Source organism: Aptenodytes patagonicus, chromosome 5 (genome assembly GCF_965638725.1).
Source record: "Aptenodytes patagonicus chromosome 5, bAptPat1.pri.cur, whole genome shotgun sequence".
In the NCBI taxonomy this organism is placed as follows: Eukaryota; Metazoa; Chordata; class Aves; order Sphenisciformes; family Spheniscidae; genus Aptenodytes; species Aptenodytes patagonicus.
Window position 1 is genome coordinate 27,409,277 of NC_134953.1, and position 63,612 is coordinate 27,472,888.

Sequence of the window (63,612 nt, forward strand, 5' to 3'; positions counted from 1 at the left end):
GTGAAAATCCCATTATAAAGGATCTGGAGAGTTTTAGCATGATGAAGTATCGAAATATTTTATTTAAACTTGACAGGTCTGGTGAAGTTTGCAGACAAATGAATCATAAAGTGAGATGAAAACTGACATAAGTGAACTGCGTATTTGTTGAATTAGGGAAAATATCCCCTTACTCCATAGAGGAAGATAAACAGTTTTGCTTTGCCTCCAACCTACTGTCAGCACTTTCGTAATTTAGGAAACCAACTGGAAGCTGGATGGGCAGGATCCAGTGGTAGGGACGTCAGGAGTGGGATGCTTCTTTGTGCCAGCCCAAGCGTGCAGCACAAAGAGTACTTCCTCTAGGATGTAGATACAGAAATTAACAATACAGAAGCAAAAGTTCAGCTGTAATTTTAACAGAAAGAAGTACTTTCATTATCACTCAGCACTGTCAGAATTGAAGATTTGGCTTAGAGTGAAATTTGTTTTGTTGTTTTATAGGGGAAAAAGAAGAAATAGTTACATATTTTGAAATAAAGGTTTCTTACTGTCACAATTTACATCCCATTAAGAATGCCAGTCATCAGGTATATTATTGTAAATATGGCTTCAGAGAACTGGCTTCAAACTGAATATATTCCTTCCTTCCTGATCTCACGGGAGTACTACTTTGGAGAGGAGAAACAACAGAAAACTGAAATCATCCCCAGTATTTGCAGTACAGGAATATATCAACTCCTTTATGGCAGAGTTTCAAGGCAACAATCTGAAAGTATTTTGCAAGAAAGAGATAGAAGTACATTTTCATGAGTAACAAAATCCCACTTAATGCCATAGGTTTTAAATTCCCCAGCCACATTCCACTCTGGAAAAACCTGACTTCTTAAATTACCTTATGCAGTGTTGCTGTCAAAGGTTACTTCTGCATAAGTTTGTCTTAGAAAAGCAGTTGTCAGATGCTTCCAAATATTACTTGTGTGAAAAAATCACTAAATGTTTGTGCATTCCTGTATAAATTGCCCTGTAAATCTAAGTTCCCACATGCATTTCTTATAGCTCTGCTCTATGACCCTACAATGAGTGAAGTTAAAAAAAAAAAAAAAATTCTCAAGTAGTTTATCTTTTCTGAACTTTTTCAACACTGATTGGGTCATGTCAGGCAAGCTTAATGAGGCATGGAAGAACACTGTATCCTGGTGGAATTCCTAGATTTCAGAGATTTCTTAGTCCTGCATTTCATCATAATTCCCACTTGAACAGAGATCATACTTCTGAGGTATGAGATGTCTTTAACTGATAGAACTCCTAAAAAGAATTTCATGCCAACCCCTGAAGGCCTGGGGTTTTTTTTGTTTGTGTGGTTTGGGGTTTTTGGTTTTTTTTTTTAATCTGCCTTTGTTTTTCTTCTGTGCTGAAGAGAGAAAAGTCAGAAATGGAAAGGTAAATAAAATCAAGTATGGGAACATTGCCACAGTATGGAGGGCCTTAAAGTCAATTTATCACATGGCTGAAGCCAGTCAAACTGTCTCTTGCATATATGAGAATGATCTAAAACAACAGCTATTATTATTTCTCTGACATCCACTGCATGTTGGGAGAATAATTTTGCGTTTTAAAGAATCTTCTTTAAAGAAGAGGATGTGAACATTTTAGAAAATCACCAATAAAGCAAAGACACAACTTTCCTACTTTCACTGAAGAGGAAAAATATATGAATACTGCTGATGCCACAGAATATAAACCAACATACACAGCTCAACAGGACTGTGAAGGTATACATTTTAGTCATAGCTGGTGAGGCAGGGGTCTGATCTCTACTACAATGTCAGTATTTTTTTTAAATGGACTCTTCAGAGGATGATTTTCATATATATGAATACATGGTATATGTCTATTAATAGATATGATATTTCAGCCAAATCATTTCCTACCCTGCAGACATTTATAAGAACAGGACACTTTATATGTCAAATGTGATGGGTCTTGTGAGGATTTTTACCTCTACATTACCTTTATCAGTGATCATAAAACTTGCTTTTTCAGAAGTATTTCAAAGTCAGATCAAATAATTACTGTACTTATGGGAAACATTTACATAAGCTCTTTAGAATCTGAAATCTGAACAGTAACACACCACCACAGAAAAAGTACTAAGAATCACTTGATTTCTTTCAGTAACTTAATGCCACATGAGAAAGCAGTTTGAAGTGTGAAAAACAGCCACTGCAGGAGTCTGCCTTATTGAAGAAAAAGCCCTTGTGACCTGCCTTCACTCCACTGACCACATATTTCTCCCTTTCCCATGGTTCCCAGACTCTAATCTAAACTAATTGCTATTGAATTCCACTTCTTTCCACTTCTCACACGTGTGATGTTTCTGCAGAGCTGCCTTCTACCTGCTCCGGCCAGTCTGCCCCGCAGACAGACATGTTCCCCTCTGATGAGGTGGAGGCCATCCAAACCGCACAGCTTCCCATAGCCACGCTTCTGTGCTGTTCACCATCCCGGTTTGCTTTCAGAGCCTTTGCCAGAGTCTTCTTTCATCCTTTAAGCAAACCTCAAAGGACATTTGTTATTCCTTCCTCCAGGATGCACCAGTGTCCTTCCCCTGCATGCCCAAGAGCCACAACCTGTGAAGTAGCCTGTAAAGCATCATCAGCGAACCAACTTCAGAAGCTGATTTTTTAAACATGTTTATTCAATATTTGGATTCCAGCAGCTGTGTAGAATTACTGTCTCTCTGACTGTCACAAATCTGGATATTTTGTTCTGCTACCAATATACAGATTGCATAGTTTACAATTTTGTTCCACCAGACTGCTGCATGACTTTCTGATTCTTACAGACTGGTTCCTAGGTGATCGTTCTTTGCTTTATTTAAACTGGAAAAGTAAAAAATCCCACATCAAGTTGACCGGGAACTCTGGTGCACTTACACCTTCTGTTCCAAAAACTGCATCTTTTCTTCCTGTCTGTGATCAATTTATAATTACTCCAGAGGAAAAAGAAAACATGGCACAGCTAGAGAGAACTCACAGGTCATCTCTGTGCCGAGTAAGAAGGAAAGCAAGCTTTGTGCATCATATTTCCAGAATTTTCCTGGAACTTCTATTTTTTGCTTCTGTTTACCTGCAAGGCTTTGGTCCTCCACCTAATATATATCAGTATATCAAAGAGATCAGAGCATTTTCTAGGATGCTTTTTGAAAAAGAGCAGTAAGGTTCACCAAAGAACCCCAATCCCATAGCAAAACATCGTGTAACACTCTTAAAAGTTATTTTATTAGAAAAAAATGAGCAATTACAGAACTGCTACTGAGATTGAATATGTAATGCCTTATCAGAAACTACTGCCTAAAGCTGCTGATACCTCTCAGAGGAACTGGTGGGAATACATCCATAACCTGTAATAGCAGTGGTCATTCATAGTATCAACTGATAGCTGAGTAACTGCCATGTTACTCATGAGGACTGGAGGCCCATCAAATGTGGTGAACAAAATCTTACTTTAAATAATGTCACTGTCTGCTTGTTAATACTGTTTGTGTTTAAACAGGGACTTTATCTTTCACAGGCCATCTTTAGCCTGTTATTTCTTTATATTGTATTTTCTTACCAAGCTTTAAGCATCCTTAGTTTACCTTGAGCTTATAAGAGGATCAGAGGCTCAAAGCTCCACAGTATCGCTTAGTCATAAACCAGTCCAGACCACAGAATTCACATTCTATTTTGCCGAGGAGAGACACTGGTGAAGGAATCATCATGGTCCAAGTGGCTGATATGCTAGGCTGTTTGTTTCCTTGCCACATGCACATTGCACTGCCACATATTGAATTATACACAGTTATTTTGCACCATATTGAGAGGTTCCATGGATGTTCCATGGATGTTTCCACTGACTATTATCCATTGCTGCTGTTTCACGTGGGCACCAGTGACACAGCCAGGAGCAGTCTGAGGACTCTCAAGAAGGACTACAGAGCCCTGGGAGCAGCGGTAAGGCACTCAGAGGCGCAGGCAGTTTTTTCATCAATCCTGCCCATCAAAGGGAAGGGGTTTGAAAGGGCCAGTTAAATCTGGCGAATCAACAAACGGTTACGGGACTGGTGCCACAGCCAGGGGTTCGGCTACTTAGACCATGGGACTTGCTTTGAGAAACCTGGTCTACTGGGGGCTGATGGGGTCCATCCGTCAGAGGAGGGGAAGAGCATCTTTGGTCATAGGCTTGCCAAGCTGGTGAAGAGGGCTTTAAACTAGAGATGCCGGGGGAGGGGAACCTCAATCCATTCCACTCCTACCAGTTTGATGCCAGGGCCAGCAATAGATGCCCAGAGCCTGGAGAAGGAACACAGGTCAGCAGGAGAGCGCCTGAAGAGCAGCACAAAGGAACTCCAGCCAGTGAGACAGCTTCATCGGGGGCCCAACTTAAATGCCTCTATGCAAACACACGTAGCATGGGGAATAAACAGGAAGAGTTAGAGACGTGCGCACGCCTGCAGGGCTACTATCTCATTGGCATCACGGAGACGTGGTGGGATGGCTCCTATGATTGGAGTGTTGGGATGGAGGGATACAGGCTCTTTAGGAAGGAGAGGCAGGGGAGACGAGGAGGGGGTGTCACCCTCTATGTCAATGACCAGCTGAGTGCATGGAGCTCTGCCTGGGGATGGATGAGGAGCCAACCGAGAGCTTATGGGTCAGAATTAAAGGGAAGGCAGGAACAGGTGACATTATGGCGGGGGTCTGCTACAGGCCACCCGACCAGGAAGACCGAGCAGATGAGGCCCTCTATAGACAGATAGGAGCAGCCTCATGCTCACAAGCCCTGGTCCTCATGGGGGACTTCAACCACCCCGACATCTGTTGGAGGGACAACACGGCAGAGCATAAGCAATCCAGGAGGTTCCTGGAATGCATTGATGATAACTTCCTTCTCCAAGTGGTAGAGAAGCCAACGAGAACAGGTGCTATGCTGGACCTTGTTCTCACCAACAAGGAGGGGCTGGTGGGGAATGTGAAGCTCAAGGGCAGCCTGGGCTGCAGTGACCACGAAATGGTGGAGTTCAAGATCCTTAGGGCACCGAGGAGGGTGCACAGCAAGCTCGCTACCCTGGACTTCAGGAGAGCAGACTTTGGCCTCTTCAGGGATCTGCTTGGTAGAGTGCCATGGGATAAAGCCCTGGAGGGAAGAGGGGCCCAAGAAAGCTGGGTAATATTCAATGATCACCTCCTCCAAGCTTGGGAGTGATGCATCCTAACAAAGAGGAACTCAGGCAAAAATGCCAGGAGGCCTGCATGGATGAACAAGGAGCTCCTGGACAAACTCCAACACAAAAAGGAAGCCTACAGAGGGTGGAAGCAAGGACAGGTAGCCTGGGAGGAATACAGAGAAATTGTCCGAGCAGCCAGGGATCAGATTAGGAAAGCTAAAGCCCTGATAGAATTAAATCTGGCCAGGGACGTCAAGGGCCATGAGAAAAGATTCTATAGGTATGTCGGGGATAAAAGGAAGACTAGGGAAAATGTGGGCCCTCTCTGGAACGAAACAGGAGACCTGGTTACCCAGGATACGGAAAAGGTGGAGGTATTCAATGACTTTTTTGCCTCGGTCTTCACCGGCAAGTGCTCGAGCCTCACCGCACAAGCCACAGAAAGCAAAGGTGGGGACTGGGAGAATGAAGAGCCTCCCACTGTGGGAGAAGATCAGGTTCGAGACCATCTAAGGCACCTGAAGGGGCACAAGTCCATCAGACCCGATGAGATCCATCCGCGGGTCCTGAAGGAACTGGCAGATGAAGTTGCTAAGCCACTATCCATCGTATTTGAGAAGTCGTGGCAGTCCGGTGAAGTTCCCACTGACTGGAAAAGGGGAAACAGAACCCCCATTTTTAAAAAGGGGAAAAAAGAAGACCTGGGGAACTACAGGCCAGTCAGCCTCACCTCTGTGCCTGGGAAGATCATGGAACAGATCCTCCTGGAAGCTATGCTAAGGCACATGGAGGACAGGGAGGTGATTCGAGACAGCCAGCATGGCTTCACCAAGGGCAAGTCCTGCCTGACCAACCTAGTGGCCTTCTATCATGGAGTGACTACATCAGTGGACATGGGAAGGGCTACAGATGTCGTCTATCTGGACCTCTGTAAGGCCTTTGACACGGTCCCCCACAACATCCTTCTCTCTAAACTGGAGAGGTATGGATTTGATGGGTGGACTGTCTGGTGGGTGAGGAATTGGTTAGATGGTCACATCCAGAGGGTAGTGGTCAACAGCTCAATGTCCAGATGGAGACTGGTGACGAGTGGCGTCCCGCAGGGGTCCGTATTGAGACTGGTACTGTTTAATATCTTCATCAATGACATAGACAGTGGGATCAAGTGCACCCTCAGCAAGTCTGCAGATGACACCAAGCTGAATGGTGCGGTCGACACGCCAGAGGGACTGGATGCCATCCAGAGGGACCTGGACAAGCTTGAGAAGTGGGCCTGTGTGAATCTCATGAGGTTTAACAAGGCCAAGTGCAAGATCCTGCACCTGGGTTGGGGCAACCTCCGGTATCAGGACTTCGTCCCATGGCACTCTACCAAGTGCTGGGGGATGAAGGGATTGAGAGCAGCCCTGCCGAGAAGGACTTGGGGGTACTGGTGGATGAAAAGCTGGACATGAGCCAGCAATGTGCGCTCGCAGCCCAGAAGGCCAATCATATCCTGGGCTGCATCCAAAGAAGCGTGGCCAGCAGGTCGAGGGAGGTGATTCTGCCCCTCTACTCTGCTCTGGTGAGACCCCACCTGGAGTACGGCATCCAGCTCTGAGGCCCTCAGCATAAGAAAGACACGGACCTGTTGGAGGGTCCTTCCAGAAAAGGGCCACGAAAATGATCAGGGGGATGGAACACCTCTCCTCTGAAGAAAGGCTGAGAGAGTTGGGGTTGCTCAGCCTAGAGAAGCGAAGGCTTTGGGTAGACCTTATTGCAGCCTATCAGCACTTCAAGGGGGCTTATAAAAAAGATGGTGGCAAACTTTTTAGCAGGGCCTGTTGCGACAGGACAAGGGGGAACGGCTTTAAACTAAAGGGGGGCAGATATAGACTATATATAAGGAAGAAATGTTTTACGCTGAGGGTGGTGAAACACTGGCACAGGTTGCCCAGAGAGGTGGTGGATGCCCCATCCCTGGAAACCTTCAAGGTCAGGTTGGACGGGGCTCTGAGCAACCTGGTCTAGATGAAGATGTCCCTGCCCACGGCAGGGGGGTTGGACGAGATGACCTTTAGAGGTCCCTTCCAACCCAAACTATTCTATGATTCTGTGATTCTATGTCTTCCATCTAAACCCTTGAAGCAGGGCCACACTTTGACATCAACTGCCAAACTTCACTGGACATTGGAATCAGACAAGTCCTAATATATATTTTTCCGAAGAATGTGAATGAATGAAATGAAACCATTTAATGAAAATGTTATACATTATGAAATTACTGATGGTTTATGGTCTCATAAGAATCATTTGTGGGCTGTATCCAACCTAAATATTGGTGTGTAGGATATATTTATTACATGCAGCAATTAATAACATTTTACTGGATATACATGGTTGCCATGGTTTCTGGACATTTGAATTTCTGAATTTAGTTTAAAAAACCACACACAACCCAAAACATTAATAACATGGATTAAAACTTTTTCCACCCATTTAGTATGCAATATACATGAGGACACTTTTATTTCTCAATATACACTTGATCAAATTCAATAAATTACTACATTCACATTTTCATTAGCTGTAGTCATGGAGTTGCAGATGGCTCTTAAAATCAGTCTTTACTTCATTTTCCATTACTTTTTCATGACGCATGTCTTCTTAGAGATTTCTTCTTCCTTAAATTATTCCTGCAGTAATTATTATATAAAAGAGAAACCTAAAACAGGGAGACTGTGCACATATCTCTACCTTGGTCCCATTTTTTCTAGTTCAAACTCACAGAAAACTTATTTAGAATCATGAGAAGAAAGCTATGTAAAACCATAGTTCTCATTATTTATTTAATCTGAAGTTTTTTGACTTATTGTTTTTTATGATCACCTACAACCTCATTCTCCATATGTACTTTGTGAGGACAATTGGAGCTCAAGCTGTCCAGCATGAAGTCTCTCCTACCGAGTATCATATCTTGGACATTTTCTAGTCCCAGAGGTTTCAGTGGGTTTAATAGAATTACTGACTATGCAGTTAAACAGCTTAAAGTTTGATATTTATTGTTTGTATGGCAATCAAAAGTGTATCATTGTATTTACAGATGAATGAGAAGACTAAGTGCCCTGACGTATTTTGCATTCTTGCTTAGCAATGATTTAAGTGAAAAATAAGATATAAAAACGTGCATACTGTTAACCACTTCAAAGACACAGTTAGCATCTCAGTTTTAGTTCACATCCATTTGCTGTGCATCAGCCTCTGTGTTGGTGAGTAGCTACGGATGGACCCCAGGACTCACATGTAGTTCATCCAGCGCACAGCTTTTCTTCCCCTCTGACATCTCACAACATTCCTATTCTTTTCAGCTCTTCCAATGATTCTTATCATCGTTGACAAATCTCTTCTGCATCTCCTCTCTATTCTTCTGACAAATCGTCAGTAGGTATTCGTCTGGCTGATGCACCCTGATTTTCACCCTCTATCTGACCCTTAAAACTACTCTTAGATTCTTAATTCTTCAACCTATCGTTTGCTGACACAGCCCTCACTTCCTCCTTTTTTCCCCTTCTTCTGGTATCTTTGTCTTTATCTTCACCTACCTTGAAGTATCTATCTTTTAAGCATTTCACTTATCTCTTGGTTTTCTGATGTCCAAAAAATGGATGGAAAGTTGTCAAGAAGAGCCTCTGTCTCTGTTGTGCTAAGAAAGTTCCAAGGCACCCTTCTCACAAAACCCCGATCCAACAAACCACCAAAGCCCTCTGAAAACATGAGTAGCAGCAGGATGTCCAAGGACACAGAGAAAAAACCCAGAATTAGCAAAAAATAACTAAAATTAATGAGGTTAGTGGCTGCTCAGGCTCCTGCAAAATTGATCTCTGGAGGTGTAGATCATGTTGTCCTCAAAAGGTAGCAAAGAAAAAGGAACAAAAATTCCTCTACTTCTCAAAAAAATTGATTTTTCAGCTTGTAAGGGTAAAAAGAGACATTTTGGGAGAAGGAGGTTTTGAGAAATAAGTTCCAATATTAAAGTGACGCGAAAATGGTATTGAGCAATGTACTATGTTTCACGAGCAGATTCTTTAGAAGAGAGTTGGAAAAGACATCAGCTGCAGGTTGTTTCTTCAGTTCCCACTTGCACAAACTCAACTGTGATTAAAAAGGAAAAAAAAAAAAAAGGAACAGCACTTATTGCATCTTCTGTGACAAAATGACACTGGGGCAATGCAAAACCAGGTGTCTGGCATTGCGATCTTGCCAACTTTGGCCATCTAGTGGCATCTTTTTCACTACGAAAAATAACAAATAAACAATAAGCATGTCTATTTTGAAGAGAAACAAACCCCCAAACAGTGCTTGTATGTCAAGTAACGCACCTGGAGCTACGTGATTCTGGCCATCTTACTAATGCAGCGGCACAGAAAAAAGCTCTGGATGTTTCAAAGCTCTGCAGCCTGGTGTGCTCCAGCGCAAATGCACAGCGCTCTTGCACACGGATGTGTCAGCCTGGGTGGTTTTGCCAAGCACGAGTGACAGCTTGGGGGCAGGTTGGAGGATGGGTTGCATGAGGTAGGGCTTGGTGCCTTACGGTGCAAGGTAAGTGCTTTATGCTGGTACTGAGGGATGGAGCAGCAACACAGTGGTTACCGCAAGAGGGCTGTCACTGCTGCATTTTGCCATTTAAGAAGTAACTTTGGAGCAGAAATGACAATGCTGAAAGAAATTAGCTGGATCTAGTAGCGGGTCCTGCAGCATCCATGGACCCGGATACCTGACAGGGTGCCCTTTGCGTGCTGAGGTGACTTCAGGTGCCCCAGTCGCAGACTGTCAAGAAGCACGAGTTTCCCTGGAGCTGTTCAGCCAAGACAGACGGGCCTCTGGCATCCCACGGCGTGTTTTCCGTCCAGGCTCCGTGATTTAAAGCCAGCGAGGCAGGACCCGTGTCCCCAGTCCCGGGTGGCTGTTCTGGAGTTGCCTGGAGGCACCACGGGCCGGGCAGGAAACCAGACACCCCGGGCCTGTGCCTGAGATGGCGGGAGGCGGGCAGCCGCCGCGCTGAAGGGCCCGGGCCGGCGCAGCGCGGCCGCCGCGGCCCTGCGCAGGCCCTCCGAGAGCTGGCGGGCGCGGCCGGCCCCGGAACTGCCGTTCCCGAGCCGCGGGGCCCCGGCGGACCCTGGCGGCACGGACCGGCGGCACTGCCGAGGCGGCGCTTTCTGGGCGGTGGCGGCGCTGCTGGGCAGGGCCGCGGCGTGCTCGGCCACCGGCTGCCCCGGCTCGGGTCGCCCCGCCGGGCCCGGCGCTCCTCGGCCTCGCCATGCAGCGCTTCACGGTGAACATCAAGCTGCCGGCGCGGACCCTGACGGGCGCCCTCAGCGCGCCGAACAGGGGGGCGGCGGACTGGTGAGGGGCCGGGCCGCGGGAGAGCTGGGGCGGTCTGTCGGGCTCGGGGAGGGGAGAGGGGCGGCTGGGGTGCCCCGGGCCTCTCCCCGCGGCGTCCCCCGGGCCGCCCCGTGGCTTCTTCGCCTCTCCTCAGCCGCGGGTCGAGCTTCGCGGCTCGGTGCCTGGCTAAGGCGGCGGGCGTGCGCCCCGCTGCCTGCCCCGGGTCTGCGTCCTCCCGCTCTCACCGAGCCGGGGGGGCCCGCGCTTTTAGCCGGGACGTTCATACAGTCACACGTCCAGGTGCCGAGGCTCAGCCAGCGCCGGCAGCTGCCGGGCGTGCGGTACAGCGGTGGTAGCGATCCCTCTGGAGAGCTGGCTGTGCCCTTCTGCGAGGGAATCGTTACCAGCCGTCTTGGTCAAGGTGCTCACCGCAAATACTCGGGTCCTTTTTTGTTACTGGAAACGGGCGTGCTGTGCCGTTGTGTCCAAGGCAAGCCTCCTTCTGCGAGGCACTGTGGAAGCTGCTGACATCCCCGTCCTCTCCCCTTTCCTCGCTGGAGAGGCTGGCAGAGCTCAGGCAGGGAGCCCCGTGGAGTTGCTGCCGTCCAGCTCTCAATACGAACAAAGCCATGGTCATAGAAGAGCATGGGCCAGTCCCTTCTGGCAATGACATTTGCTTCTCTGGGCAGAGGTCTTGTTGGTGCAACAAACTGTAGAGATCAGAGCAGCTTCTTCTGGTTTCTATTTTATTTTTTGAGAGTTGATGTACAAAGCCAGTACATATATTGGTTTTTGTACTCATTTTTCTGAGCAGTGGCTTCACTCAGCTGTGCTGAAAAGCATTAACCTAATACTGCTGAGTCTTAGGGAGAGAAAATAAAATGAAGTACCTGAACCAAGTAATTTTTGAAAACTGTGGCCTTTATGTTTGTCAGCTTGTAAAGCAGTGAACATTGAAGTTCTCTGAAGTTCTTAGTTTGAAACTTCGTTTTTCTCCTTTGACTGTTCCCACTTGCTTGGTGTTCACCGTAGCTTTATAATTGTCATCCGTGGCCGCATTAACCTCTCCTGAAGTCGGACAGGCCTCAGCAGATTTTCACTATTACTGTAATCATTGTTCACATGCTCCTTTTTTGTCTCAAAAAAAAAGATGCAATTAATTATATAATTGCAAATATATTGCTTACCTGTGTGCTTATATATAAAATTAGGGAATGCTTTTCATGAATTCCTATGTGATGTCTTAAATTTACAGAAGAGGGACACAGAGGTGCTTTGCGGTGGCTTAGATTTCCATCAGCAAATGGTTCAGCAGACAATGCAGCAATGGCATTTCATAATGCTTTTGAGTTTTATGTTATTAAATAATTTTTACTGTTTGATGTTTGTGTTTAGTAGCATGCATTCAACTTACAAAAAAAAAAACCTCATTCTTGATGTGAAGTGCTTTTTGTTCTTTTTTGCTTGCTTGATGATGATATATGCTTTTCTAGGGGCTGGCAAGGTTTGATTGCATATGGATGTCATTCTCTTGTGCTGATAGTTGATGCCAATACTGCTCAGACTTTACAGGTTTTGGAAAGACACAAAGCTAGTGTTGTCAAGGTGAGACGTACATGTTTTAAGGTATATTACTTGATTCTGGCATATATATTATCTTTCTAAATCACTGTAAATACTTGACAATATATTGCACTTGATTTTCCCATAAAATCTGTTGTAAAATACCCCTCTTTTACATGATCTCTTTTATAGGTAAATCAAACCATACATGCTGAAATTTGAGCTGAGGTTGATGGTATACCTTTATAGAAGGTATAGGATATATAGAAGGTATAGAATATATAGAAACAGTTGGTAGTGTTATAGAACACAGAAATGTTTCTAAGACAGCTCTTAACATAACAGAATTTCAAATGAATATTACAAAATATCAAATGAATCTCCTTGTTGATGCCCTTGCTGATCTTTCCTGTTGTGGGGGTAACCAGTGCACCATTTGACCAGTTACTTCTGGTCTAACAGTTTTTACTTCTGTTCTTACCTATAGAAAATGAACAATAGCAGACAAAACCGAACATTATTTTAGCAATAAAAATGGATAAAATTTAAGCATAAGTGTAGGGTACCTGTACTTTCCTTTGAAGGTCCTTGACTTGAAATTGCAGAGAGTTTGGCTTTGGGTCAAGTGTGGAACAGGATGTATTTCTTTGATGCATCATTTCTTTGACTGTGGAGAATGACAGATTGAGTCAGGGTTTAGGAGAATGTTTGGCTGGCAGATATAATGGTTGATAGTCCTTAGCTCAAAGGCTATATTAGAAGGCAGTCAGTAATTTATGAAGAAAAACAGATTTTTAGATAGGGGGATTTTGGTGTTTTTTGTAGTAAAAGAAAAAGTTTGAATGTGCCTTCTGGAAATTACACGCTATTTTTTCCCATGTGTATTTTTCTTTAAATAGACGATCTTCATATAGATACACTAATATCAGATATGGCCACTCTGGTATTTTAAAATTAAACACAATTATTTTGTCTTTGGGTTTGATAATTTACTGACTTCTGTTCTGAAGTTCTGTTCTGTTCATGTTCTGATGATGTCTTTCAAGCTTCAATTTTTTAGTGAGTGGTTTTGAAACTTCAGTATATTCAGTAGCTACACAGGTGGTGGTGTTTATGTATCTTTATATAGGATAATGTATTTCTGTGTTACAGAGTCCAATTAAGTGTGCTTTTTTTAATAATAATAAATAAACTGTTCAAATCCTGGGTGAAAATATTGGGTAGGGCAAAACTGATACAGATCCATACAAGATCTTGGCCAAGAGCCATACAGGTAATGACATTGTAGCTTTTAAAAATGGTTATAAAGTTTAGGAATTAGTTTTGCTTGATTAGAGAGAATTTTGAAACTGCCTGGAAAAAAGGAAGGTAGAAGGGTGAGTTTTCAAAATAGATACTTTACATTGTTTTTTGAGACTTGTGTGCTGTGACATGTTTAAAAATAATGCTAAAATGTCAGAAAGGACTGAAATCTGATTTCTTCCAGCATGTTTATATACTTGCCCAAATCTTTCAGTGAATTTTGAGGATTCTCAGAGTTGCCCAAACATTGCTGTCAACTTAGAGCTTGTGCCGCTGTTATGAACAGTCTCTTTGGTGACAAATGTGAGGCAACTTATCTGACTCAGTAAGGAGAGGTTATTTCTCAGTTATCTCAGAGCAAAGGTGTGTACACGACAGCAACCACAGAGTAAGCAGCACTCTGTGAATTAATACTGTTGCTTGCCTTTTGGCAACTTGGTTGGGTAAGCATACCCTTAGCCTCAGTTGTCTTCAGGCTGCCCTTTAAAGTGAACAAATCAATTCCAATGTCTATAATTGTGTAAAAAAAAAAAAAAAAAAAAAAAAAAAAAAATAGAAAATGTAAGTGGTACGGAGGTGGCAGCTATAATGATGACTCTGCTTTAAATTTCCACTTAGCTTAGATAATAACTTGTAGCAAAATTAGTTTTTGATCCATGTAATGATAGCATTTTAATGTGTTTCAGTTACATTCACTAGCATTAAGAAGTAACCTTATTTCACTAGGAAGCCAAATGCTGAAGTCCAAATAGTTTTTATATAATTTATAAGATAATTTTTTAAAACCACTGTCTGGTGCTTTATTAATAGAAATAGACTGTAAGAAAATGACTAATTTATGAGGAGGAAGAATGAAGAGAAATTCTGTTCTGCTTTAAGAAGTAGACATTATATGAGAAATTATGAGGCCATGATCATTGCAGATACCTTTACGTGCATTTGTAAGAAATTTTGTTCAATTCCTAACTGACTTCTTTTTTTGTTTGTAAATGCTGAGAGTGTAAATAAGCTGGCGGGGATCTGTAAGAAGTCTGCTGTGTATATCTGACTTAAACTCTTTGTAGTAGAGGTTCACACCAGCAAACTCAGTCTACAGGGGATCTTCTCCCCCAAACCCCACGCTTCAGATTTGAAAAATTTCAAAATACACCACTATCTGCAATAAAAAAAACAAAGAGAAAAGCGATTGTTTCATAATCCTTCCGCAGTCTGTTTAACTATTTTTCTTTAAATACTTCCTGGCCTTTGGCTGTCATAACTATGTCTGGAACAGGTAATGGTTTCAGTGGAAATGGATCTATGTTAGTTGTCCGTATGTCCATATGGTGTTTGTGGGATACTGATAACTTTGTACGGAGTGGATTATGTCTGATTTTTTTTTTTGTACCTTTACAAAGAGTACTTGAAAGAGTACTTTTACAAAAGAAAATGTAATTACAGCAACAATTTTTCTCATTGAAGATTGAAATATCATTTGTGTCTGTTCTGATATGTTAATAAACAGTGATAGTAAGGTTCTTCAAATCAAGTGGGATAGACTGTGAAAATTAAAAAAAACTTCATCTCTGGTTCTTGCTTCTGACCAATCCTGCTGTATTTTGAAGTCAGGGTAGAGAGGCAGTGACCAGTATAGTAAGAAAATAATTTATTTTAGCAGAGGGATCAGCTCATGTGTGGGGACTTTGTTGGAGCAGTGTGACTACAATGAGAAAAGAGGGCTTACGGTGTTAGAGAGCTGCATGAACTCTGGTTGAGGCTGATTGTGTTAAAGGTCTCCTTTTTGTTGTTCATAACTTGGTGACAGCTCCTCCCTTAGGAAATGATGTTTTCCAGACTTGGAATTTGCTTCAAAGTAGCATATATTTAACTGAGGAAGAAATAGCTTTGCAAGTTTCTAGAATTACTTTTTTCAATAGCTACATACTTACGTGCAGGTATCCTCATGGGTAGGTTTTTTTTGAACAGCAGGAATCAGGAATTGCAAAACTGGAATTTGTAGGTAGAGGAGACTCTCCTAAGAATTCTTTGTTATTCTGGTAGAAACACACTTTGGGTTTATAGCTAGAGCTCTCTGAAGATTGCTTGCTGTGCACGTGTAATGTTTGTTTAATTTGTTCAGCTAGGCTTTTGAGGTACATCCTGGTCACACCTCTGAGAGGGGTAGCACAAAGGTGGCTACAGTGTTCTGAATGCCATTATAAATCTAATTCATGTTGCAAAGTTAGTGGTGTCTAATGATAATTCTGTTTTTTCTAATGTCATGCTTTCAGTATCTGCAAAAAGTGTTCTGTTTGGCCTCACCCTTTCTCTGTCAGGTACTGTGACAGCACACAGCTAGCTAGCTATGGCGACATTTTTGTAGTAGGTAAACTCCCATTACCTTAGCGTTAAGATTTCTTTATTCTGTTAGTGTCTTCAGTCTCTCTTAGGGGCAGAAGTTTGCCTTTAAAGATAGCAAAACAAGTCCATATTGAGTAGGTAAGGAAGAAGTCAGTGTTATCTCCTTACAATCTCGGGAGACTTGTAGGCAGAATGTTTCAAATTTCAAGACACATATTTTTCGTAAGTATCGCCAACTTGCAAGCCCATGCAGCTTGAAATCCCAAACCAGAAAGTGGTATGTGGAAATCAGTGGTGGCAAGATGCTGAAAAGGACCAAAAATATAGCAAATGTCAGCAATGACCTGACATGAGACAACATACAGATGAAAGACTAACCTACCTTCCTCTCCAATATCATAATATATTTGACAGATTAGGAAAATGGCATGTTTTAGGATGTGTGTAAAAGTTGGATGGTAAATTTTCAACTTTCATGTGTTTGGAAGTCAGTGGCTATAGGTTTGTAGATGCCCACAGAACCTTAAACATTGCCATTTAGTTTCTTCTAAATATTTGAGTAAACTTTTTATATACATAGCATATATTTATGGATTTGTTGTAGTTACCTTCAGGAACAAGAATTAGTGATTTATGTAATTTAAAAATACCAACCATGCAGTCATGCAGCACAGTTGCAACATACCTTAAATTTGCACAACTGATGGTAGCTTAAAGGTATGCTTACACAGATGCTATTAACATTAACTGTTACTATGCTTTTTTGTTGAGTTGTTTATTATTTGTTTATCCATATGAAGTATGGTGTCTTTGTTATATATGTTTGCCTCCTTTGACCAATTTTCATCTATATCTTCAGGTTAAGTGGGCTAAAGAAAATTACCATCACAATATTGGCTCTCCATATTCTTTACGTTTAGCTTCTGCTGATGTTACTGGAAAAATAATTGTATGGGATGTGGCAACAGGAACAGCTCGTTGTGAAATACAAGAACATGCAAAACCAATTCAAGGTAATGATAGTGCATGATGTTTGTATGGAAGTTATTTTATGGAGCATTGTGTACAAATCCATCACCTAGGTTTTGCAAACTATGCTCAGTTCTGCCATTGAATTTTACTGTTGGCATTACTAGCCTTCTCTGTGTTTGTCTACTCATTTTCTGTGTAAACGTAAGACTTACTGTCTCCGAGAGGGATGCTGTGAGATTTAATTCATTGTGGTAATTTTTTCCAGGATCTTCTGAAAAAAGTTACAGTCTATTTTTATTAATGTTATCGATTGAAAAAATAATATTTACAGTGTCAAGTACATCTTCCTGCTTTTGAATTGGAGATGTAGTGCAGTTTGCATTGCACCTGAATGTTAATGTCATCTATAGTGGTTAGTACTTTAACAGTATTACATTGCTGTAAGTTAAGAGTTTTGATTGTGCACATATACTTTGGCAATTATTTAGATAGTTCATTATATAGCTACTTCTGATCAAACATACTAGCATGATAACATACATTTGCAATGTAACTAGAGAGAGAAGGGTTTTTTTGAGCATCTAAGCAGTTGTCTGATTCATAGGAACAGGGAGGCTTTTCTATGCATATATAGCAATATTAAGATGTGAAAAGTGAAATGGAGAAGGGACAAGATATTGTGTAAATTTTAGCATTGAAGACAGTTGTGAATAAAGTAGGTTTTACATATGGTTGGAGTTAGCAGTAGGATGTCTTGAAACTGAGTGTGCCACACTTGAATTAGGTTTCAAGTGTAATTAAGTGGACATAAATGGTAAGGATTAACACAAACAGTCGAGAGAGAGCAAATTTTGAAATGGTATAAATAACTGGTTTTGGCTTTCATTTAGGAAGACAGTTTAAAGTGGTATTTGCTGCTTTTTATTCTGTTCTGTGGGTGGTAGCCCAGTGCAGCTGGGAAGGTCTGAAAAATACCCGATAAACTCTACCTGAACAGTTCTGTGCAGCTGGATGTTTGAAGACTCTTTATCCCATTACCAGAAAAAAATCATGATCTCATTCAGGGATTTCACAAGTCTCTGCGGGGAAGTAAAAAACAAAAGCAAGAACCAACCAACCAACCAAAATCCCACAAAAAAACCCAAACAAACAAACAAAAAGCCTGGAGAAAGGAGCTATGTATTTATGATGTTGTAAGGTATAGAAGATTTATGTTTGCTTGTGCTAGAGGCAGAAATGTTTAGAAGCCTGGCATAGAGATCAGTACTATCTTAATTGGTCTGATGAAGGATAGAGAACAGAAAATGTAGCCACTGGCCAGATACAACACAATTAAGAGAATATATTGGAAAGGAATAATTAAGTGTCTTTTTCCTTGCTTCTTTTTGTGCTCATTTATTAGTAAGGTATCATCCATCAAATGCTCCCTTTCATTAGTTAGCATCTTGTACTTCATCAATGAAAAAGTTAAGGTAGTGGTTAGAACTCAGAAAAGGGAATCAAAAGATCTAGACTTCATTCCTTGTTGCATCACACACACTCAATATAATTTTTACTATTGCTTTAATTGGTGCAGTTTGTAGTTGATAGTAGTACTTTCCTACTATTGTAAAACTTGTGTTTTTTTGTTCTAATTACTTGTGGTAGGCACCTTTCTGTCTGTTGGAACCACTCCTAACAGAACTGACCAGGAGCTGGCTGGAGCACTGGAATCTGGTTAGCTTTGTGGCTGCGTTACTGTGGCTGGTCTGCTTCCAGTGCCTGAGCTGATGCTGTGAGTGGACTGCTTCCAGCATCGGACTGGGTCTTTCAGAATTAGCTGGGAGGGATAACTCTGCAAGTACAGCAGCATCTACATGCTCTGCTGCATGTTCTGGATTTCTGTTTATTGCTACTGTTGTCCTCACTGGCAATATGTCTACAAATTATTTCTGAAGTAAAGTTTAGAACATGGGTTTTTTTCCCCCACACGAGAAACTACCATAATGAGTTTCTAAGAATAATTTATAGTTTATTTGGACTATTTTAAAAACTTGTGATGAGGCTTGTGTTATACCTGGTTTTTATTTTGAATTCTATTATATGAAAGCCCACTTATGAAATTAGGTTGGTTGGTTTTTGTTATTATTACGTTTTTGTAAATCCTGTGAAAGTAGATACAATATTGTAAGTCTGTAAGTGGACATTGAAAATTTATTCTATTGACTGCAATTAATTTTATTAGTTTTATTTCTTTTTGTGTGTGTGTGTTATAAACTGTGTTTTATTTACTCCTGACACCGATTCACTGCATGTTTGGCAGAGTTTTGACTATGCCATTTGAAGATTTCTCCAGGTTTTCAGACCCAATGAAGGCTTTCCAATCTGCTGGCTAAGAAAAAAAAGTTAATAAGCAACAGAATTAAAATTCTGTTCCATCCTTAGTCCCTGATTTGATTCAGCAATAACCTCTAACAAAAGCAGGTTCTTTTCCTTTCCATCTGTTTCTGAGGCCTCTGGCTGTTTTTTACAAGCCTGTAGAAAATGGTGCAAATACAGAGATTGAGCAGCAGGGTGATCTGCTGGTTCTCTGTGTGTTATCTGCAAGAGCTTTCTAGGATAACAGCTGGAGCCTCACTGTTTCAATGAGGAGAAAAGTGGTGCTTCAGTATAAGGCACTCTTCTTTATTTGATCCAAACTCTGCGTTCACCTGGGAAGGAGTTAACCATTTGTTAACTTACAGTGTAACTGATTAGGACACGCAGAGCTGCATATTTTTTTTCTCTGAAACCCAGTGAGAAGCACTTATCAACTCTGAAAAAGCTGAATTGATAAAACAGAAGAATGGCTGAGGAAGGAGGTTTTTTTGACATCTTAATATATATATATATATATATATGCTGTAGAGAAGCTGTGACTTGGTGAGGTTATGCAGTGAGTGGTAGGAGCTGGACTGGGGGGACTTCATCCATTGCCTGCCTGACCCATTCTGTTGTCTAAAACACTGCCCCATGGAGCATGCAGGTAATTCTAATACAGCTCCTTTCTAGTAACTGAGGTCAGTCTCTGTTCTTATTGACAGAAAACATAGTCTTTTGTGTCCATTTATCTTGAATGTTTAAATGATGCCCAGCTGTGATGATTGGCAGCCATACCTCTTCAGATTGACCTTAGCATTTAAGTACTGTACTTGTATTCTTGATTGTGTGTTACAGGCAGTTTCATTTTACTCTTAAACTTAAGACTCTCTGTAAAATGCATTTGAAGTGGAGAAGACAGTTGTTTCCAGGTCCAGTACTGATATCATCTCAAATATTAATTTGGGATGGTGTATGGTTCATGGTGTCATCCCAGATATCAATTGGGATGTTGTATGGTTCTATTCATTTTGACTCTGCAGTAGTTCTGTACAGTACCGTATGTTGTTTCAGGTAGGAATTCACTGGATGAAAAGATCTGACTTCTTCAGATCGGATGTGGGTTGTGTGTATGTGTGTGGACATGTGTAACCCAGTGTATTGCTGCTTGTTAAAAACATAAATTCAGGCCGTAAAAGGAACTTATTTTTTTAGAATTGTGAAATAGAAACATCTTGTTACTAACAAGTCACTACTATTCATTTCTTCAAAGACAAGGTATGACAGGAGAAAAATAGTTTTAAAATAGAACAAACTTCTTTTGAAAATTAATTTCACTGTTTGTTGTTCCTTCTTTCTTTTGACAGACATGCAGTGGTTGTGGAATCAAGATGCTTCTAGAGATTTACTGCTTGCTGTTCATCCACCTAACTATATTGTACTGTGGAATGCAGACACAGGCACCAAACTTTGGAAGAAAAGTTATGCTGAAAATATTCTGTCTTTTTCATTTGACCCCTTCGATCCATCACACTTAGCTTGTAAGTTTGCATGTATAAAACAGTGTGATGTGAATATGAGTGACCAGGAAAAATGTTAAACTAAAATGTTAATATTGAGATTGAAGTAATGGATTGGAGAGAATAATGTCAGTAATGCTAAGAAAAAGTCTCAAAACAAAGACGGGAGTCTTTGGTCAATGTGGAATCTTCTAAAACAAGATGCCATTGTGTGAGGGAAAAGGGGAAAAGTAGGCGTGAGTAGAGAAGTTAGAGATCTGAAAATAAATGTTTGAGACTTTATAAAGAAGGTGGAAAGCATGTAGATAGGGAGCTAGAGGAAGCCAAGTATAGAGAGCCCTGTTAAACTGACATAAAAAGCTATAAAAGGATGGATGCTGAGGGAGAATCCAGTGAGATGAGTAGACCAAGAATAAATGGTATTTTCAACAGAAAGGATTTTTTTTTAAAGGAATAGAGTGTGAGCATCAGTTTCAGAAGCAATTCAAATGTCAAGGGGGAAGTAATGCAGATTTATTGACATTTTAGCAGAAAGAAACTAAGAGAAATAAGAGTCACCATTTTATTCTTTAATTTAGCTTCATCACTCCTGATCTATGATGAGACAGTGCAGTTTCCAGGCTTTGTGGTGGGTTTTGGGTTGGTTTTTTTTTTAATCTGCCATACCATTCAACCTAAAAAAATAACTTTTTTTTTGTATAAACATGTAGTAAAATCTTAGCTACATCTTTACAGCTTAGCTGAATCTTTATGCTGCAACATAAATAATGTGAGTTAATGATTCTTTGAGCCATGCTCTGCATGAGAACAAAAAATTGTGATATAGCCAATGTGGGCAACCCTGCCTTCTATTTGCGTTGTGAAGCTTAAAGAAAAATAGTTGTTGGGAGAGAATAACTGTACTGAAGAAACAAGAGGTTTCTGCCAGTAATCCCCACACTGTTTTTTTTAGTACAGACTTAATTTTGAAAAACTGAGTTTTGTGGATATAGTTAATTGTAATGGACCATCTGCAGCTCTGTCAGTAGAAGGTGCCTGTTGTCTAGAATTATGAGTTTTCTACCTAATACAGTGTTATTAAAGTTATTAACATTTCTCCCCACCAAAATTTCATTAAAATGGAACACCACAATCAAATTGCAGATTGTATTTTGCTATAATAAAAATTGTTTTTCTTGGTACAGTGCTCACCAGTGAAGGAATAGTGTTCATCTCCGACTTCTCTCCTTCCAAAGCTCCTGCCAGCTCAGGGAAAAAAGTTTACATCTCTAGTCCTCATTCCAGTCCTTCTCATAAGCTGGCTGCTGCTATGGGGGCCAAAAAGGCCCTTGATAAAGTAAAAATCTTAATCAGTAACGAAAAACCAAGGTAGGTTGCAAATATTTCTTCTCAGATAATGTTTTGTATACCTGTATATTTTATAGGTATAATTAGATTAAAGTCCATAAGATAATTAGTTTTAAAAAAGAAAATTCATTGGGGTAGGCAGATGGTTGGATGTCCTATATGAGGACATTATGTAAGGGTATAACACTGACAGTCATTCATCCAGTTCTCTTCATAAAAACAGCCATATCATCCCAGTATGTTTTACATAAGTTAATGACATAATGTTCTCCCTTTGCTAACAGATTTTCATGCAGGTGTAAATTCAGAAAAATCTTTCTTAGGGGGAAAAAAAAAAGATGAAAATGGGCTAACGTAATTCATTTCAATTGTGGAATGAGAAGGGATATAGTAAGAGAATAAAAATTCTGTAAGTACTGATACCTGAGAAGAGCTGTCATTCTGGTGTTGTACATGATACTGCAGTAGAAGGCATTTTTTAGGTTAATAGTGTATAAATAAAATTAGAATTTATACATTTGTCTATTTTCTGACCTTTTAAAACTAAAGCTGTTGCATTTTTAGAATTTTTTTTTTTTTTTTTAGAAATTCTCTAAGCCACTTTCTTTTGTGTGGTGTAATTCTTTTTTTCCTTTTGTACTTTCTATTTGTGTAATAAAAGTATTTCTTGAGTGTCTAGCGAATTTGAGAACAAACTAATCGGACTGTATTGTCAGGTAGCAGTTGACACCAAAATTTAGTGCAGATACAAAATTTATACTCTGTTTTAATAAGGTGTTTAAATTGCAAACTGGGGAGAAGACTTGATGATACTTCCTCTGGTAATCATGTAAGAAATTTTGATTTTTTTTTTTTTTTTTTTTTTTTTTTTGGTATGAAGTTAAAGGGCATGATCTTGTCATTTTGTGTTCCAAAATGCCTAATTTGTGCTGCATCGGACAGAATGCCTGATTTGCAAAGACTGAGACAGTACATACGCTGCTGCAGCCTTATGTATGCTCTATAATAACAGCAAATCAGCAAAGATACCATTTTTCTGCATTCTCCTGATTGCATTTTATGTTGTGTATGAATATTGCTAAGGGTATGTGTTGTGGTTTAACCCAGCAGGCAGCTAAACACCATACAGCTGTTCGCTCACTCCTCTCCCCACCCCCAGCAGGATCGGGGAGAGAGTCGGGAAGAACAAAAGTAAAATTTGTGGGTTGAGAGAAAGACAGTTTAATAGGACAGGAAAGGAAGGGAAAATAATAATAATGATAAAAGAATATACAACGTAAGTGATGCACAACGCAATTGCTCACCACCCGCTGACCGATGCCCAGCCAGTTCCTGAGCAGTGGTCATCAGCCCCCCGCCAACTCCCCCCAGTTTATGTACTGAGCATGACATTGTATGGTATGGAATATCCCTTTGGCCAGTTTGGGTCAGCTGTCCTGGCTGTGCCCCCTCCCAGCTTCTCGCTGGCAGGGCATGGGAAGCTGAAAAAGTCCTTGACCAGTGTAAGTGCTACTTAGCAACAACTAAAACATCAGTGTGTTATCAGCGTTGTTCTCATCCTAAATCCAAAACACAGCACTGTACCAGCTACTAGGAAGAAAATTAACTCTATCCCAGCTGAAACCAGGACAGTGTGATAGTCTTCTCTTTTCTCCCTCCTTTTCCATCCAGAACACCCGAAAATGCTAGAATGGGAAAAGAGGAAGAAAAAAATTGTAGCAGCAATGGTTTGTCTGGTTTTATATTAGTTTAGGGAAACGTTGAGGAAAGAGGAGCAGGAGATTGTCAGGAAAAGTGGTTGCAGAGAAAAGGTGAATAATACTCCTGAAGCAAGGAATGAGATGCAAGAACAGTGTAAGGGGATTTAGTGTGTGGTAGAATGAGGAGAAACAAAACCCTTCAAAGGGATGATACATTAAATCAGTTAAGCAACCTTCAAACCTGAGCACAGTATGAGGATGATTTTCTTCGATGTGACTTAAATACAGGTCATTGGATTACATGTACCTAATGAACCTCTTTACCTTCCGGCCTATCTCCTGTTAACAATCAATGAGATGACGAATGTTCCTGCTCTTTGCTACTTTCTCTGAGTTTGAAGACTAGTATTCTAGATAAGCTAGTTCTGTTCATTTCAAAATAAAGTAATATGCATAATCATATAAAAATTGAAGTAAGCAGTATGTTTAAGAGTAATTTCCCATGAATACCAGTAAATGTCATGGCAGCTAGCACTGTTCATAATTGAATTGCTTTGTATTTGAGATGTGCAAGAATTACCCTTGTTCCATTTGAATTACATGTTATTTTAAAAATTACTCTATAATCTTATTTAGACAGAAGTCAACAGAGTGTGTGTCTTTTGAAGGTCAGTGATGCTTTGCACTGCTGTACCAAGTAAATCAAAATCTACAGTTCCCTAGTGATCAAAATAGGAATACTTGAAAAAAAGCAGCTGCAAGAAAATTTATATTGTTAATTTTATTTTGAACTTGAAGTATTTGTTGATACTGAACTCAATTAAAGTTTATGTCTGATGTTTTACAGTGCTGAATCTGTAACACTCAACGACTGTCTTCAGTTGTCATATTTGCCTTCCAAAAGAAATTACATGCTGTTATTGTATCCCAGAGAAATTTTAATTCTTGACTTGGAAGTGAATCAGACAGTGGGTGTGATTGCAATTGAAAGAACAGGTGTGCCTTTCCTACAGGTAATGAAAACTTGATTGGTTTCTATCATTGTAACAGTTTATTAAGGTCATATGTAAGTTCATGACTCAGCGATAGCTGTGTTTTGATTAATTCTGGAGGATAAAAGAAGTTAGCTCACCACAGGGAAAAATGTCCTCTGAACCAAGTATTGTTTAATTTTCTGAAGTCTGCAGCAAACCCACTTCGCTTTGTGGTGATAGAAAAGTTACCAGTGTGGAAACAGTGCTGTGGAAAAAGGACATTTCATTCTCTGGCAGATAAGCTGTTTATAGAGAAATTACTACTAGTTCTGTGAGCATCTGCCTTTTCTTAATTAGACAGCTAAGTCGAGTCCGAGGTCTTATTGAAGCATCTTTTTTCTCCTGAAATCATGAAATCTGATACCAAAAAAGAAAGTGTTGGGTTTTTTTAAAGCGATAGCTAAAAAGAATATATACGAGTACGTCAATGTTTTTTTAAAAAAAAAAACAAACAAACCCTAAACTGTCAACCAATTCAAACAAAAACATTCAATGAATTTCTCAAATTAATTGACTTCCTTAGTCACAAGTACTGTAGCTAAAGAAATTCACTGAAGTGTTGCATTATTGGTAATATTTTTAGTGACTTGCTTATACATCAGAAATTGTATGTTCATTTGCAAGTGTACTTTGCAAAGGATAAAATTTTGATAACCCAATATAACATGGTGTCTCTTTACCTAGGTAATTCCTTGTTTTCAACGTGATGGGTTATTTTGCCTGCATGAAAATGGTTGTATAACTTTAAGAGTTCGCAGATCTAACTGCAGTATAACTGGAACTCCAAATGAAGAGCCAGGTAAGTTTTGTGTCAAATACGTCCAGAAATGAACTTTGAGGCATTTTAACTAATACTTTAACACCAATATTAACCATCATGCCTCATACAGGATGGTGAATTACAGCACTTCTAGTGGGTTTTTTTTATCTTATACATTAAATTTAAATTAAAATTTATGCTGCATTCTCCCCAAATTGTTTTTGACTTCCTGATATTTAGTGCAAAATAAGACACTAATATCCTGAAAATCCCTTTATCACTAAATAATACTTTAATTATGAAGTGGCTTAACAGTCACATATACAAGAAAGTTTTAGATAAAAGATGATTAGTTTGTTCTTTTTATCTTTAAGAAAAAACATTTTTCAGACAAACACAAGGTTTTGGAAGTCATTTGGTCAATTGGAAGAATTGATTTTAGAACTAAGACATGGGCTTAAATTTACATTAAAATCTAAATCATTAAACCTTTGTCTCTTTTATGAAACGTTACTAAGAATGGCTTTTTAAATATAATGGAGGAGACTGGAAAAAAAGAACGGAAAACATAGTTCTGTAAATGTAAATAAGTGATTTTTTTTTTTTCCCCCCGTTAGATTTTTGTTTATTTGTTTTGGTTTGGGCAGTTTGGTAATTTCTAGTGAGCTACAACATTACTTGCTTCCAGGTTTACCAATAAACCAAATGAGTTTTGGATTGTGGAGAGCAGATGCACTTTCCCCCCAGATATGCAACGGTAATTTTTTAGATTTTGCAAGATTCAAGTAGAGTAAGATATCTTAAAGACAAAGTTACATTTTGGAGAACTTTTCAGAGCTGTATTGTATACAGCAAGATCAATGGTATATAGTTTTTGATTATTTTTCCTAATTGTTGCACAGGAAGCATGTGGATTTCAACCAAAGAGCTCAGTCATTCTGCAAATTTACCTCTATTGATTGATTACATCATATGTTTTCCATTCTAATTGTTTGTCCTCTGTGGGACATTGATGTTACAGATCCAGACCCAGTTCAGGAGCTGATTTATGATTTAAGAAGTCAGTGTGATGCAATCAGAGTTACAAAAACAGTTCGACCCTTCAGTATGGTGTGTTGCCCAGTGAATGAGAATTCTGCAGCTCTCATAGTCAGTGATGGCAGGGTAATGATCTGGGAATTAAAATCCAGTATTTCTGGCAGAAATATGCGTAACAGGTAATGGGATTTATTTTTCTTGTCAAAGCTTCCATCTGTTACATTTATAAGTGGCATGTAGTATTTAATTATATTCTAAAAGCAACAGTGATGTCCTTGTGTGTATGGTAGTGTGACGTGCTATACATGTGTATGAATGAAAGGAAGAGGAACAAAATATATCATCCACATAGATTAGTTCCCCTACTTTGGGGAAGTGAAGGAACTGTATTTACTCTTCTTTCTTTGAAAAATAGTTCCATACTAAGTGGTTGGAATAAAGAAACAAAAGATAGGAATGAATATTCACATTATTTTGGGGGAACATTTTCTTCTCATTTGGCTTTCTGCAGACTATATAATTTTCTTCAGGAATGAATCCCTCACTTTAATCACATGAAAGGACTGCAAAATGATTCTGGAAAGGACTACATTTTTAGTAGGGGAAAGGTTTTCTGTTAGAATTGTGTGAATTTGACACAGAGCAATATAAGGCTGCACAGCAGGTGGCTGGAATACGACAGTATAAACAATATTTTTATATCAAAGCCTTTAGAGTTTTAGATTTTGAGCAGTCTCTAAAAATACTATATGAAGTAGTACAGTTCTTTAAACATTCAGTGTATTAAGGTAATTCTGCTGCAATAAACCTTTAAAGTACTATTGAATAAAATAAATAACGTACTGCCATGAGACAAATACAGAATTCTTAGTATACTGTTAAATGTCAGAAGTACCAGATTTTCAACATAGATCCTTTTGTTGCTCATCTGTGATTTAATGTTTTTATTCTTGGTGTTCTCAAAAACAGTTAGATGGATTCTTTGTGATGCATATCCAAGAGAGCTGTTTAGGATCCATATGTTGCTGGGTTTTACTTCTTGGATTCTTAGGCTCATTTCTAAAACATTGGTTTTTGTCATTATTATATAACCAGGAAAAATGTAATAATAATATAAGAACCACTGAGCCTAGAGGATTCTGGATATGGTTGGATTGTACTGAAAAGTAAAGCATATTTCTAGTTGGCTCAGAGTCTCTAATGGATTTTGAAGGAGTCTTCCTCCATTAGCTCTTGATCTTGCTGGATTTGATGGTCCTAATTAAAATTTGAACTCAAAGTCTGTTAAAGTGAGATTTTAAAGAAAAAGGCTTTGTACATGCCTTAAACTGCATTTTTGTGTACAGCTAGGTGCAGTCACTAGTCTTTGGTCTTTGCTTATGATATAGACTGGTCCTCAGCCCAGCAAGATCCAATTGCGAAGGCTGCAGGGGCTGTTTGAGTCCCTTTTAGATGGAGATTGTGGTGGAACCCAGTCACAGTCATTGGGGAAAAAATAACACAAAAAACTGATGCATAGATATCTCACAAGACTGTAAACGTAGGTATTACTGTAAGTTTCTGCTGTAGTTTTGTATATACAAAGGCAATCCTGTTTTGTATGTTTAGGTGAAAGGCAGTGCTTCAGTTACAGGTTTTGTCATCTGGAACCTATGTAAGAAGTTTATATAGGTTAGTGAAAACTGTTCCTCAAGTTTGGGAATCTGTTCTTAAATGTCAAAATATTCATGATTGTTCCTTAGCTGTATTCATTAGCATATCTCTACATATTAATACACAATATATTTAAAAGCTTCCATTCAATGCTTAGGTATACTTCAGAACAAAGGATATATCTGTCTGTTTTTCTGTTACTTGTAAATATCTCTGTAAGGAAGATGAAAGTTGTTTTAAATTTTGTACATTTCTGTGTGCATTATTTCCTGGTACAGTTGTTCATGGAAGCTGATGTTGGGAATAATCTTCTCAAAATATTCTGCAAGTAATAAGTGGTAGGAATACTGAAAGAACAACCTGGGGAAAAAGCAAATTTGAGGACCTAAGTCAACAGGCGATCCAGTTTGTATTAGGAACTTGTTTTCATTTCTTTTACAGCAGTTCAAGTGCATCACCTTTGTATTCCCCAGTCTCATTCTGTGGAATTCCTGTAGGAGCATTCCAAAATAAAATTCCAGACCTCTCCTTAGACAACATGATTGGTAAGAATTTCTTTCACTATTATTACTGCTACTCATTTCTAGAATTTTTGAATCATTATATATCTTAGCCTACTTTAGAACTACATATGTTAGAATTATTTTCTATGCAATTTAAATAGCAATTCTGAAAGAAAAGAATTCCTGTTTGCTAAATAAATTATCAAATTAATCTTTTTGAGGATTTTATGTTGAGGACAAATGTTCAAAGTTCATTGTCACTGAGAAAAAAAGTAATTTGAAATGGAATTTGGCCAAAACACCTTCGTTTTTAAAAAGTAATCTTAAACAGATGAAGACATTTTAAACTACCCTTGAATTCTGGAGGAAGACTGAAATGGTTGCACTTTTTTTTTCTCTCTCTTCCTTCCTTCTTTTTTTTTTTTTCCTTCTTAGTGTTAGGAAAGAAAGCCAGTATTGGAGAAATTACCTGAAGTGCAGTCTTCTAAAAAGTTTTATCATACAGAGTTAAACACGAAGGAATGCCTCTTTAAATAAACATTGCTAATATGTATGTTAGTTTATTTGTGATTTTTATTTTATAAACTCCTGTGTCTGATAACTTTCCATAACATCTCAGATTAAGATTTAATACTAACAAGATTTTTAATTTTTAAGCAGGGCAAAGCACAGTTGCTGGAGAAGAACAATTAAAAAGTTCTTTTCTGCAAGAAGTGCACCTCAAATTTCTGCTGACTGGACTTCTTTCAGGACTTCCTTTGCCTCCATTTGCTATCCGCATGTGCCCACCTCTTACAACAAAAAATATTAAACAGTATGAGCCAATCCTTGCGGTTGGTAAGTATCTTGAATAGTTTATTGGTTGCTCTGAAAATAATATATTCTAGATTAAATATAAGTATAGTTACTAATACAGAAAAAAATCTATTTTTTAATCCTGTGTAACTAATCACAAATAGCGACCCTTGTATTAGTTTGCATCCATGATAGTCTTTGGATTCTTTTTTTCCTGCCTTGGGTTTAAGTAATGCTACCTGAAAAATTGCAGTATATTAGCAAGTTTGTGTTTATCCTTTCATTTACTATGATATTGGTCTGTTGATACACTCAGTGTTTTACATGCTGCTCTCACTCCATTCTAAACATCAATAAATATGGAATTCTGCAGCGCTGCATTCCTAGAATAAGTAAATAAACTTAACAGAGGCTGTACTTTTGTTCTGATGTAAGTACCTAAAAATACACTTAAAGCACGTTATTTTTCTGAATGAATCCATTCTGTCTTATTGCAAATGTAATTAACCTCATCTAGATATTAGAATAGTTGCCAGTGAGCACCTGATTTATTAACTCTGAGTTCTCCCTATTTAAATCTGATTTTTCTGGCATGCTCTTTCAGACCACATCAGGGATTTCACAGTGTATCCATACAGGCTGCTGTCTTTCTCTGCAGTCAGCGGACTGGAACAGTAGACACAGAGATGCTGTAATTTAAAGATTGTAGTAGGTTGTAAAATTAGACCTCCAGATTTGGGTTGTTCAAACGTGCTCTTGATGTATCTAAGATATCAGTTGATTCTGGGCTGCCCTGTCAAGTCTGTGCCTGTCACAAGTCAGACTTGGGAGATTTTTGTTATTCTTAAGGTTAGCTGTGCTAGAGAGCCTTCTTAGGTTTTTGGATGGGGCGGGGGGGGGGTACAGCGAAGGTGAATGTTATGCAGGAGCTTACGAAGAGGATCTCACTCCAGTAATGAAAATGCCATAATAAAGCATGTATGTATGTGTGCAGTTCTCATTATACTTATATTATTACTGAGCTAAAAGTACCGTCAATAGTTGTGCTCTAAAATGTAGGCAAGCTGTCATTCCATGATGTGATGCTACCAAAACGTAACTTTTGATTTTATATAAGCTGTAGCTGTTAAAACAGGTGAAATATAAAGATTAGGAAACTAATAGGTAGGTATAAAGTGCATTTACAGCAAGGTCTGCAGCATTTTAGACTTAAGATACCTGAATGGCTCTTTAGGTATCAATTGTTGCATTTAATAAAGTTGATATGAGTATAAAGAAAAAAGAGAAGAACAAGTAAGACTTCTCAGTGTCTAACAAAATTAACTTTTGTGTTTCAGAAGGTTTTTGATCTAATTGAAGCTAATAGCTGCTAAGTTTTGGTTTGTAATTTGAAAGAGGTCATTATTTCAGGGATGAGAAAGCAGAATTGCTTTAATGATTTGGTAAAATCTAGCCATGATTCTCCCCTGGGATTATTGGTGGATAACAGTTAATACTCTTCCTTGAGGCATTTACTCATCTTGAGTAATCAAAACAAAAAGAAACATTCCTTTCTCCTGCAAACATGGGGTATGTTGTGAAAATGCAAGAAGAATTAACAGATTTTCTGCAGGCTATACAAATAGCTTCAGGAAAATGTCTTGATCCAAATGGATTTCGCTGGCTGCAGAGAACCTTGGAGGGTTTAATATTTGGGATTTAAACACTAGAAGTCAAAATACCTTTTCTAAAATTGTAAAATATAATAGTTATAGGTGAAAAAAAAAAAAAGAGAGAAATAGCTGTAAATCCTGCATTTTCACTAAACTATGGAAGAGAAGAATAAAACTGGTCTATATATTTTTTTTTTTAAATCACTTTTTATAGGTACAAGTAATGGCTCTGTCCTGGTGTTTCATCTTACAAGTGGACTCTTACATAAAGAGTTAAGCATCCATTCCTGTGAAGTCAAGTAAGATTTTAATTTTAATTCCTGCTATAATCCTTCTGGGAGACAAATACTAAAACATCTAACTAATGTTGTACCAGCAATGTGGGTGTCTTGTTTCATTGTTAATGAAAGAAGAAACTCAAGAAAATTGCCTGTTGAGTAGTCTACGCTAACAGTATCTTTGCTATGTATAAGCAGTAACACACTGACAGAGTGAAAATTACATTGAACTAAATATTTGAATTGTATCTGTAGCTGCTGATCTAGGATACGTATCAGCTACTTCCAGTTGCTTTAGTATATTGTAGTCTTATATATATATAAAGAAGTCTTTTTAGCACAAGAAACTTTATTACAATGTTATTTATATCAGTTGTGACTCACAGATTGTGTCCTTTGAAATAATTCTGTTTTATACACCAAGGTTTATTTCCTCTGATCTCTTGGGGCTGAAATTGCTATTGAGACAGTTCTAGCCCTAACTGAAGTCAAAATTTTTAATTTTATCTTCAAGACCAAATACAGGACTCGGTATTTATCCATCCTGAGTAAGGAACAGAGTAAGTTTTAAAGCTGTTACTGTGTGTTGGTGTGTACACAATGGCGTATCTTTTTTGGATAACTAATGGCAATGATATTCAAGATGGTGCTTGCTGGATACATAGTTCTAGATGGAAAATATTTTATTTATTTTCTAGATGGAAAATAAAGCATGAAAAATAAAACATTTGTTTTTAGCAGTAATAGTAGTGAAAATTTATATCAGAGTTGTGGCATGAAGCCTTCATCAGGCTAAGGTCTTCATTTTACTGTTCATTCTACAAAAAGGTAAGAAAAGTACAGGTGTCTGAGAATAGATAGCTCTAAGAATTCATTATGTAAACCTGCTTTGAATCTACCACTAAAATCATGTAAGTGTATTTACATTTGTGGTGTGAGTACTAGGCACTGTAAGCATAGAATTTCTGTTCTAAACCGTTTGAGGTTTTTGTTTCATACCATTAACTACTTACAAAATTATTTTCATTTTATGTTCTGTTACACAGCACAAGAGAATACTGCTTTTTTTCTCATAAAGGTGATTATAGAATTCAAAATTAAAACCACTACTAACATTTCACAGATTAAAGAAAAAAAAAAAGAAGACGGGGAGACAGAAGGAAATATGCTTTTGAAAAAATATTTCTTTATCTTTTATTTAGGCTTCATGTATTATTGGAAGTATTGTTAGTTTGGGCTTTTCACTTTTCAAAGGCTTTGCAACTTTTTAAAAACTTTAAGAATACATTGTCTTTCTAGGAACTGTCCTTGCACAAATGGTATTTTTAGAACAAAATTAAAATGATTGTGAATTTTGTTTACTCATAAGCTGTTATCTTGGTAAGTCTTTTAAATATTTGTTTTAATTTCCTCAATCCCACTCTTGATGGTCTGAGTGACTTTCTACATAACTTTTACAAGTTCATGGGAATGCTTTAAGCAATATACAATAAGGCACAGGGATTTTTTTTTTTAATTAATATTAATGGAGTGCAACAGTTTTTCTTTCAGTGGGTATTCTTACTTTACCTCTAAAATGCAGATAGATTGGATAATGCCTCTATTTCAGTTTTAGCTGAAAATACACCTTCAGGGAACACCATTATTTAAGTATGTAATTGAGAATACCCTGAAATGGTAACTCAAGGCCAGAAGAGTTTTCAGTGCCTTGTAGTTTAAGAAGAGAATGTAATAAAACTAAGGTCTTTGGAATGGCAACTGTCCTTTACATATCAACTGTGCTAAAATAATGGCCACTGAGTTGTTTAGGTGCTAGCAATTGACTTTTTTTTTTATGTTAAAGTGTTCTTTTTTTAGAAGCTCCATATGTAGTCACATGCCGTTGTTTTTTGAGTTTTTTAATTTATTTTTAAACTCTGCAGTTCTGTATTGTGGTTAGAAGTAGGGTGAATTGTTTCTCTGTCCTCTATTTAAGATAGCTCATACTTGTGAGTAACCTTGAATATTCATTTTGTCCGTGATTATTACTTAGCTATTTCAGTATTTGTTTAGAATTATGTGAGTAAATACTTTTCCTTTGAGTTTAACTTGGTTTTTATTAGGAGACCGAGGCAAGAAGCAGCAGAAATGCTTCAGAGCACACAGAGAGGAAAAGTGAATCAGGCTACTGCTAGAAGCATAAGTGAGGGAAAAAACAGAGGGAGACTATAGCATGTGTGCTGGCTGAAAGAAGCTGTGAGCAGGAGGTCAGTCTTTCTTTCTTCAGGATACAGAGAAATGCAATTAATTTATATTACTAAGAGGAATTAGAACAACCATGAAATAACTAAGTCTGATACCTGTTCTGTCTTCTAAATGGAACAATCTAAGCTACTGTGGTAAGATGGGAGATGATAATACATCTTCAATGCAGAGGAGAATGTAAAGACATGTAAAGAATTACAAGACGTAAATAAAATGCCTGCGATCGAGCTTCTAGTTCAGTGAAAGTCGTGCATTTGCAATGCCTCTCACTGCTACTTTTGCTTATTCTAATAGATAGGTAACTATAACCAGAGCAGTGTTTCTCTTTTTTTTTTTTTTTTTTTTTTTTTGCTGAAGTTCAGCAAGTTCAGGGTTGCAACAGCTTTAATTTTAAAAATTAAACTCACGCTGACTGTAACAAGAATGTGTATGGCCTGCAGGCAAAATTTGGAAATTACTGCTTTACATTCAAGTTTTAGCAGTTGAATTTAATCTGACTCCCCTTTGGGACACTGCTTTGCAAACGTTCATCACGCCCTTAAAAAAACTTTCCTCACGTAGAGAAAGATGAATGAAAAATACCTACCACTTCTGTCATACAGCTGTTGGTGTCTAGATTTATTTCTGTGCATTAGTAAATACGCGTTGCCTGACAAGCATAAGTAGTGTTGCAATGAAATCCTGTGTATTTGGAATTGAATTCTGAAGTCACCATTACAGGATATACAATTCTCTTAGATGTACCATGTTCAGCACTTAATTGTAATTTCTTTTTCTTAGTCTTCCTCATCTTAAAAAGAAAAAGCTTGTTCCGTTGCTGACGTTCACTTTTGGACATGTAGACCATACAAATACTTCTGAAGTACAAGGAAGATTCTTTTTAAATAATAAAATTTGAGGCTAAGAGTATTTTCTGATAATATGATTAAGATAATATGATTTAGGGCAGGAAGGCTCTGCAGAGGGACCTGGACAGGCTGGATCGATGGGCTGAGGACAACTGTATGAGATTCAACAAGGCCAAGTGCCGGGTCCTGCACTTCGGCCTCAACAACCCCATGCAGCGCTACAGGCTTGGGGAAGAGTGGCTGGAAAGCTGCCTGTGGGAAAAGGACCTGGGGGTGCTGGTTGACAGCCGGCTGAACATGAGCCGGCAGTGTGCCCAGGTGGCCAAGAAGGCCAATGGCATCCTGGCCTGTATCAGAACTAGTGTGGCCAGCAGGAGTAGAGGAGTGATCGTGCCCCTGTACTCGGCCCTGGTGAGGCCGCACCTCGAATACTGTGTTCAGTTTTGGGCCCCTCACTACAAGAAGGACGTTGAGGTGCTGGAGCGTGTCCAGAGAAGGGCAACGAGGCTGGTGAGGGGTCTGGAGAACAAGTCTGATGAGGAGCGGCTGAGGGAACTGGGGTTGTTTAGCCTGGAGAAGAGGAGGCTGAGGGGAGACCTTATCGTGCTCTACAACTACCTGAAAGGAGGTTGTAGCGAGGTGGGTGTTGGTCTCTTCTCCCAAGTAACTAGCGATAGGACGAGAGGAAATGGCCTCAAGTTGCGGCAGGGGAGGTTTAGATTGGACATGAGGAAAAATTTCTTCACCGAAAGGGTTCCCAAGCATTGGAACAGGCTGCCCAGGGAAGTGGTGGAGTCCCCATCCCTGGAGGTATTTAAAAGACGTGTAGATGCGGCACTTAGGGCCATGGTTTAGTGGGCCTGGTGGTGTTGGGTTGACGGTTGGACTCGATGATCTTAGAGGTCTTTTCCAACCTTAATGATTCTGTGATTCTATGATTTTAATACAGTTTTCTTTAAGCTATGGTGTTCTTTCCAGTTTTACCTTTGTCCTTTTCTTATAATTCTTATAATTAATTTGAGTAGCAGCTGCCTTGTCGTAAAGTCACAACAATCCATTCCCAACTAAAAAAGTCATTTGTGTTTTTATCCGCTTCAGTACACTCTGTAATTTGTTTGCGTTGGAAACATTAATCAAAACAACTAAATCTTACCCCTGAAGTAACTGAGACAAGTTGCATGTATAGAATCCCTGAATTTCATATTTTAAAAGAGTGGATCCAGTCTGAGAAATAGTTTACAGCTGAATGTAACCCTTATTTCTAGTAGACAAAGATGTCTTTTATTAGGAAACTTTGCAAATGCAGATATTTCAATAAGGAAGGCATTACTTGTTTCATTCATTAAAACTTGAACCACTGTCTTCAGATTTGCAATTTACATGTATGAAATAACAAAAATTATATTGTTTCAGGTGCAAGCAGTTAGCAAAGCTAAGGTTTACTTTTGATTATGAGTGCCTTGGGCTTCTGTAGATTTTTATTGGTATTGACAGGTGGCCAGCCGGCAGCAAAGTAAAAGGACTTGTCTTGTTAAATCTGAGCTGATGAAAGAAGTATAGAAAATGCCTCAGGTCTGTGAACGAGAATGGTGAATAACTACTGGCAATAACAATGCATTACGAGTATTCTGTGCTTTTTCCAAAAAACATAGTAGAATAATAGACAAAAATTAGAAAGGTGTCAGAATTCACATTTCTTCCTTTTCAGAAAGCTCCCTGTATTTACGACCTTTCGGAGACTTGCAATGTCACACATTATTGCAATTGTAGATTTCTATTCAATCATTCCTGTAATGTTTCGATTAATAATTGAATATTACTCATTTTGGTTGAACTTTCATAGGTCCTGGTGGGAAAAGGACTGGGTCCTAAATTTTTAACTTTTCTTAAGGACTTGGGAATAAAGCTTTCCATTATTTTAAAGCTTGAACTAAAAAAATAAAGATAAATATGGCTGTAACTTGTATGTGCAAAATATTATGGGAGTGCTTTTTGCTTTCACCCATCTACATTGCATTTGGGAAACCTCTGCTTAATACAATGTGAGTTGGATTTGCTGACAGTAAATCATAAATACTGTTATTTATCTTTCTCATATTTCACATATATCCTTGCAAAACAGACCATAATCTTACAATTGATATAACAGAAGACTTAGTTGTCCTGGAAATAGTTCTTAAGTAATCTGTGTTTGAAGGGTTTGAGGAAAACCTAAATCCTTTTATCCATATTAAAATGAAGTTGGGCATATATATGTATTAGAACAGTCTCAATTTACTTTTAGGTTAGTTCCTTGATTTATTTCACAGATAAAACACTCAACTATTTATGCTGGCACAAAGTGTGTGTGGGAAATGGGGATGGGAGGACTATCTTGTTTTGCAACAGTACCACCTAGTGCCACTTCCTATCCTTTTGTGGCCTGTGGTATACCTCAAGAATTTGCTTAGAATCCATATGTGCTGACAGTATGTTATATACAGTGTAACTTTACATCCTTGCAAGACTTCAAGGTAATTTGGTTTGTGGCTGCCTTGGCATGATCTAAAATACCAAAAAAAAATCAGGTTTTCAGTTCTCTTGCGATAGCCTTTGAAGTCTCTACAGGGCCTCTCTTATTCTATCGTCTTTGTTTCTCTTCTCTCTGGACTGAAAGAATCACGTCTCCCCACCCTGCTATCCATATTCATATTTTCTCCTTCTGTATGCTGGCAAATTTGAGTTACTTGATAGTTCTTCCTATCTGGTAAATCACTGATTTAATGAGAGCAGTGATTTTAGTCCACTCTAGTCCTGAGTATCTGTGAGGGATTTTCGCAAAATTTACAGTGTTTCTAGTAAAAAAATAAAGTAAAATAATTTTTTTTTGTTTTAACCAAACAAGAACCAGTGTAGTCTGAAAAGAAACCTCTTCTTTAATTTAATGTGGTAACTTTATATTTACATCATAGTTGTAAATGCATAGCTTTTTTTTATGCTTAAATATAGTGTTTCCATAAGATGTAGACAATTACTTCTGTGCTGTTTTCAAATTGAAGAATATGCATTAAAAAAATTATTGTACTTCAGGCTATTTTCTAGCCATTTGAATATTTCGGCTAACATGCTCCATGTACTCTCTTCTGATGACAGGGGAATTGAGTGGATAAGCTTGACTGGGTTTATTTCCTTTGCCACATCAACACCTAACAATCTGGGGCTAGTAAGGAATGAGCTGCAGCTGGTGGACCTACCAACAGGTTAGTATTTCCTGAGAAATCTGTACAAGAGGCTAACAGATTTGCTGGAGAGTGACAGACAGAAGTTCTTACTTCTTTTTATTTTTTTTTCCTTCTGTTGTCACAACGAAATAAAATAATAGAAAAGCAGAACCAGTTAAAATTCCTCTTTGTCCTTGTGAAGCCACGTAATGTGTTGCATCTGGTGCTCTACAGACAGACTTGAAACAACATCTTTGCAAAGATGTCTGTTGCTTGGACTTATTAAAAGAATGAATATGTGTCGGCAGGAGGTTTAGAAGCATTCACACATCATGGGTATTAGTGGTGTATTTTGTTCACAAATTGCATGTATCTCCAAATGTGTTTTGTCACAATCTACACCCATTGTTTCATGTGCACCTGAAATAGTGTTGAACCATTTATTGTGGTTTGTATCAGCAACAGATAATTTTTCAAGGTAGACTAGACAGGTGACCAGAATTTGAGTATGTGTATGAACGTAAAATGGATATTTTAATAATGAAATTGGATACTTTTATAAAGAATTGGAAGGGTTAAAAAATAAAAAACTTTTTAAAAGGTACAGTTGATAGCAAAACTAACAGTCAGATTATGTGTGGTTTTTTTCAGCGACTCCGGCCTTATAATGGATGACAAATATATTTGTGACTGAGTTCGATATTTGCACAATACTAGGAGGTACAATTTGGAAGATTAGACAGCCCAAAATAGGAAGCATTGAATAATTTTAAATTATTTTTGAATGTGAAAACCTGGAGCCATTTAATTTCTAATTGAAGAATCTTAATCTTGTAATGTGTGGCTAATTCTGAATTGCTTAAAGCATTATGCTTAAATTAAGCATTTTAAGCTTTATGCTTATGAATAGCATAAAGTGATTTTTTTTTTTTTTTTACGCTCATGGAAAAGTCTCAATTTTTGTATTTACAGGGTGCTACACAAAGGGGCTATTCTTTTAACATAATGATATTGTAAATTTTTTCCTGATAATGTCTCTTGTTCATTTGTTTAAAATCAAAACAGAAAAGATATGTACTTTGTAAAATTCATTTCATGTAAAACGGGATTTTGATTTTTCACTCAGCTTGTAAATCAATGTTGAAACACCTCTAAATATAAGTGATAAAAGGGTCAGTATTTCTGCAGGCAACGAAGTTACAAGTAAATGTGAATACCTGACACCTTAGCATATGTTTTGCTTAAAGTTACTTTTCCTCTTTTAAAACTTAATAGAAAGGCATAGCTACTTAACTGTTTGATCGTTGGGTCTTCCATCACTAATTAGCCCAACTTTCTATTTTAGTTCTAGGAAAGCTGTGCTGATTTGTATTTACTTCATGAACACTTTGAAACAATTCTCATTTACGTTTCTGAACAACAATAAGGATTGTTTCTAACAACAATAAGTTTTCTTCACTAATGAAGAAAATAGAGCTGGAAAGTTTCCTGTAGTCTGGCCTCTGGTGTGAGAGCTCTAACTACCATTGTTGCTGACTAGATTTATTCACATAATTGGCGTAAGATAAGTAATTTAGCTATGAGCAGCCACAAGCGTGGCTAAAGTTTGAAAACTTGAGTTTTCGTTGAAAGCTAAGGCGAATGAAACTTGCATAGGAGATGCTGTGATACCCTGGTGTTTATAGATCATTATTTATTTTAGTGATATGTGTAACACCTTTAATTCTGCAACACTTTGTACAGGTGGGTGAAAATTTTGTTGGGGATAAGATAATAAGTTCTTAGGGTCTATTCTTTTAGCTGGAAAGAAAGAGAGAATGGTTCTGCTAAGTGTAGAATGAGTTAGTACTTCACCATGGAAATACTTTCAGACTTAGTTTATGGCAGAGTTAATTTCTCTTACAAAACTTGAAATCTACTTAGGAATTTCCTCCTTGGGGAATTGAGAGTATATCTCACTGGCTTTGAGTGGAAAGTAATAACTCTTTGAACTCTCTCTCTGTATTTATGTAATGCTGATGATGCATCAATTTCAGTAGTTGCGCTCTGGAAGCGAGTCAGGTATTAGACAGTAGAGTTTACATTATATTTAGTCCTTTGAAATGCAGTAAAACTTTGACAAGAAGAGTAAGAGACGGCAGGTTACTTGGAGATGTTCTAGTTAGTTTGTAAACTATTTCTGTTTACAAACAGAATAGTTTATAAACTATTTCTATATTAATATTTAACTTAGTGACTACTTCTGTTTTCCCCTGTGTTGTTATTGTGTTCCAGGCAGGAGCATCGCATTTCGTGGGGAGCGAGGCAATGATGAACCAGCTATTGAAATGATAAAGGTGTCTCATTTGAAGTAAGTAGCCTTGTGAAGTTTATAAATTTTACTGTACTGCATGAAGATCCTCATGACTTAACAGAAATAATAGAAATTCCAGGAAAAAACAATCCAGAGAGTGTAGAACAATGTGCAACAGCATCAAGAGAAAAATACTTTAGAATATTAGTTCAGAGTGCAACAGCTGTGAATGTTTCTGTGGTTGACTTTGTCACTTCAGGATCCAATCACATTGCAAGATCAGTCGTTAATAGTTCTTTTAAGAATTGTGTTCACTGAATGGACATTTTGATAATATTAGGGAGAATAAAAGCGCTGAACAATTTTTGTCAACTTTGATTGTTATAATTCCCTTTTCTATAACTTAAGCCTTAAAACTAGAAGATTGCATTAAAGGTGGGGTGATTTTTCATGTGTTTATTAATTTTTCTAAGTATGTATTTCACACCTCTATAATAATTGTCTACTGGAAAACCAGATGTGAGGTATAGTTGTTTGAGAAGTCAGCTGATAAACGATCACATTGTTTACCATCAAATCCTGCTTATTTTGAAATCAGACTTGTGACAGGAGGCCCTGGTCTTTATAGTATCAAAAATAATAACAGTAGTACTCTGAGATTACTTTACTTTTCCTGTGTAAATGAAATTAAAGTAGTGTTGAATTTAATAAGGCATTATCTCTAAATTTTAAGGTGTTTTTCTTTACAGTGGAGGAAAAAAATTAATGTTCTCTAGCTTGCATAGGAATATTTTCAGAAGTATGTATGTGTTCCAGATAATTAGGAAGAGTTCAACTATATAATGGTTTTATGAATACATTAAAAATTAAGAACAGCCGTGGGCTTAGATGAAGAGACTAGAATGTTAAGTGAGAACAAGAAAGGGTAGTTAATTTGAATAGAGATTAATGCAGTTGAGAAGAGTACATACAGCCGCAGAGCCTTTCTGTATTTTCAAGTTACATGTGAAAAGTGGTAGATTGAAGGTGTTTTACTCATCTGGCTCCACAGATGAAAGGTCTGAAGACATGACTGACAAGTGGTTTAGTGTAAGAGGATTTTATGTTCATTTATCACTGGATTAGGGAAGTGGCATGCATCTGAAGTAGAGAAAAAGATCTGTCCAAACTACAGTCTTGGTATGTCTTTCTGGTATCTTGTGCAGTCATCAACTCGGGCTGAATATGTCTAAATTAGAGGTGCTGCTGCTTTCTCTGAATTACTTCCCTTGTCTCCTTTACAGTAATTGAGCAGTACCACCTGACAGAAATTTCTAATTCTTCGAGCTTTGAAGGAGGACTGTTTCAGACACTCTTTTGCACCTCAGTAACTCAAGGAAGTTACAAGCTTTAGAGTGGGATTTGAGCCAAATTAATTTACTCTGCTTCCTCGTAGTTTTTGAGAGTTTCCAGAGTGCTGATATGAACAACACGTGAAGTAAAATGCTCAAATTAAAATGGAATGATTACTTAAGATGTAGTAAATTCTTATTTGTTTTAGGCAGTATCTAGCTGTAGTATTTAAAGACAAACCACTGGAGATTTGGGATGTCAGAACATGCACTCTACTCAGAGAAATGTCTAAAAACTTCCCTACAGCAACCGCTTTGGTAAGGAATAAAATCTGTTACTTACTGTTTATTAAATGTAATATGTTGAGCTAGTATAAAAATCTATGAACAATTCTGCAGCAAAATGTTACTGTATCTGTAGTGTACAGATAAGTGCTTTCACTCCTCCATTTTCATCTGTCATCAAATAGAGGCAAGAAAAAAGCAGGTACTGGTGGAAAAATCGGTCTGGTCCTTGGGTGATGGGGGAAGGTATCACAGAAAGCAATCTTCATTGAAATAATTATAATCAACAGAAAAATCCCCAGTAAATTCAGGGAGTAAACATTTGTCTTTTCCATTTTTCCTGGACAATTTTTCACAGGAGTGGTCACCTTCTCATAACTTAAAAAGCCTGAGGAAGAAGCAGTTAGCAGCCCGTGAGGCCATGGCCCGACAGACGGTTGCATCGGATACTGAAGTTAGTAGCGTAGAATCTTCTGTTATCAGGTATTTCTGACTCTGATTTAATGCTATTCTGCATCAGTTGTCTTTCCACCGTGTGCCATTGTTCTACAGAACAGAATATTTAGGAACTGATTCTCGAGTACATACCAGGCAAACACCTTTATGGGTCTCCCTTTAGCTTTTAGATCTCAAAGTTTACTGCTGAATGAGAGAAACAGTGTACCTGTTTCTCTCGGATGTGACTGTAGCAGTCCATTAGTTACCTGGTTCTCGAAGTAAAACTCTTATTTGCCCCTTGAACATTGCCACAAGTGTATAAATGAGTTAACTATTGCTTCTGGTAAATTGTTTGGAAGGAAACATGCATTTTTGTGCTGCTTCTGTGCATTAGTTAGGGACAAATTGCCTTGCAGTTCTAATTTCAAGAAAGAAATACTTGTATCTCATTGTGTTCTCTTTAAAGCTTGTTACAGGAAGCCGAAAGTAAATCAGAGCTGAGCCAGAACATTTCTGCCAGAGAGCACTTTGTGTTTACAGGTGCCGATGGGCAGGTTTATCATCTCACGGTAGAAGGAAACGCAGTAAAAGACAGTGCAAGAATTCCTCCTGATGTGAGTTCCAATTTTCTATATCATTGGTGCTTTAATTTTTTTCTTAGCTATGATTGCCAGAAAAAAAATCAGGATATGCATTGTAGTGGCAAGTGGTCATTAATGCAGTAGTTTGAAACATGACATAAAAGTTCCATCTTCAAAACCAGTAGCAATTCTCTTTTCACATTCTTATACTTTTTCTACTGAAAACAGTGTTGGAATAAATGTGGGGTTTTTTTTTTTTTTTACAAGTTAGAATCTTCATAGGCCCTGACTTGCTTTCTGAATAAATTACATGACATTTTTAAGAATTTTAGTAAAGCATATACAAAAAGCTTGAATAACAAAGAGGGTGTTATTGAAACATGTTTATGCACTGTTAATGGATTTTATCTTGCACTATAAGGAGGACTTAAGTGGGCCAGAGCACTCTTTTGTGAGTTTTAAGTTGTTTTTTTTTCCCCAGTTACTCTGAAGAACAGTCTTTCTTTTTTCAGTTATTCTTGAAGGGTTTGATAAATTGAACTTACAAATAGGAATTCTTTTATTTTTGTTTCCTACTTTAGTATATGCTAGTATTGTGTTTAATGAGGTCTGTCGTGTTGGTGTTTCCTTGCAACAAGAGGTTCAAAGGAAAACCTTGTTTTTCTTGCAAGTGATTTCCATTGCTTTAAACCCGAAATTTCTTACAAGGAAACGTCTTTTGAAGCATATTGAAGCAAATATGACTGACTTGATAAACGCTTATATTCAATAGAATTGTTTCTGTTTTAACTGAGTAGAATTTGGTCTATCGTCATATAATATTTGAAAAAAATGCAATACTAATATTGAAATGTTTGTTCCTATGTTTGGCTCTATTAATCACAAGATTTTATTCTGCTTCTTAAATGTTTCCAGGGAAGTATGGGTAGCATTACATGTATTGCCTGGAAAGGGGATATCCTTGTTCTTGGAGACGTTGATGGAAACTTAAACTTCTGGGATTTGAAAGCTAGGGTATCCAGGTATGAATGCAAATTAAGTCTGATAAACATGAGATAATGAGTGTTAGAATGTTTTTTTCCCCCTTCATTTTTGTTTTTCACTGTAGCAGGTCATCTGTGGTGTTTGAAGGGAAAATGCAAGCATTTTGAAATAAAATTTCAGAAAATGCCTACTGTGTTACAGTTTTCTACATTTCATCTTTTGTATTTTCAGATGGAGTAACATTTTATCAAAGTTTTTAAAACGGCTAGATATCTTTCTTATGTTAAATCTGCAATGGCTTCTGATAAAACGTTAAGTATTGTATTTCTTTCAAGCATTTAATCTTTTTAATTTTCATTATAATTTGGATAGCCATTTGTGTGTGTGTTTGCGTATAAATATTTCTTCTTCTCAATCTGTACAATATGATCTGCACCATTCATGGAAAGGAGTTAACTACCCACAATATTAGGTATAGAATGATTGATACTAATCTTGTGTTTTTCTTAGGGGGATTCCTACACACCGAAGCTGGGTGAAAAAGATACGTTTTGCCCCAGGGAAAGGAAATCAAAAACTTCTTGCAATGTACAACGATGGAGCAGAAATTTGGGATTCAAAAGAGGCAAGCATCTGTTGTTTGATATGTGCGGCTTTGCAAAATACACATATTACTTCTGAAAATCAGGATGAGTCAGGCATTAAGTTTTACTTAATAATGATTTCTTGCTGATAGTTGTACAATACAGTTGTATGGCTTTTCTCGGAAGACTTAGTTCCTATAAAGCTTTTTTAAGCTGTCATCAATGAAAAATACCTTTCACTCATAAAGCTGACAATGTCTCTGAGATACTCTTTGTCATTCTCTTGTAATGTTTTTGAGGCAGACATTGAAAATTTAAGGGGGAGTCCTCAATCTTAGAATTTAATCTGTGGACAAGAGAGTATTTTTACTACGGGTTTCTTAACTTCTGTGCATATTCAAGAGTATGTATTCTTCAGTGCCTGGATTTAATTTGTTAGGAAATACCAGAAAGCTAGATGCTTTTTAATTAACATTGTCTAGCTTCTCATCTTACTCAAAAATTCTGTAATAATGTTCAGAAATCTTCTGGGGTTTGCTTCATAGTTCTTTCAGTGGATTATAGTACCATGGGGAAGGAAAGATAATTGTACTGTTTTAACTTAGCCCCCTGGAGTAAGTTCAAGTTATGAGGGTATGAAACGGGAATTTTAATTTTTTTCTGTTCACTTTGTAGTGAGCACCAGGTCCGAAATCAGGCACTTAATTTGAGGAATATGAAACTCTCTGTTGATGATAGGAGTTGGACAGCAGATATGAGCAACAACTGTGAATTATGTAGACAGAGTAGAATATTATCCCATGAGTCTCTCCTTTGAAGAACATTTGAATAGTTTTGATGCCATGGGATACTCCTCCTATAGCTGTTCCCTTTCTTTTTCTGGGACAAGGGAAAGAGTTTCCTACATGAAAGCATTTAAAATTAATTCACATTTTTGACCGAAAATCGTTCAGAGTATCTGTAGAAATATTTTATAGTCTCAGTCCTATTATCTATATAATCCTCTCCTTAGAACTTCACCTTTGCCTACAACCAGTTATCCGATATTTCCACATTTTTCTCTAATTCTCTCAGTGCTAAGAGTAATCATGCTCTAGAGCTGTTGTACCTTATATCTCTCTAACTCCATGCTTTGCTCTAGAACAAGTGAAAGGAAACAGCAGAATGTTGATTGCAGCGGAGGCTTTGTTAATATATCCTTATATTAACAATAGTAATGTTCTGTGATGCTGCAGAAGGGTTACAAAATGTCTAACTACTGACCTGTGGTTAAAAGTGCAGTTTAGAAGGTTTTGTTTATCTGTGTTTTGTTTGTGGACAATAAATCATCCTATTCCTATAATGTTATGTTAATAGTATGTCTAAATGTATTTCTAGACAAGTTCAGTATTTATCAAGAAAGTATATGTTTATGAAGAGCATGAATGAATTAATGAGAACCTCACTTCTGCCTTGATCCATGTATGCTAGATCAGGGACTGGAATTAAAGAAAGAATGTAAATTTCCCCCAGTTTACCGTGGAAATTTTATGTCAGTAAAGATGACAAAAAGTCAGCTGTACAGCTGTGCTCAAAAGGATGTTTTTTTAGTTCTCAATTGGAAAAAGTATTGTTTCAGGGTAAACATGTGCCCTACTCCAAGGCTTCTAAATTCCCTACTCTCCAGAAGAGACCATCGTTAAAATGATTTATGACTAACTTCACCTTTTATTGCAAATTTTGTGGTATGCCTCTTGGGCGCGTGACAGAGTCTTACACTGTGTGATGGAGAGCCTACTAAAAATGAAAAATAACTCAACTTTTCAAGGTACAATTGGTGAGCAGTTTAAGAAGTGGAAGAAACGTCAATTTCCGAATCCTGGATGTGGACTGGTGCACGTCAGACAAAGTGGTCTTGGCATCAGATGATGGGTGCATTAGAGTTGTAGACTTGTCCATGAAACCGTCGTGTTTTCGAATGGATGAACAGGACTTAATAGGTATGTTGATTACTTTTTTGCTGTTGGCTGCTAGATATTCCACTTTGAAAGTGGACCATAAAAATGTTCAGCACTTCTGTTAGAGAATTGTCATATGTAGAGGATTAGGTGTCCCTACAGTGGTTTTCATAGATGCAGATAAATTTTTTAGGCTTAGCGTATATGGATGGTTTTTTTGTACAAGTTTAATCTCCTAAATAAACTATACTTTTTAATATCTTAATTGGAATATAAATTAACAAAATATGAGCTTTTTGTACAGATGTCTAGCAAGTTGACCTAAAAAGCATCGGTACATCAATTGGGTATCAGTACCTACATCACTGCTATTCATTACATAATTTTGAAACATTTGTTAATGTGTGAAAATGTCTTTTCTGATATTTCCAGATATCAAAGGCAGTTTGTAGACTGATTCATTGCTTTTCAAAGCAGATTTTCCCCCTGAACTCTAAAATAGCAATATTAGTGTTGTTTGACTTTTTTACCATGTGTTTAAGAAGGGAATTTAAATATTTAACTATTTAAATAGTTAACTAAGCTACATTTTTCTATTTTTTATTACTGATGTTCCAAATAACTGCTTTTGTTTTGTTCTTTTTGGTCAATCCTGCCTTTACTCATACAATTTCCTTAAAACACGTGGATTCTGACTAAGACACATAATATACAAAATTGTGATGTGGGGAGCAGTGGTGTGGGATGTTTGAGGAAACATAATTTGTCACAGCTATTTTTACTATCAAATGAATGTTCTGTAATATTAAGCTATAAAAATTAGTGTTCTAAAACCAAGCACGCTGAAATCGGGATATGCCAGGGTTAAGGTTGCCTGTGATTTAGCTGTCCTTCTGCCTCTACACTGTGATAATATTTTAATTTTAATTACAAAATCACATTTACAAGATTCCTACATCATTCAGTGCATATGAAGTACAAGGCATTGCTGAATATTTAATAATGTAGCTGGTTGGTACTTGTTTTACTCCTTAGTCATTGGGTAGCATTTACTGCATATCATCCAAACCTTATACTGAATACAGACTTACTGACTTTTAAAATTTGTATGACAATAGATAGTACTATAAGTTTCATCTTATTTCTTTGCTAATATAGACATGTATTAAACGTCACAACATCCTTTTGGGATGATGGGTATTAATCCTTGTATTATACTGTAGAAACTACGATTGCAAAGTAAAACTAAAACATACGTTATGGTACATTTTGGTATAGCTGTACTTATTTTCCACCGTGTCCTTGTAGCAGCAATAATCATCATATACAGCTCTACTTAATACCAGTATAATGTATTCCAGGAATTTCAGGCTAAATTCAATATGGAATGTCCCGAAATTCTCATTTGAGCATGGTTGATAACCCTGTACCTTCTATGAAATGTTTTTGCTTGAGTGTAAAGATAAGCTTTTATGTCTAGTAACCCATGCTGTGTATATGAAAAGCCTGTGATTTATGATTTTCTTCTGGTGCTTGCTAACAAGGTGGTACATATTATGGTTACTGAACACAGTGTTATTGCACATTAGCCACTCAACAATGAATCTTTTCTTTTTGTTTCAGAACCTGCATGGTGTCCCTATCTGCTTGTTCCAAGGGCTTCATTAGCTTTAAAAGCATTCTTGTTGCATCAGCCATGGAATGAGAAATATTCTCTAGATATTATAAACATGTAAGGAGAAATATATTTCTGTATATAAAAAATATTATTATTTTTTAAAGTCTACATCTTTTATTAGTCTTTCTGTGCAAATAACTGTTAGATGTGTAAGTATCCTCACTCTTTGGGACAGTCAAAAAGATAATAGTTTCACTATTTATTACTCTTAGTAATAAATAGAAAAGGCTTTAAGGTCAAGTATTTTGTTTCTTTTGACTTTCAGTAGCCCTTGGCTATTGAAAACTGCTGTCTACTTTAAGATACTGGCAATATTTCAATGTCATTGACGGGTTGTATTACTTTAGAGGGACAACTGTGTGTTCTTTGTTCAAGAAGTTAATGTAAGAATAGTCAGAGTTGGTTTCTAAAGTGTGATTGAAAGTGATATTCTAACTGATAGTCTAACAGGCATATCTTTACTTTTAGTGAGCTATACTTCACATCGTAGTAGGAGCACCTTTCTGTATCCTTTACTGTGTTTGTGTACTGTCGGTAGTCACATAATAATGCGCTAGGCATTGTCATTTTCACTAATTTCGAGGTTAATGAATAAAAGAAAAGTGGGAGAAGAAAGATTGGTGGCACTGACTCTGAGACTGAGAGAAAACAAAACAATTTTTCATTACTATTTTGGAGCTAGTAACTAGACAAAGAATCTTGCATGAATGGCTTACCATAAGAATATGAAAGATTGTTTCCATATATGTTCTTGTGTTTTTCTACTACCAGTAATACTCTTCCATTTCAGATAATTCTGTCATTTTGGTAATATAGGAAACCTTTTTTTTTTTTTTTTTTTTTTTAATCCAGTGATTATCCAGAGAATGAAAATATTAAAAACCTTCTTCAAGAGCAGTTGAATTCATTGTCCAAGTAAGAATTTTTCTATTAATATTTGAGTAAGCTAGTGAATTCAGAGAAGGCAAAAGAAAAAAAAGGACATTAGTGGCAATTCACAACTTAATGAAGAAAGAATGCTTTTTGCCCTCTAAAGATAAGCTTGAGTAATGACAGCTTTTATTTTAAACACAGTTAATTTTTTTATGTAACTCCTAAAGGTGGTGCTTTATTCATTTTATTGAAGATTTTAAATTATTTCTATTTTTTCTAATTAAAAATAAACCATAATGCAATCTCAAAAATATTTTTTTTAAATAAGCAAACTATCTCAAAGTAGCTTGTTAAATACTGACTCAACAGTCATAATGTACTGTTCTGAATATATAAAGTGTGATGGAAGTCAGTATTGAATTTTTAACACTGACTTAGCATAGTAGTGGCTGATAACAAGAGTTTTAAAGATACTGATTAGGAGTTAGTATATAATTTGTGACTGACCAGTGAGCATTCCTAAGTTTTTAGGCAGTACTTCTCGGTGATGTATGGTTCTTTGATGTTGGTCCAGACTGTATTGGACACTGCTACTTAAATACTCCGATGTTTGTTAAGGTATTTAAGCTCTGAGGAAGAAAAGACAATTCTAAAAATCTTTTATTGAAGATATACTTCCCGAGTAATGTTCATGCACGTTGCTCTGCTTACACAGAAAACTGATTCTGACATTCCATTTAAACTATGAAAATAATATTTGAAGCTAGTAAACAGAAGTTTTTCCCTTTTCCTTTTGTCCTTTCACTTAGTAAGATAGAAAAGATAACACCGTATCTTTATCAGTCTGAAACATATGTAGAAAACCTAAATTCATGCATGTGGATCTCTTATGCTATGGCACTACATAAGTGTAAAATTATTTGTGATTAAATTTATCTTGTAATTTGTAGAATCACTGCAGAATAATTTATAGCTTCGTATACACCCTTGTGGTTGTTCCCTTTATTACAAGAATAAGGGGTTCCTTACAGACTTGCTATTTGTACTTAAACTGGTAGAGTGACTTGCTCCTTGAGATCAGCTATATTTCAAATTATGTATACTTCCTGTTGTAATTGTTGTGATGGATGCATTTTTCAGTTCAGAAAAGAAATTGTGTATTTTTTGTTTCGATTTTTTTCAATTTGTAGGTGATATATCCTATTTGTGTTCAAAACCAAAAAAACTTGCACAGCATTTTACAGGTTATTTATGGCTTTCTCTTTTTGCAGTGACATAAAGAAACTCTTGCTTGATCCGGATTTTACTCTCTTGCAAAGATGTCTCCTAGTTGCCAGGTAGTAGAGATTCAGATAACTATATCAAATGTTTCCTAATAAAGTCTTGATCATATTAATGCATATGAATGTGCTGAAGTTTAAGTACTGAACTAGTTCTCCTTTAACTCAGTGCGATTCCTAAAGTACTTTGTTACCCACGTCTTAGAGTGTTTTCAGGACTGAGAATGGAAACGTTACCTTACTGAAACACTTTGTTTTATTTGCTTGCTGGATGTAGAGAACTTCCTTCTGTCTTGGTGGTACTCTCATAAATGCAGTTCTGCTGGCTACATTGCATTTAGTTGTACAATGCCCAAAAATGTAATTCAGAACTTCACAATACACAATAGATTATATGCAAACAGGGGAAGGCCTGTTTTTCATTTCAAATGTATTTGTTCTGTGCTAATTTTAGTCTGTCTATATTCAGAGATGTTTTTCAAACTTAGTAACTTTCTTGTATTTGAAAGAGGATATTGGTGATTAAGTGTAAAATAATAATAAAATATCAATTTCCACATATTTGTATGCTGAACCTTCACTGAGTTTAATTGCTATTGTAACAGCAATTCTGGCCAACTTCTTACTTATCTAGCTTGCTGAATGTCATTCCTTAATCTTTTCTTGTAGTTTGTCCCATTGATAATGCAAAGTACTTGTGGTGCCCACAATAATGCATGGTCTTTGTAAAAAGATATTTTAAATGTGTAATATTTTTATGTGACATTTGAAAAAATACAAACATATTTCACATCTTGATTTGTATCTTGTCAGACTGTATGGGGATGAATCTGAACTGCATTTCTGGACTATTGCTGCCCACTATTTGCACAGCTTATCCCAGGAAAAGCCTGCAAAACCAACAGACACAGCTATCCTTCAAGAACAGTTGGTTAATCCATTGGATATATGCTGTGACATACTGTGTGAAAATTATTACTTCCAGGTATTTCAAGGAGTTGAAAAATACATTTTATAAGAATGTGATCAGAACATTAAAAGCTCAGCGTTGTAACCTTCTTATTATCTTAGAGCTTTTCACTATACATATTTCACTTTTACTAGTAAGATACAACTCTGGATTAAATGACTCCCTATTATTTAGAAATAGGGAGATTTTTGGAACTCCCAAAATACTTCCATATTTTTTTAAATGCTTATTTTTATATGTCTTATGGTAGTTCTTATCTTTATAATATTTTTCCTTCTTCATGCAGAAATTCCAACTTGAAAGGGTAAATCTCCAGGAGGTGAAGAGATCGACGTATGATCATACCAGGAAATGTGCTGATCAGCTTCTTCTCTTGGGCCAGGTTTGTGGGTAATATTTTAATTTTTTGTTCTTCTTTCTTGTCCATTTTATGTACTTAGACAAACCTTTAATTGAATAGGATAACTGATACGTGTTGTTTCATACTTCTATTCACCAGTGGATAGTTTTTGCTGTCCTAATATGTTATTACACTGCAGACTCAGTGTAATGATATGGTATATGGTAATGTTTGGTATTATCTTCTTCAGAATGTATAATTTTTCTGGGAACTCTATAAAAGTCTTTCTTTCCATATGGTGACTCGAAAAGAAAAATTACATTTTGAGTTTCCCAGAAATAACTTAAAAACAGCATCTTTGGGATAACTCAGTCTGCACTTAGTACTCTTGTTTTAGGTGACAAAGGACATGTCTAAGCTTTTGGCAGATCTGTACTGAGCAGTGAAACACTGTACAGAGCTGCTTACTGACACCCTGATAAGAATATTGTTGCATTTGTACAGTATATATCATGAACTGTTCCCTACTAATGCAGTTGTGCTCCATCCATTTCTAAAAATAGCTTTGGTGTTACTAGCTCGAACTTAAATGATTTCTGTGCCACTGTGCATTTGAGCATGTCAACAAATGTTACCAGTAAAAGATGCCAGAAATATTTAGGCCATAGAAGGTCTGTTTAAAATGCCAGTTTATAGAAGTTTAAAAATACCAGTTTATTGAATCACTGTATTTTAATATGTATTTAATGTGTCTTTTCATTATTTCTGTAATTATCTAAGCCATCAGCTTGACTGACCTCATCAAATTGACATCTCTAAAAAGTTAGGCATCTCATTTTAATAACAGGCAGAGATGACATGCCTGCAGTAATTCATTCTATTCAGACAGGTGTCTGTGGCCAGTGTAATGAGCCTCACTGTTTTAGGTGCTCAGCTGTAGCTAACATTTTAAATGGATGAATTCTACCTTTGGTTTAAAATATCAGGTATTTAATCAGTCCTTGAGATCCTGGCCAGTTTCTGTATCTTTACAATTTTATTTCTTCTCTGCTTATTTTAAATGTTTCTCTTCCTTTTAAAACTCTGCAAAAGATTATGTAAACAAGGAAATAAATGTTCTGAATTAAACTTTTCTTTGGCTTCTAGAAGTTTTAGGCTGTGATTAAACGTTATATTCATGATGGATGTTTAAATGCTTTCCTTACTAAGGATGCTTTACTGAAATAGAATCTTAATTATTACTATGCTGGTAGCTATTTTTGTAGTTTGTTTTAGAATAACTTTCATTGTTATTTGTTCCATGTCTTAAAAAGGGTAAAAATATGAAGACTTTTGTTTAAAAGTGAGTAAGTTGTGGTCAGATTTGTGTATTTATTCTCTTGCCAGACTGACAGAGCAGTACAACTATTGTTAGAAACAAGTTCAGAGAATGCACATTATTACTGCGATTCGCTCAAAGCTTGCTTGGTCACAACTGTCACCTCATCAGGTCCATCTCAAAGTACCATTAAACTGGTAGCAACCAACATGATAGCCAATGGAAAGCTTGCGGGTAAAATGTGACTTTTATTTTACATTTGCTTATAAACTAGTAATTCTGATCTTATTAAAGCTGCTGATGGAGATGGGAGAGCAGAAAATTGTAATAGATCCTATCTGTTGCATATGTTATAGTATGCGCTATCTACAGCAGTTAACACAAAAATGATAAGTAACATAGTTATAAAGCTCAACTTGTTTTGATTCATTTTCATTGGAAAATGTATTTCTGGGGTAATTCTCTTAGCAATTGTTTGCACTAAAAGAGGCTGAGCACATAAAGCTACATATTTTCTACTTCCCTAATTAAAGAATTTAATTAAAAAATTGTTTCTTATTACTGAAGTTGAAATACGGACTTGGTTTCCTTTCCAGTTCACAACTTGTTTCAAAAAGTGTGTTTTCTTACATGTACAGGTTAATTTTGCTTAATGCAAGAGACGTTCACAATATGATGATTGACTGAAATATTCAAAGACGTGCAGAGAAAGTATAAATGTCTGTACTTGCCTGGAAAAAATACGTTCCACTCTGTGGACAATTAACACTTCACTGTTAATAATTACACTGTGGACAACATTAAATTAAAATAAAGGATTATTTATGAAATCTGTTTATTTGACTTACAAAGATCATTATCTCTTTATGATGAGAAGTCCAGTGAACTCCTTGTCATTTGTATTTAGGACAAAGATAAATGAGAGCTTTGTGAGGTCCTTCTAAGCTCTGTAGCCCAGGAAAGAGATACGGTCACTAACACCCAGGTTATATGGAGAGCCAGGTGGTAGAAATTAGGGGTTTTCCACATCTTCGTATGCTAAGAAGGATATAAGAGAGATCCTTTTTGTGGTGATGAATGATCTGCTCATACTCATATAGCAACTCTTTTTTCCCTTAACTTATTATATAGTGTGCTTTTTATTTTCCAGAGGGTGTACAATTACTGTGTCTGATCGATAAGGCGGCTGATGCCTGTCGCTACTTGCAAACTTATGGAGAATGGAATCGTGCAGCATGGCTTGCAAAGGTAGGCAATTTCTCAATTTTCAGTTTGCTAACATAAATGACCTACTTAGCATATGTAGGTATGAAGGCTGATGAGGGTGCTAAAGTTCTCCAAAGTCAAAAACCTGAAACATCAGTTTGAAATACCATCATCAGTTCTTTCCATGTGTTAAGCTATAACAAGCCAGTCCATTCAGTGTCGACAGGTTCTTCTTCAGCCTTTTGACTACAAAGGTCTGCCCTGCTCATCCAAATGACAGGATTGGGGCCTAAAAATGGTTAGAATACTCAAATTTCTAATTTTTGAGCAGTGATTTGTGAAGCTGCATATAGCTGCAGCAGTACAGAGTTCATAATAAACTACAAAAAACCACTCCTGGAAGAGGATAAGTAATTAGGCAATTAAGTGACTTTGTGCTGAGCTCCACGTAGCTTGTAAAGCTTGTGCTCATTGTAAAGTTAGCACCAACCACATAAATTTGCACCAACTTCTGTTTTGGTACGCAGACATTATTACAGTAAAAGTACCTAGACACAGCATTAGTTCTCCATATTATAATGGACAGGAGTCAGTAAGGATGATCTTTCAGTGTCTCCAAGTAAAGTTTCTGTTATGTTTCCTGCAGAAAGTATGGAAAAAAATCATACTCAGATTTTCTAAACGGATGAATCGCACTCTTAAGAGAAATAAAGATGTTTTGTCCTTAAGTTTTCAGCAAAGGATAAAGATTTCTAACTTCTTGATACTTAAGGTTTCAGTAAAGCCTTGTGGTAAAATAATGTTAATCATGTGTGAATGTGGAGTGACCACAGTGGAGTTTTTTTATATCTATGTATTTCTTCTTTTTCTTTGTATTATATTCGTTCAAGGGATTAGTGTACTTTTTATAATAAAATTGGTAATTTCAGATGCTTCTACTTCTGCTCAGAGTTTCTCACTGAAAAAAATGAAGCAGAAGCAGAATGCTCTCTTTAGTTAGCAGCTGAGCATTCGTAACTGGCTTTCCCATCTCTTAAAGGTTCGTTTAAACTCAGAGGAGTGTGCTGATGTGTTAAAGCGTTGGGTAGATCACCTTTGTTCTCCACAAGTCAACCAGAAGTCCAAAGCCATTCTTGTCCTCTTGTCACTTGGATGCTTTACAAAAGTTGCAGAGATGTTGCACAGGTAAAGCTGAAACAGCACAATCTGTATTTTGTCTTGTCCAAAATTGTTATTTAAGCATTTGTGACTCAGAAGTCAAGGGGGAGGGAGGAGGTCTGCAGTTTGATTTCTGACATTTGTTTCTATTTTAGCATGTTTTTCTTTAACCTCAGCAGTGCATCACTTCTGTGTGCTGGAACTGATGTTTTTGTTGCAATTTCAGGAAATACACTGGCACTTAAATTTACTGCAGGCTTTAAGATTGCTAGCACCCATTGACAAAGCAGTAGCAATTTATAGTAGCTATGATTATTTCTGAGTAAGTTGAGCCTTGATCTTTCAAAAATTTTGCGTCAAATGTCAGTTCCTCGAGTGCAAGGAGGAAGGGGGGATGCAAGAAGCTTGGGGAGAGGGCAGTGCCAGACTAACGGGTGCAACAGCATGACCTGTTCCTACATACTGCCTGGGAGCAAGGTAGCAGCATTCACTGCCATGAGGAAAGCACTCCGCGCTGTCGTGATGTAGTGAACGCTCAAGGCCTACGAAGCATGAAGGCGCAGAGAGCAAGGTAGAGCAACATTGGAAACTGAGAGAAATGTGTGATGTGAGTGTGAATATTGCCATAGTGGCAGCTAAATGGTGATACTGTTTAACCTTGGTGATGTTCGGAAGCCTTGTTCAGTCCTCAGTGCAGAAGAGATTTGCCACTCCAGACCTAGGTACCAAATTTTAGAAAGCCTGTGTGCAAGTGTTTTGATGCAATATCCTGGAATACTTTTCTGTTTTCCTGTCCTAACAAATTATTCTCTTTTTTTTTTTCCATTTAACAGTATGAGGTACTTCGATAGAGCAGCTTTATTTGTTGAAGCTTGTCTGAAGTATGGCACATTTGAAGTTAATGATGATACAAATATCCTTTTTCTGAAATCCTGTTTTTGCATTTGTGTACTCATACACAGTGAGTATGCGTGAGCCAACATTAGATGAACTAGTCTGCACAGGAATAGGAGTTCCTATTTTATTTTCCAGGTTGTGTAGTTTGAAGGAAGTATGAGGAAACAAGTGAAAAGGAGTCATTTGCATAAATCCATAACATTACCTCCTCCTGATGCTTTGTGAGGCCAGGGGAACTGGAAGACAAACTAAAAGTGAAAAAAATAAACATAGGGGAGAAAAGAACAGATGATAAAATGTTCTTTGCAGAACTTGGAAATCATTACTGCAGACTGTGTAGTGAAATCAGTGGTTCAGTTATATTTTAAACACTGTATCTCAGGAAAATAATCCTGCATTGAACCCCTCTATACACCAGCGTACTGTTTTAGTGATTGAAGTCCTTTATGAAGGAGTCAGTTCTGAGACAGTGAAAACAAAGAAAATTAAAGGTCAAGATCAGATGAGCTGAAAATGTAATAAGTATTTTAAAAGGTATCTAAAGTATTGCTCAGTACAGTCTGCACATCTAACCTGATGTTCTGGAAACTCTGAACAGTTGCTCTAACTTTTGTGTTACATGCAATAAATAATAATGCATATGTAAATGATACCTGATTGTGTTTTATGGAGTCATCACTGATGTCGGCTTGTAAATAAAAAAGCCACTAATAAGTCATGTAGATAACTCCAGATCTAATTAAAGAACAATTCTTGTAGTATGACCTTAAAATTTCTTAATGTCTTTTGCAAGTTATGACATAGTATTATGGTAGGTACTTATGCGTGTCTGAAATGTATCTGTTTTAGTTTATAGCACTCCACATATTGCCTGATAAACGCTAATATGCATTCAACAGTAGAATTTAAAGCAACTTTTTTGTCTTTATTTGTGCTGAAAAATACTGGATTAGCACAATTGACAGCAATGTTCAGCATTTTCAGCTTGGGAGAGCTAAGGAGTGAGGAGAAAGGAGGGGAAAAAAAAAGATTCTAAGTTTCTTCATTTTGCTATTCATTTGTGTTTTCCTTAATGCTTCATTTACATAAATTGATCCACGCTGTATATGCAGATTATGCCAGAAGCTTGAAGCTCCTGGGCTTTAAACAGGGAGCTATTCTCTTTGCCTCAAAAGCAGGAGAAACTGGTAAAGAGTTACTTATGGAGCTCAAACAGCCTAAAGAGGAAGTGACGCAAGAGTAAGAACTTTGTTTATGAGGAGATTTGGGTTGTCTATCAGACTGAGATTCCACCGTGTGAAAATACATTTTTCTCTTGAATCACTGTAATAGCTGATATGTACGATTTGAGCAAAATTGTTAAATGTGTGTGGAGGCAAGATTAAGAACTGTTTTATGTTTATTTTTATCTTAAAATTGTTTTCACTTTCACAAGAGGGGAAAGAAGCCTATGATAAAATTATACAAGAATATTTCCAACTTTTTCAACTGTAGCAGAAATCAAATTTAAAACTGTGCTGAAAGAGTTCTATATCTGTGTAAAAGTCTTCTCCATATACTTCTAAAAATCAAATCTTTATAGTTCTTCACTACTGTTGTATTTATATGTATAAATGATTCAATCTGTACTATAAAAATATAAATATATTTAAAGAATAAATATCACAAAACACACAGTTCTTTCCTGGAACATTGTGTTTTCTCAATCAAAATTTTTCTGTTTAAAATTACTGTTATTTTAAATGTTCACTGTATTGTCGTTTTCATAACTGTCTGGAATGGAATCTTTAACAGGTTTAGTTATGAAAGTCTCCTAACATTCCAAAAATCCATGAAGCGTCCTTTTTTCAATTAAGGTATTGTTATATTCCATGTTATTCTTAAGTGTGCACTCTCTGCACACCTTAGGGACTAAATTCTGCCTTGTGTTGACTGGTTCATGGGATCAAAGGATGGGAGAAGATCCTACCTCAAAAGCTGCAAGGTAGGCTCCTGCAGAATATTCAGGAGACTGCTAACGCTGTCTCCGCAGTTATCATTTTGTTTGTTATTTTAATGTGTGATTAACAATAGGTAGAAAAAGCATTGTGCAAAGCCAAAACATTGGCTTTTAATTAGATACTTTTTATGCTATGGTCCAGATACTTTAAGGATGCCACCGATAACGTCTTTTCTCATTTTTGTGCCAGTATTTCAGTATTTAAGTACTTGTTTTCATTATTGTTTCTTATGTCAGATATATCTTTTCTATTTAGTACCAATTGACTGAGAAATTTTACAGCTGAGGAGTGGATGCTGATGTTAAATTGCCCTTGCAAATTGAAGACTGTGGCATGTGAAAATTAGTCTTGGCTAAAAAATCAAATTACTCTTTTTACCAAGTTGTTGGAGCTACTGAAATTTGGTGTGCAGTAGTGAAAAGAATCGTATCGTGTAAAAGGTCTCTCATTTGAATGTAATTCATGGCTTGTCTACTTAAAGTAATAGCGCATTGGATTCTCCTTATGTTCGAGTATTTGTGGATACGTATTCTACACTCCTTCCTAGAGGAGCACCAGCTTCGGGACATTTCTGTTACTCCATAAACCTTTTAATTCAAATCTAAAATAACATTTCTGATAAAATTTGAAAGGTTAGGTTTTTCAATAATGGTGGTTTTTTTATATAAATTTGACAAGGTGAGTTTCAGTGCTCTAAATAGAAAAGTAAATGTTTTAACTGCAATATATCTTATTTCTTCTCACCACATCTTACATACACCACTCAATACACTGCTCAATGTATTACGAACAATGCTTATATAGTTACTTTAGCGCGGGAAAATAAGTATACGATGAAATATGCCTTAAGCTTTAACTGGTGAGCAACAGAGTTGAGCAAAATTAACTGTCATTAACAATGGGCTAAATTCTGGCTCACATTGACTACTACAACACTGCTCAATTCCTACTCTTGTTTTTGGTAGCAGTACTCATGGACAATGTTACTAAAGAGTTAATGTAAGCACACGCAAACTTGTTCTTTGACAGATCACGTAGAATTGTTTGTCAGTGGGTCTCAGAAAAAATCTGCTTTAATATACACTTGGATTTGTAAAACTAATGTTTTAAAAGAAACACGTTGCAAAGGCCTTTTAATACTGAATGTTTCTATGTACTTTCATGTGAAGGTTGCAGAATACTGTGTGGCATTCCCTGTTGAAACCTTTATGATGAAAATAGAATGTAAAAGTGATTGAAATGTTTATTTAGATAGTAATGCAGTCGCACTACAATAATAAAACCAAACTTTTAAAATCTGTGTGTCTTTATTTAATACAAAAATGTCATCTCTTGTACTGGGATTGAATGCTCACTGTATGACTGTCCTTTTTCCTTCTGGACCGGCACAATGCTCAGGGATGGTTTTAGCAGAAGAAGTGATTATCCTTTGTACATATTAATCACTGTGGGAAAACAATGGCAGATTGGCGAGGAGGATTGTAAACACGCTCAAGTGACTTGTAGTTGGGGTGTTGAAAAACACATATATCATATGAATTGTTGTTTGGCCTTCTGTGTTGGACAAGTAGGACATCTGTGTTCAGATAACATAGGCCTGTGATAGACTTAGAGGCACCCTATCGAACATGCTTGAGATTCCTGCCCTGCTGTGGGAAAGATCAAAGCACGGTGGTAAACTACGCCTGTGTGAACCCCTGAAAAACAGGCGCCAACAGCAGGTTCGGCGATCCCCTAGCATGGACCGAGCTCTGCGGTGCCTGTGTTCCTGCTTGTGTGCCTCTGCCTGGGTGCTGCTTCGGGGATCCCCTGGTTGGCGAGGTAACGAAAATAAACTTACTCTGCATTTCATCTGTGGTTTTGTGGTTGTTCCTGTGTCCTGCCTGTGCCGGCTCACACATTTGGCGTAGCTGGCAGGATCCAGGAACAGCCATGCCATGGCTGGTAAAAAAAGTCGGGGACTGGGGAGGCCACAACAGTGACTCCCCATATTCCGGGATGGCACTGGACCCCCGTGGCCACTTCCCTGGCTACACGGGCTCTGCCGGAAGCGTGGCCTGAAATAGATGACGGGGCGGTGGTTACCCCCGAGACAGTTGAAACGGCTATGCGTGGATCGCCATGGAAAGCGGCATCGGAGTCTTCCGGCAAGTTAGCAGGGAGGTTGAGATGGTGATTAGTTACTGGTCTTAGAGCTCTTGACTGTGAAGTTGTTGCATTACGGAGTAAAATGAGATAACTGGAAAAGGAAGTCGGGACTTTACAAGATGCAAAGGTGATCGCGCAAGAAGTAATTACTACTCAAGCAGAGAGGTGCCATGGGCTGCCAAGATACTGTAGAACGGTTGATAGCATGTATTGCTAATAAATGGGGAGGGGACTGAGTGAGCGGCTGTGTGGTGCTTAGTTGCTGGCTGGGGTTAAACCACGACAGTCCTTTTCGGCGCCCAACATGGGGCTCGAAGGGTTCAAGATAACATTTGATTGGAATGTGCTAGATTGAATTTATAGTTATTGCTTTTTAACTATTAATCATCAGGCTTCTGTGCTTGCCATGGGGCTTGCTTGCCTTACTGTATGTTAGAGTCTAGTGCTCATTAGTGGCTGCTTTTTGCTTTCGCTGCTTGCTGTACTGCTGTGCTGCTTATCATCTTACTCATGTGCCTGGGAACATTTTGGTAACAGCAATGGCTCATGCGTTGATTACGGGATTCAATCCAGACAGGGTAGCAGTAACGAGAAGTATCAAAATGCAGCTTTTGGGAGGAGCGCCTGCCTCACTAAAAGCCTTGATTATACCAGCAGTCACAAATGCTACTGGTAATGTAGGTGCCCTAGCAAATACCTTGAGGGAAACTGGGGCTGTAACTTAGGGATCATCTGTGTGGGTGGTGGATAAAAGAAAGCTGGCCAAACCAAAAGGAGTTACATCACGGGTGACAAGGACACAAATGTGGAATGATCTTGTACAAGCCAGTATCCCATGATCAGAAATAGATGTGATCACAACATCAGAAATGTTTCGCCGATGGCAAAAGTTAGCATCTACGCAAAAAAAGCTGACTGCCAATTCTGTGTCCACCTCCACCCCCACCTGCCACCTCAAGGCAATGCACTAGCTGGCAAATGCCAAAACAGCAGAAATGAAGGTTTGGCAGGTCCTCCAAAATTGCTGCCACTGTAGCCTCTTTCTGTGAGGGGGGCCGACTCCCCTGTGTTCCTTTAACTATAAAGTGGTGGTCTGGGGGGATTTTACATGTGTTAGCTCTGGATGCTGGAGCTGAGGTTACTGTATTACATAGTAATATTAATAATAAAGAAGCCACATCATAGATCTGTGGACTGGGGGGAAAATCCAACCCCTGCCCTCTGAGCTAAGGTTACCTTAACAATAGGAAATGCCACTCCATTTACCACGATGGTGTTAATTGCCCTAATTAAAGAATATATCTCAGGTATTGATGTGTTGGCAGGACAAACAGTTGAAAATTTAAATGGAAACTTTAAATGGTCGCTTCTGCTTCGGGACTTTGCAAGTGGGATTTGCTATTTGATCTATAATTGTCTTGTGTGGATTCCCGAAGTGGGATCCTGTTGTGCTGCCTGTGCCTGCCAAGGTGGTAACTGTAAAACAGTATGGTATTCTGGGGTGGGGGGGGGGAAGAAATTACTCAAACCATTCAGGCACTTCAACAAGTGGGAATTGTTGAATTGACAATGACAAGAAACCATGACTGCTTTTAATAATCCTATTTGGCCTGTTTGAAAACCGGGTGGCACTTGGAGAATGACTGTAGATTATAGAGAATTGAATAAAGTCACCCCCCCACTTGCAGTTATGGTACCAGACATGGTTAATCTTACAGAAAAAATCAGCAGAAATTTACAGCCCTGGAAGGTGGTGATAGATCTTGCTAATGCTTTCTTTTCCATAGCCATTACATATTTATAAAGCATGTACACATAATTGTACTATTTGCGTGCAGCTACATTTAAGGGCATTATATAGGCCATGGGGAAAGATAAAATGGGGTCAATGGGCCTTGAATACCTGGCAGGTCGATTACATGGGCCCCCTGTCGAGGGGGTGGCGGTATGTATTCACTGCTGTGGGTACAGTGTCAGGACTGTTTTTTGCTAAACCCACTAAATATGCTAATCAACATAACACAAATGAAGCATTAGAACAACTCACTCATCAATACGGACCTCCTCACCAAATACAAAGTGACCAAAGAACACACTTTAGTGGACATAATGTCCAAGATCGGGCTCAAGGGCTAGGGATAGATTGGATATTCCACGTTGCCTGCCATCCCTGAGCTAATGGCTTGATTGAAAGAATGAATGGGTTGTTGGAAGGAACAATTAAAAAAGCTAACCAGTACTAAGACTTTACAATATTGGAGTTCACATCTTACTAAAGCTGTTTTTTTGTTAAACAGCCAGAATATTCATAATCAAACACCCTATGATCGTATTACAACACCTCTGGTACAAAACATGGTGAGGAGTGAAATTCTTCCAGGTGGTATCTCTCCCAAAGTATTAACTACAGGGGAAATGGAATTGTTTACAACGACGGACTGCGTGGTGGGACTGCAACCTATTAGTCTAGATGTGAAGGTTCGTATAACCCCTGAGAATGCTGTATGGTTCTGTACCCCAACTTCTCTTATTTTACATCCTCTATTGATATCAGATTCTCGAGTTCTTGTATTTCAGGTATCTTTGACGAATACCTGTGCCTTATCTAAAGGAGATAGCATTGGAACAGTGTTATTGGTGTCATGAATCCAACATCGAATTGAAGTTCAATCTGAAAAAGCGCAAGCCATAGCTCTTCAATCTGTGTGGGCAATTACCCCACATCAGGTTATCAAACCTGGAGTGGTATTAGCTGAAGGCACTGGAGCAATGGCATATGTGTTACTGGAAGGAGATGATACTCCTGTTTTCCTCCCTTATCTCAGGTTGGCTCGTTGTACTTTGTAGTCTTGTACTACAAGCACATGCCCTGGGTACATTTTCACGAGATCAACATGTAAATACTTAGATTTGCTTGGCCTCTACTGTAACTAACTCATCTGCCTTTTGTATTGAGGGAGGATTAACAGCTGCAGATCTTTTGACAACGTGTTTCATTGGCATGCAAACCCCAGTAGCTGTATTACAGAATTATACTATGCTAAGTGCTTTTGATATTAATGTTCCTCATTGCTATTTTTTTCTGAGTAGGTAACAGCTGTACACCAAGGAACATTACAAAATCAATTGGTAGCAGACTATCTCCTTTTTCAACACCATAAACACTGCTCCGATTTTGAAGTCGTGTTGCTTCAGCATAACTGATGAATCGGCCAGCGTAAAGGATGACATTCAACATCTCCAGGACTTAATGCATCAAATGAAACAATCTACTGGTGGTGCCTGGCTGGCTGAGTGGTTTAATTCCCTGACAGGATGAGTGGGACACCTGATTCAAAGCATTATTGTAGAGATATGTTTATTCCTTTTTCTATATGTGTTTATTTCATTATACTGTATAAATCATTTTGGACTTGTATGACCAACAAAATACAAGCATATGATTGAGTCTACAGCGATACATAAGTTGTCTTCATTTCAGTGAAGCATTCTGAAATTTGCACATCTGCTGTGTGAAGCTCATTCAGTCCTGCAGACATTTTCTTTCTAGATCTGTGTGCTCACATTCAACTACTAGTTTTACAACCTGAGAGAAACTTATGGTAAATATTATCATGGGACTGTTGTGGTAGTACTTAATTATAAAAATGGGGTTATTTTTTCCAGTTCCTGA

General features: G+C 37.7%; 1 protein-coding gene across 4 annotated transcripts; it reads left to right on the top strand.

Moving 5' to 3' along the window:
* Window positions 1-10,459: 10,459 nt before the first annotated feature.
* On the top strand, window positions 10,460-59,083 carry WDR11 (WD repeat domain 11). 4 transcript variants are annotated; one of them, XM_076339131.1, is made up of 29 exons: window positions 10,460-10,573; window positions 12,046-12,157; window positions 16,617-16,770; window positions 20,434-20,607; window positions 21,771-21,954; window positions 24,481-24,646; window positions 25,352-25,466; window positions 26,449-26,644; window positions 28,560-28,663; window positions 29,279-29,458; window positions 31,283-31,367; window positions 37,571-37,677; window positions 39,913-39,988; window positions 41,472-41,580; window positions 41,906-42,030; window positions 42,452-42,599; window positions 43,482-43,588; window positions 44,061-44,175; window positions 45,942-46,113; window positions 47,695-47,803; window positions 48,602-48,664; window positions 49,894-49,959; window positions 50,716-50,887; window positions 51,159-51,254; window positions 52,599-52,764; window positions 53,681-53,778; window positions 54,776-54,921; window positions 55,728-55,807; window positions 56,877-59,083. In XM_076339131.1, exons 1-29 carry the CDS (start codon window positions 10,488-10,490, stop codon window positions 57,032-57,034), a joined length of 3,669 nt encoding a protein of 1,222 aa, XP_076195246.1. In that variant the 5' UTR covers window positions 10,460-10,487; the 3' UTR covers window positions 57,035-59,083. The 4 variants fall into 4 exon arrangements, with proteins under 4 accessions (XP_076195246.1, XP_076195247.1, XP_076195248.1 ...); XM_076339132.1 differs by having other exon boundaries at window positions 29,282-29,458; XM_076339133.1 differs by having other exon boundaries at window positions 28,563-28,663.
* The last annotated feature ends 4,529 nt before the right edge of the window (window positions 59,084-63,612 follow it).

Excerpts from the sequence above, each read along its gene's own strand:
- WDR11 (XM_076339131.1), top strand. The coding sequence starts at position 10,488 with ATGCAGCGCTTCACGGTGAACATCAAGCTGCCGGCGCGGACCCTGACG. Across the intron at positions 37,678-39,912 it reads GCTGGTGGACCTACCAACAG|GCAGGAGCATCGCATTTCGT; the intron begins GTTAGTATTTCC and ends ATTGTGTTCCAG. Across the intron at positions 43,589-44,060 it reads TTGAAAGCTAGGGTATCCAG|GGGGATTCCTACACACCGAA; the intron begins GTATGAATGCAA and ends TGTTTTTCTTAG.